The sequence below is a fragment of the Urocitellus parryii genome, chromosome 5 (assembly GCF_045843805.1).
Source record: "Urocitellus parryii isolate mUroPar1 chromosome 5, mUroPar1.hap1, whole genome shotgun sequence".
Classification (NCBI taxonomy): Eukaryota; Metazoa; Chordata; class Mammalia; order Rodentia; family Sciuridae; genus Urocitellus; species Urocitellus parryii.
In genome coordinates, this window is record NC_135535.1 from 177,644,465 (window position 1) to 177,699,668 (window position 55,204).

At 36.0% G+C, this 55,204-nt stretch overlaps 1 protein-coding gene across 2 annotated transcripts; it reads right to left on the bottom strand.

Annotated features, from left to right (window-relative positions):
* Positions 1-694: 694 nt before the first annotated feature.
* Positions 695-30,032, bottom strand: LOC113188836 (protein FRA10AC1). Of its 2 annotated transcripts, XM_026397350.2 has the most exons (15): positions 29,878-30,032; positions 29,677-29,781; positions 27,595-27,671; positions 26,098-26,193; positions 25,922-25,967; positions 23,052-23,128; positions 22,109-22,192; positions 21,256-21,340; positions 17,033-17,078; positions 14,659-14,772; positions 13,470-13,512; positions 11,213-11,331; positions 6,778-6,816; positions 3,990-4,068; positions 695-1,489 (listed from the first exon to the last, which is right to left on the bottom strand). In XM_026397350.2, exons 3-15 carry the CDS (start codon positions 27,669-27,671, stop codon positions 1,447-1,449), a joined length of 948 nt encoding a protein of 315 aa, XP_026253135.2. In that variant the 5' UTR covers positions 29,677-29,781; positions 29,878-30,032; the 3' UTR covers positions 695-1,446. The 2 variants fall into 2 exon arrangements, with proteins under 2 accessions (XP_026253135.2, XP_026253137.1); XM_026397352.2 differs by lacking the exons at positions 695-1,489; positions 13,470-13,512 and having other exon boundaries at positions 3,985-4,068.
* Between the last annotated feature and the right edge of the window lie 25,172 nt (positions 30,033-55,204).

Consider the following 55,204-nt stretch of genomic DNA (forward strand, 5'->3'; position numbering starts at 1 on the left):
AGCTGGCCATGTTTCCCCTGTGTCTTCAAAGTCATCCCTCTGTGTTTATGTCTAGTTTCTTCTTCTTATAAGAACACCAGCTCTAGCACAAGGTGCACCCAGTAATATGAATGAATGATAATCAGAATGAATGATACAATATGTATAAATAAGAAATAATAAGTCATCACCTTGGGTAAGTACTGCCATGTACTTAATGTTGAGACTCCACTTCTAAGATCACATAAGAAATTATTCTTTAAGCTTTATTTTTAAAGTTTTAACCCCTAGACACCAAGTCATTTCAAATAACTTCCCTTCTCAGTCACCAGAAACTGAGCTGAGGGTAGCAATGTGCCACCACTGAAGGTCTGCCAAATATACGAACTCTGCTTCAGAGCAATTGTAAGGAAGCATAGTCTCAAACCCTCCAGACCAAGGGTCTACTGACTGCACTGAGGCAAAGTGTGAAATAGGTATGTAGGAGAATTAATGTTTAAACTATCATTTTGGAGCACTTTTCAAATACTCCTTAAAATAGGACTTATAGGAGAGGGATATAGCTCAGTTGATAGAGTGCTTACCTTGCATGCACAAGGCCCTGGATTCAAACCCAAGCAACACACACACACACACAAGAACTTTCATCATCTGTCATTACATTGAATGGATTAAGTATTTTAATTTTATGTAACAATCTAAATTTATCATTGAACTTGATACATAAACTCATACTTGCACTACCAAATATATGGATCTATTTTAAAGGGGTATTTAGATATTCTTCCAATTAACATTAAATTCTGTAGGAATAGGACTATATTTTTATCATAAGAATGTTTAATTACATATATTTCACTTCTAGTAATTTAACTTTTGGACCTTTCAAATATTTTTCTTAGAAATCAAGATTCCTTTTTATTTCAATGTAAAGTTGTGAGATGAAAAAACAATACCTTCAAGAAATGAAGGAACTTTCACATGATATTTAACATTAATAAACCTAACACCAATTTACTATTTTCTAACAAGTTCAGAAATGATTGCATAATTATTTCCTAGACAGTTTCTTTACAGCAATGCCTAGCACAGTGCCTTACATGTAATAAAAGCCTGATAAATACTTGTGGAATTAATGAATAACAACTGTTTAATAAAAGGAAAATTTCTGATATTAACCCTTTTACAGTAAGACACTAAATTACTTAGTTTTCAATTTCATGCCAATCATTTCATGTTTAAATGTATATCAAGGAGCTATGAATGAAAGAGAATTACAGATGAGCATCTGAAAAAGGACTGGGAAGTGTGTCTGCTAATGAACTCAGGAAGCATTAGACATCCTGAGAGTGGCTGAATTTTTATTTCCAAAGACCAACCATTCCAACTGCAACCTATAGATAAAAATTTTATGAAGTTTTGAAGTATATTTTCACATTAAGGAATGCAGGCTTTCTCTCTCCCATCTCACAGAAACAAATCCTGAAAATACTCATCAAATTCTTCTTCCCTGTTAAAAAGAAAAAGTATAGTTATTAAAACCAATAGAATAAAAAATTATTTGGAGACACATTATGAGATTAATGAAAACACTGAGTCTTGTATGCATCAATATTTCCATGAATCAGTCACAGAGTAATTCTTAAGTTTCTAAAATAACTGAAACCATACTCATATTTATTAAAATTAAAATAATTTACAAGTTGACACCTCTCCCAAAATGCAATACCTAAGATTTTGCTTTAAAGTACTCTGAAATGTCACTGCTTCTCTTTACTTTTTGATTTACTTTATACCTTTTCTGTTCATTCTCAATTCAAACTATATTCTGCTGAAAAAGTGAATGAAAAAGTTATTTTTAAGGAAAAAAATACACGTCTTACTTCCAAAACCAGGGAGATTTTGCTTAGGTTGCAGACTTCCAAAACCAGGGAGATTTTGCTTAGGTTATAGTATTTTATTATATTGAAAACAGTAAATATATTATGTATTAGTAGCAATAATTTTTTTTTTTCAATACTGGGAATTGAACTCAGGGATCCTCTACTATTGAGCTATAGATACATTCTTAACCCTTTCTATGCTTTATGTTGAGACAGGGTCTTGCTAAGATGCTGAGGCTGGCCTTAAACTTGTAATCTCCTGCCTCAGTCTTCAGTCACTGAGATTACAGGTGTGCAGCCAGCCTGGACCAAGAATCTTATATCTAAAACAAAGAACAGAACTCTGGAAGGAGATATGAAACTAGATTACAGGGCTGTGGATATAGCTCAGTGGTAGGGTGCTTGCCTAGCATGCATGAGGCTGTGGATTCAATCTCTAGTACTGCCCCAAACAAAAGAAGAGTTCCCCCTTAAGAGTTCAGTGTATAAAAATACTATGAAAAGTGTAAAGTACTAAATAAACATGAGTGCAAGGAGCCAGTGTGAGACAGTGGAAATAGCAGAATTTGAAATTGCACCCTGTATAGTTCTAACTCTGTTATTCATTAGCTATGTGAACAAGTTACTTCTTTATACTCGGTTTTAACATCTGTAAAATAAAGATAATTTCTATTCCCACAGAGTTGTTGTGAGGATTAAATGAATACACAGGTGTTTTTCTTTTTCTGGGAACACAGAATAAAATGGATAATAAAAATTAGCCTACTGATCTCTTTTAAAAAATTATCTTTTAGATCAGATATGTCTAATAGGACCATATCATTTGGTTTAAAATAACTTAGAATGCATAAAGCCAACAAAAATATGTCCAAATTGAAAGGAAAAATTATAGAATCAAATAGAAATGATTAAAGAATCATCTGCAATTTGATATTCTCCATATGCTATTTTTTCACTAGCAATAACAGTACTAACTATAGTTAGAAAACTACAGAAATTATATATATGAAATTGGTGAAACCTCTACAGGGACTTAGATGTTCAATGTCAAAAGAGTTGAATATATAAAAGTTTTGTATTATGAAAGCCTTCTTTCATGGGATTTACTCAGGTCTCTTTATTGCCCAAAAAGGTGAGCTGAGGCAAACACCTTTTCTGCTATTCTCAGCTATAAAGCCCCTCAAGGAGAGGTGCTCAACAAACGGATAGAGGTTTAGTTAGTCATTTAAATTGAACACCAGTATTTTATTTACAGCAAAGGTTTTTTAAATAATTTTATCTATAATAATCATACTTTTGGGAATTCTTTGAGGGAAAAAAAGGTTGCCACAGAAAAAAAGTAATTTTGCTTAAATACCTCTAACACACCTAAACTCTATCACACTGAGGACATATATAATCAGCAAAATATTTTATAAGTAGTTTAAAGTAATAAAGTATAGTTGATTCAACAGATCTCTTTTATGAACCAAAATGGCTAGGGACTGAAAAAAGGGGACTAAAATTTATTGAGCATGTATTACATTTATTTGTACCAGGTGTGTTATTTTCTTAATTCTATTTAATCTTCACATTAAACTCTACATGGTATTTTATCTCCTTCTAATAGATAAAATTCAAGCAGTGAATATCCCAACATATGACAAAACTGACAATATTTCAGCCCATATTCAGTCAGTGTTTCCTCTTCCACCTATAGCAGAAATAAATGCACTGAGTTATCCATCTTTGGGGAGCTAAGGTGGATGTTGGCAAGTCTACTTCTCCACCTGTATATATCTTTAAGGGGTTCTTCAGTAGGGATTTTTGACAATCACAGTAACGTGGAACAGACTGCCCTGGAAGTTGGTAAACAGTCTTCTCTAAAGAAATCCAAGGAAAGACCGGACCATCTGTTAGGATGAGCTGATAAAAGGTGTATTCACCACGAGGAAGATAGAGACAGACATTGGCTGTTTATGGCCATAAACAATGTCTGGGAAAAAACTTTCTTCTTACCAGGCTAGAAATGGTAAGATGTTAACATTCATGATGTTAAATTTTTCCCTTGTTATCAAGAGTGGCTGTGGTCATAGCTACTTAAAATGGTTAAATGGGTCTGTATTATCTATAAGTATGAGCACTTACTGTGATTTTTCATCTGTCTCTGGTAGTGGACCCTTCCAGAGCTCAGACTCGGAAACACTTTCTTCCTCATCAGAGTTTCCTGTTCATTTAAAAGACATTTTTGAAAAACGTATTATATTTAAAACACATTTTGAACTACTCATCAATGTAATTAAATTAATGTTGAACTTAATTGCAATTCAAATTCAATTTTTATATGATTCTCTGGAAATTTAATTCACTCTTCCAGGTACAATAAATTATTGTAATTAATAAATAATGTGACAAATACCAGAGTCTCAGCAAAAAGGCCAAGAACTAATGTCTCATGAAAAACTTCCCTAAGTTACTTTGCATTAGAATAGCAATTCCAATATTAACTCTTATAAGAAAAAATTTCTTGCAATGTAATTGATTTAGTTTCTTCTTTTTCTTGGTATCAAAAAAGAAATCAAAGTCAAGATTCTGAGAGAGCATATTTATATTAGGACCTATACCTCAAGGACTGAATTAGTATATAAAATATCCAGTTAAATTGTGAAAAAAATAATTGTCAAGACATTTAGTTAAATTAATGCTAATTAAAAGAAGCCTGTTTTGGTGAAGAAACAGTTATTCTCAAATCATTACGAGTAAAAATTCTGTAATCTTTTTTCTTAAAGAAAATATGGCAATGCAGAACAGTTTAAAAGCACATAACCTTTGACCAGCAATGTTGCTTTTAGGAATTTGATTGTTTACTTCAAATAAATAAGCACCTCAGATACATATGTATGAAGAAGCACACTGTAAAACAACAAAACATGATAACCTAAGTCCCCACCAATCAGGAACTAAGGATTGGTTAAATGAATATTTATAGCTGTTCAAAAACCTTAGCTCATTTGTATGTGTTGCCAAGGAAAAAGGTCTATGCTATATTAATTTTTTCAAAGTTACAGAAGATATGCACAGTATTATCTAATTTATGTTAAAAATCATTTATACTTATTATATGTATATAATGTAAGTTTACACATGTATATTGAGTTTGTAATATAAGGATCAACCAAACTTTCCAGTGATTATATTACTAGGATCCTGGGATACTTTTACTTTCTACTTTAAACATCCAAATTGCTTGTATATAAAGACACTTCTATTCTGAAAATTTAACAAAACGGACATGTTTCAAATCAATCTGCTAAAAATTGTTAAATACTGAGAAATGTATTATTAGATAATAAACCTTTATGCCACAAAGTAATCACATTAACAAATAATTCCTTTCCAATAATGACCATTACTCTAAAAAAAGAACTACTCTTGAGGTACTGGTTCTAATATAAATATGCTTTCTATAAAAAAAAATCTGAACTTGTCTTTTATATAACCAAGAAGAAGCTAAATCAAAGACAACTATGTTACAAGAGATAATTACCTTGTAAGAGTTAATATTGCAATTACTAATTTAAATCTGGCCTGTCAATACAGAGTGTCTCTTGGTTCAGCACAACACAAAAATATAACAGTATTGATTTGCCACGGTGGTTCTCTTGCCTGTTGAACTTTGGTCCTTGAATCAATGTGTGTATCTTTACAGACTTGACTTTTGATCTGATCAATTTCAGAAAACAATCATTTTAATGTCTAGTGTTTTTCTTTTCTCTGATTTAACAAAGTAGGTTTCTTTATATCCATTTTACAACAGAAGTGAGACAGAGATCAAATCATTTATATATGGATCTGTATGATGTATCTGCCAAAATTAAGGTACAAAGAGTAGATATCTAATTTACAGTTGTTGGTGGTAAGGTAAAAAGGACATAGACTTTAGGGTTAAAAATTTGTTTAATCTTAGCTCTATCATTAATTATTTGACCTTGAACAATTAAATTCTCTGGTTCTTGGGAGATCTACTGTATAGCACAGTAACTATAAGTCATCACAAATTGATGTCCTCTCTCATAAATCCACAGCAGAGTCTTCTCTCAAAACTGCCATGAAAAAGCTCAATACTGAGTTCTCTTTATTATCTTACGTACTATTGATGGTATCACTATTTGGTTTGGCTGTTAGAAAGAATAGTGACAAATCTGAAATCTACTTTTGCAATGATGCAAAACTTTTTGGTACTTATTTGTCCATATCAAATTTACCTCTAGCTTTACATTGCTATTTCACCTTATTTTGCCATTATTTTGATTTTTGTTTATCTTTTTTTAAAAAAACTATATTTTTAAAGTCATAGAGCGTACGTACTATTTGAACTATAGCAAATAAAAAATTTGCAGCAAATATTTAGTAAAATCCAATCTATTTTGATCCAAGCTTGTGAAAACCACAGGACTAATTAAAATACTAACCAGCAGCAAGAAATTCTCCTTTCCATGCACAAACCATACACTTCAATCAATCAAAATCACCAGATGATCACTCAGACTCATGTAATAATTTTGGCTTACCTATCAACCCATCCTCCAAATTTCTTTTCCCTTCCAACCTCACTGCTGCCTCTCCCTTCTGTTCCTTCACATTTTTACAATGTGAAACTGAAATGTATACCCATTACGTTCAGTGAAAAAAATTTAAATGTTCTCTATAGTAAGATAAATATAAAAATAAGATAAAATAACATTTAATTTTCTTAATTGGAGAATAAACATTCACTTTTGGCCTTCTTTCTATGACTTTTCTCAAGTAATACCAGAGCAAAAAAAAAAAAAAAAAAGAATTCACATTAAAGCAAGATAAAATTCATGAGAAACCCAAACTGCAAATACTTTGAACTCATATATTTCTATTTAATAAAGAAACACCTGATACTTACTGTTTACAGAATCTTCTGATTTCTTTGAGGTTGAATGCCCTGAAAAGGAAATAGCATTGTTTTATTAAGCATCATCTTGGGGTTATGCAATAGTTGTAGCTGTAACCATGATTCTTTCCCACAGTCTAACTGGTTTATATTCTTGTAAATGCACTTCATTGTTTTCTAATCTTTCAGGTTCCTTGGTCTTCTCTCCTCAATTAAAATGTTAGGTCCCTTTAGGGAGGGATCACATCTTTCATATAGCCTGGAATAGCTAGCATAAAACTTAAAAAAAAAAACCCTCATGGATTGCAATATAAACAATAATTTCTCACACTTGGGGAGATGGTGAACATCTGAAAGTAGTTTACAAATCAATGTTCATTTTCTACAATATTTTTCCACAGTCATTTACAGGTAAGAATATGGCCTTTGCCACAGTCAAATACAGTAGAAAACACACATAATTATGTAATAAAAATTTTTCAACTTTAAAATGTAATTCTTTACAAATCAATATTATAGAGAGCTTGATGCAATAAGACAATAGGGGAAATGTTTCTCAAGGCTAATAAAGTAAAAAGTAAAAGTATCAGATGGAGAATAACGATTCCTCTAACATCCCTGGATAGGTCTCATAAGCTATAGCTTATGGCCCCTTGAAGGCCACAAACATTGTTGTGTACTACAAATCACACTGGGACCTTGGTTGCAGATCTAAAGGGAGCTGAGATTGTGTATTTTCTAACAAGCTCTCAAGTGATAATGCTGCTGGACAGAGGATATACTTTGAAAAGCAAAACTATAGAATATCCTTTCAATCATGATACCAGGATTGATTTCTGAGATTCTTTCAATGCTGAGATACTGGCTGAATTCACTGATTCACTAACTCACCTAACATTTACCAAATGCCTACTATGTGGAGAATGCACTGTATTATAAGTTGGAGATGAAGAATTAAATAAACCCCAAATAAAAGTTATATTTTCAGAAAGAAAAAAAGAATTAAACAAGTCACATAGTCCCTTCCTTCACAGAAAATAAATTATTCCAGAAGTCCTACATATTTCTAAAGTAGAAGTGCAGATTGCTACTGTGATATGTAATAGGGATCTAATGTTATTTGGAGAGGAGGTTGAAGATTATCAGGAATGAGCTAAGCTAAAGGATGAAGTGGCATTTGGAAGAAGAGTAATGATGAGAGGAGTCAGATCTTGAACTTTGTGCCAAGACAGTTGACCTAAGTGTCTTTTGTCTTTATCTGCCAAATCAGACTGGTCTTCAAAGTCAAGTTATTGAATCTAATTTTTTTTCTCTCCATTCATTCATTGAACAACCAGCATCCAGTTGTCCATCCATCCATTTGCTTATTTAACATTTCCTAAAATGGTAGCTTGAAGCTATGGGAGCAAATAGTATCACACAGGAAGAAAACAGAAATGTCTAGGTAAAAGCCCTAAGGAACTCTTAACACCTAAGAGTAACTCTAACACCTAAGGAGGAATTGGGCAAAAAAGGCTGAGAAGCCAGAAAGACAGAAAAAAAAACTGAGCTATTAAGTTGATCTGAGAAGTATCAAGAGTACAAGTGCGCCAGTGACGTCAAACATTTATTAATTACTACTCAAGCTTGTGCCAAATTAAGGTGATTTTGCAACAAATCACATCAAGATCAAGTCAGTTCCAGATGACACCAGATATGAAGAAAATGAAAAATCCCACACAGTTTTCCTAAAAGTTTGCTAAATTTAAATTGGTCTTATACCATAGATGTTGGGGTGGCTGAGGGAGGAGGCTGAGGCAGGAGGATCACAAGTTCAAGGGTAGCCTCAGTAACCTAGTAAGACCCTATCTCAAAATTCAAAAAATTTTAAAAGTACTGGGGAAGTAGCTCATGGGTTCGATCCTCAGCACTACATAAAAAAAAGCTATATTTTGGAAACACTATTCTCTAAGGTGCTCTTCATAGAAAACAAATAAGAAACACATGTCTCAATTTCACTGTGCTTTGATTTTATATTCCTGAATATTCCCTGAAACCATTTCCAATGTCTGCATTCTTTTATTATTATTTATGCCAAACATGTTAGTGGGGTGATGGGGACAGAGCAGTAAATATGCAGGCAGAATCCCTGCCCTCTCTGGACTTTTAAGTCATTGTCATATGTGTAATGAAAGAAAGTTCCAGCATTAAAAATGAGGGTCCTAATTTAGACTTATGGTGGAAGACAGAATAGGAAAGGATCCCTGGGAAACAGCATTAAGTTTAGACCTGAAAAATGAGTTGGATGGAAACAAGGGTTTTAGGAAGAGAGGAAGCAGTATCCATGCAACCCTTAAAATGGAAAGAAGCATGGCATTTTCTAGAAACTGAAAGCCTGAGTGTGAAAGTGAGAGAGAATGTGATGACAAATCAATGAGCAAAACAGAGCAGTAAACTAGGAGAGAAAATATGGTGGTCTGTAACAGGGTAGAGACAATTTGAGGAATCTGTACTGGGGTAAAACTAATTAGATGTGGTGACAAATTAAATATAAATAATGGAGGCATTAGGATCATTGTCAGATTTCTAATATTGTTTTTCACGCTGATAGAGCTGTCCATCTACTGAAATACAGAACACCAAAGGAAAAACAAGTATAAGTAAGATCACATGCACATGTAGGTACAATCTGAAAAGTCCACCCCCATCCAGCCACTAAATCCTGTTTTGAATAACCTCTTATGAGGTAGAGATGAATTCTTCTTTAATTTGGAATAAGCAGTAAATAACATGGCATCATAATTATGATACCAATGCAACAATTTTATAAAATGTAATGATAAATGCAACAAATTTCTCAAAGAGTACATAAAATATTTTATTAGCATATCAGAAAAAATAAAAATTTGAAAATTCAAATGAGATATTTACACTTGTTAAATTTTTTTTTAGGGTTAGAAAATGATTAAGACAAAAGGGCATTCTGCTTTGAATTTTAATTTTCAATAAACAATAAAACAACAATTTCTTCTTACCACTTATCAATTCTACCAATTCTAAAACTTGGTAATATTATATGCTTGAATATTTTAAACTCCATCTACATAATGAATATATGAGATATGCAAGAAGAAAAAATACATGTAAGAATGCAAGATACCTAATGATCTTCATAGCTGGAGCAAGGGAGCCCTCTCCTGTTCAAATATTATGTTAACATTTGCTAGAATTTAGTTCAACCTAACACTAACTACCTAGTTTTAAGTCTGATTCACTATAAGTTATAGCTTTTACTCTTTATTACAGGCTGAAAAGGCAACTAGAAGTAATCTTCATAACAGCTACTTATGTGCCGGGTACTAAGCAAAATGCCTAATGAATTACCTCACTTCAACATACAAATAATCCTATGAGATAGGTAATGTTATCATGGCCACTTTATACATGAAAAAACTGAGGCTTAGAGGGGCTGGGGTTGTGGCTCAGAGATAGAGCGCTCACCTAGCATGTATGAGGCAATGGGTTTGATCCTCAGCACTACATAAAGTAAAATAAAGACCTTGTGTCCACTTATAACTTCAAAAAAACCTGAGGCTTAGAGAGCTTAAAGACTGGTTGGGGATATAGCTCAGTGGTAGAGCTTTTGCCTAGCATTAGCATAATTCCCTGGGGTCAATCCCTAGCACAGCAAAAACAAAAAAAAAAACAAAAAAAAAAAACAAAGAAGAGAGTTAAGGAGTTGAGGGAAAAGTAAGCACTTGACTGATGATAAATTTGAAGGCACAGTTATATGCCAATCTTTCTCATTTCAAAAAGCTCATAAACCAGGCATGGTGGTGCACATCTGTAATTCCAGGTACTTAGGAGGCTGAGGCAGGAGGATCACAGGTTCAAGGGTAGCCTCAGTAAACAGTAAGACCCTATCTCAAAATTCAAAAAATTTTAAAAGTACTGGGGAAGTAGCTCAGTAGTAGAGTGCTCCTGGATTCAACCCTCAGTCACTCACTCAGACACAAAGCTCTAAGCCAGTGAAAATACTTAGATATATTATAATAAAAATCATAGCATTGTAATTTTATACTATCTAACTATAAAATTTTTACAGTTTCCAAAGTGTCTTTCACAGACTTCTTTGATTCTCCACAATAAGCCTGATTAATATGGAGGCCACATATTCAAATTACCCAAACATACATGAGAAAAGTAAGCTCAAGAAGTTCATGTCCAAAATAATAAATTCAATAAAGCCAGGATTAGAATGCTATTTACAATATTATACTAGTTGCCAAAAATGAATCAAAATCAACATTGTTAAGTTGCTAAAAATTAATATCTAAATTCTTAACTAGTTTCCTTTCAACAACTATAAGACAAAACTCACCAATTATAATCTATATTTGAGATAGAGCAGATTATATTTCATATTCAGAAATGTAAGTACATACTACATATCTTAATTTCCTTTTACCTTTATCTTTTTTCTTGGAGGCCTCTTTTGCAGAAGATAATTTGGATTTTTTATGTGATGATTCGTCACAATCTTTTTTGGTTTTGGCCTTTCTTTTTTTTGACTTGATTTCTTTTCTCCTTTATGTTAAACAACATAAAAAAGTTAACTTCTTCAACTGAACTTTAAAAAAAAAAAACCAATAAGTTAAAATATTTATTTTAAAATGTAATTTGTGTAATATGAAACCTTAAATGAATCTATATATATTTTAGGTTAATAAAATAAAGACAACTGAAAGATAATGAAGCCTAAACACATTGAAACAAAAAATTATTTTTTACAAGTTTTATACAAAATCTTCATAAATACAAATTATAATTCTACCTAATTCCTCCTTTCTATATTCTCTCATTCCAACATTTTAAAAAAATGCAAAAAAAGCAAATCTCATTTCCCTTCACATAATTCATATCTGCATACACTCTGAATGAACACAAATAAGAAACTACTATAACATCTCTAAACACTAGTAAACAGAAAATTCTTCTCTTAAGAATGAAAGAATGCAATGCAAGTATGATGGCCATTTGTAATTTATCCTCTTACTGGTATAACTTTCTCTCATCTACGTCAAGTTTATAAGCTGGTCAGTACCATGGCTAGCAAGCCATCAATTTTAATTTGTTCAGAAAAGAAATACTAAATAGAAAAAGGTGACAATTTTGAAAATGTAACTGGCAAGGAAAAAGAGGATTATTTAAAAAAAAAAATCCAAATTAAGGTAACTACACCAAATGCTATAACACTATTCACACAGTAACCATTTTTCTCTTTCAGCAGAATCATTTCAATTTTGAAATGAAGCTCAAAAGTCAAGGTCAAAAGACATCAAACTAGTTTCAGTGTCATGGATAAAAAGAAGAAATAAAGGGTTAGGTTATTCAAGTAATCTAAAAAGTTCTCCTAATTTTAAGAATAAAAAAAAAATTCCCATACAGAAGGAAAAGGGTAAATACTAGAAATTATATTGACCAAATTATATTATTATATTGTGTACATACACAAATATGCAGCAACAAATTCCATCATCATGTACAACTACAATGTACCAATAAAAAATAAAATGGATATTCTTTGACAAACAGTATAAAGAAGTTGGCAACACCCTATGCTCATGAAAAGATAAAGACAGTATGTGCCAGATATCATGGGTAATGCAACAAGGAAGGCTGTAAGGATTAAAATGTCAAGTGGCTTCATGGTTTTCATCTTCTAAAGCAAGGAAGTTAAGACACTTGGATTTCTAAAGCATACCCCTACTGAGGAACCTAGAGCACCAGTTCCTCTGAAAAGAGTGCAGTGTTTCAGGGTTGCTAAAACAGGAGGCTTAGCTGAGAGTGTAGATCAGGAATGCTTACACTCCACTCCACAAATGCCCTCCCCAAGGCTTGCATAGTCAGGCAGCTAGTTACTCCTTCCCCTTTAGTCATTTCTTGAGAAATCAAATCAATGAGCAAAATTAGGACTTAGTATTCATTTTTAACAGCTAAAATATTAGATAGGCACACTTATACTAAAGCTGATTTTAAAGTCACAGAATTGCACTGTTACTCAGGAGCTGAAACCCGACCCCTACAGTAATGGCAAGTCACACAGATTTTGGCTGAACACTTCAGTGCCAGGGACTACGCTTGATTTACCATATGCCAGGAGCTATGTCAGGTATTCTATGTGCTCTTTTATTTATTCCTTCAGCATCCCCACTTCTTTACAGGTGATAAAAATTGAGTCCTACAGATGGTAAGCCTAGTAAGTTAAGTAGCTGAGAGAAATATTCAGGTCTGCTTTCAAAGCCCATGATTTCATATGCATTATACAGTGTAGGCCACAAGTACTCCCTCCCACCCAGTCAATATGGCAGGCACTTTCGAGTTCATTTATCAATAGGAACCTGATTTTAACATTTGAATAAATTCTCTGCAACAATGATAAACTCCGGTTAAAACATTACCACAAGAACCATTCCCTGAGGTCTGCTTTACAACATAATTTTTAGAATATTATAGTATCCCATATAAGCCTTCACATTTAAAAGTGTTTGGTTAGAATAGAGATGGTGATCTTCCAATTACCTGTTTTATGTGTTTATACTTTCTACAAATCAAACAATTCATCCATCAACTACCCAAGTCTACAACTAGACATTCAGTGTAGGTAAATGACTATGTCTGAGATAACTAACACTACAAATGGCATTTTAAAAAAACTATGTTACCTGTGATGAAAATTTAATTTAAAGGAACATTCTTGGCATAACCCTAAAAAAAACACAAAAACAAAAACAACACTGAACTGCTGAATTTGAATAACTACACTGTGACTCTACTTTTAATAACCATACATTTTTCATTTCTTTTATATTTCTTTACTATAAGAGGGCAAACAAGTAATTTGAAAAAAAAAATCTGACCTTACCACCTCAAATACTACATATAGACATTTACTTTTAATAAAAATTATACTAGTATGATTCAGGAATCGAAAATATTTTAACATTTTAAAAAGTATTATAAATTTACTGTTTCAGAGGCAGCATTAACATGTCTCACAGATATCTGATGATAATAGTAATATAATAATTTGAGTATAGTTATTTTCTCTGAAGAGCTTTAAGAATTTTCAAATGCAAAGGAGCTTTTCAAATAGTTCCATAATTGTGGCCCTTATCTCACTCCATAATGGCTTTTCCTGATGAGCACTTTCATAACTCAGAAACCAGTCTGTAATAATCACATGTCCTACATTTATTTAAGATCCAGAGAAAGCTGAAGACCATTAACATGACGAGAGGAGCAGCTGACAAACACTAAAGAAAAATAATAATAGATTCTAATCCATGCATATTAAGGGACACTGCTTATTTTTGAGTATATTCCTAAGTTTTTAAGACCGATTTCAAAAATAAGTCTTTCTAAAATTTTTCTTTATTGACTATCAAAGACAATGGGTTTATTATCCACACCACAACAATATGGCTATATAATCAGTCAATGTGAGATTTAACACTGCTTTCTGTGATACTCTGCCTCTTAGACATGTAACTTAAGAGATATTTGCAAGTTAATAGAGATCTTCACTCTACAAATTATCAGCTTATATTTGACAGTAGAAATGTTTTACAGAATGTACATGAACAAATATATAACAATGAATCCCACCATTATGTATAATTACACTGTACCCATAAAATATGGAAAAAAATTTTTACTGAAATGCCACTAGGTATAGCCAAGCATGTAAAAGGTGTAAGCTCAAAAGTCTTTGAGACTTTGGAAAGCTCTAAGAAAAAGGAGCACTTCAGGAAGAAATGTTAAACATTTTAAGTAGAATTTGAAACAGTCTGTATATTTTAAATTCCAAATTAAAAGCTTGGAGGAATTTTACCTCCTCTAAAGTCAACTTACTTAGTTTAACAAGTGCATTTCTCTTTTCACCATGTTCAATATAACCAAAATTAACTTCCCAACTCTTTAAGCCTTCTTTTTCATCACAACGTTTATTTCCACAAAAAAATTGACCTGCAAAAAGGAAAGAAATATTAGCTATGGTAGTTGACAGTATTCATCTATATAAGCTGTTACTGTCTATAAAATTTACTTTTAAAATATGTAAAATCAAACACTACAGTAAAACTAATTTGTATTATGTGTAAATAATTATAACAGAAAATCTAAAATTAAATTTATTTCAAAAAGTATGTAAAATCTTAGCTAAAGTCAACATTTAAAAAAACTGACCACAATAATGATCTTATGTTCAACAGATGTTTATAAAAGTATTAAATTGAGGGGCTGGAGTTGTGGCTCAGCATTAGAGAATTCCCCTAGCAAGTGCAAGGCCCTGGGTTTGATCCTCAGCACCACATAAAAATAAATAAATAAAATAAAGGTATTGTGTCCTACAACTACTAAAAAATAAATATATTTTTAAAAAAGCATCAAATTGAAGAGCTGATCTGTTACAAAAAAACATTCTCAGTCTCAGAATTATTGCTTGATAAACTGTTTATATTGAGATAAGTTTTAGTGAATCTCCCCTATTAGGGAACCTTACACTCTGTAAAGTGAAGGCATTGAGTGAACTTACCAAAATCCTGAAAGAAAATAAGCATTTTCCAAAGTAAATGTACTTAATATTAAAATTAATATTTGAAATAACTAGCATAGCATTTATTTAAATAACATCAGTGGGCATAAGAATATATTTAAAAATTCTTGCACTCTGGGATGAAATACACTAAGTAATCAAACCTGATACTTTAAATTTTAGAATCACCTGTTGCCAATATTAACAGATCACCATGTTCACTATATTAAAACTTCCAAACAAAGGACTAAGACTGACTAATGATCCAAGGGAGAAAAAAAAAAAAAAGAAAGAAAGAAAAAGAAAAAAGATACCATGCAACAATTATTTACTTTGGCAGAAAAAGATAAAAATCAAACTTTAATTTATACAAACAAAAAAAAATAGTAATTTGCACCAACAGCAGCAAATCTGAAATAAGCAAATTATTTTTATAAAAATAAGAAATTACCAAAATAAATTTAGAATATTATCATCCAAAAGGCCAATTTCTAAATCAGCCTTTTAACTCATTCCAAATAAATACTTAATTGAATTTACATGGTTAGTAATGGCTGCTAAAATGGCAACCACAAATTATAACTTAAATCATAGCAGCAGCTTGCTCTCTTCTTAACTAATTCCTTAATCAGTTATATGAATTTAGAAAATGTCCATCCATTTTTTAAAAGGTAGCACTGTAAATTTGCCTAAAAATCCCGTTCAATAACAGTATCAAATTTTAAAATCCTGATAGACATTTCAGGATCATTACTTTAAGTAAAGACACAAACTAAACTGAAACCCTAAGAAAGCGAGAAGTAACTTTAAATTTATTCTTTTTCCATCTCCTTGAAAGTGGCAATCAAATATTTAGTTTATTAGCAAAAATCAAACATTTGGTTGGCAATCAGTAAATGTATATTTTATATTTGTACACAGTCTTATGCTATAAAATTAGCTCTTTGTAGAATAATTGTATTTTATGTGATAGTATTTCTGAAAACTATAATTTTATAATTTTAAACTTAATTTAGAATCTCTTTTAAACTAAGAATAAAAGTTACATTTTTAAGTCATTAAATATTTATACTATCAGACATCTTCCATAAATTGAATATATTTTATGTCAGGTATGAAACTGGTTATTCAGTAAAAGAAACAGAGTAGGATTTTGGGGGAAAGATGTCTGAGACATAAAACATTATATAAAAAACACAATTTTCAGGACAAAAATTCATTGAATATAGTGCATAGAAAAAGCATTTACTGAGTGCCAACCAGATGTTTGGCTTTTTGCTATGAGGGTAAATATTTGGGCCATTTCAAATACTCTCCCAGACAAAAACTAGCCTATATGGGTATAAAGTGAAATGTAATTTTTATTTTCAAAATGTATATTTGGCAAGAATATAATAGAACCAATTTATTATTCCAAAAAATGTAAAGGAAATAAATAATTCACTTGTTCCTTATATTAAATCTTTAAATATTTTCAATCTATTCTTCCTTTGAATGTCCTAAAGTCAAAAAATCATGAAAGCATATTTTCTGACCTTTGTTAATAATGTTTCACAAATGTATCTTTAATGTTATTTATGTAGATAATAATTTATTGCATATGGAAGAATCTTACCCAATGACTTCAATTCAATATCACAACAAAATAAGCTGTATCCTATTAAAAAAGTAAAATTTAAAAAAAAGAATTACCTTTTCCTGAAATTACTTCTTTTTCTACTCGCCACCTAAATCCAAACTGTTAAGAAAAATTTACATTGATGCTAAAGTAAATTTAAACATTAAATTTAAATTTTATATAAATGTAAATATGGAGCCAACCATTTACCAACTTAAAATAAACCTAATTTTCATCATGAGAGCATGTTCTCTTTTCATAGGACTACAGATACTTGAAAATACATTTGAACATTTGTTAAGAGCAACCTTCTTTACTTTTAAAATACCCTGCAATTATAGGTACCAGGTCAAGATACCTAAGCTAATAAATAATATATCCTGTTTTCTGATACTGACAAGAAATAAACAAAAAGACTGTAGTAAAGCAAGGAGCCTGTGTAGTATAGCATAAAAAAGTATAGCCTTTGGAGTCAGATATAGGATTGGGCAAGTTATTTCTTTTTGCCTCAGTTTCCTCAGATGTAAAGTAGACATATAAGTAACTACTTCTTTTGGGTAAGTTTAAATAAGAAGCACTTGCAATAGTAATAGGTAATGGAAGGAGGTTAGCAAACCATGGTACAACAGTCTGTTTCCTATTTTTATAAATACAGTGAATACAACCACATTCTTTCATTTATGTATTTCAACCTTCACAGTAGGGTTTAGTAGTTGTGACAGAGACCATATATCTAGCCCTTTACCAAAAAGTTTGTCTGGCTCATCAATGGATATAAACAACTATTACTCAGATACATGAAAGCATAGGGTTCAGTAGTGAAAAAAAAAAAAAGACCTTTGATCTCAGCAATCTAATCTAAGAAATCTCTGACAAAAGATCCAACACTATTCAGGTTTCTATCACTGGCAAAGCTTGACTCAGAAACAGAACAGAGGATCCTATCTGGAACCCTAAAATGGAAAGGTTAATTTTCATCCATATTTCTAAACTTAATTTTATTTGTTATTTGGCTGTTGATCCATCTGTTCTATTTTTTAAGATATTTCACATTTATCCACTAATTTACCAGTTTTACTAACAAATTTAGTTTTCTGTCTGGCTTAACGTATGGTTAACAGCTCAATCTCCAGCAATCAACACTCCTTGGTATTTACCCAAAAGAGTTGAAAAATATGTCCAAACAAAAATCTGAACATAGATGTTTACAGCAACTTTACTCATAATGGCTCAAACTTGGAAGCAACTACAATGTCCTTAGTTATGTGAAATGATAGATAAAACTGTGATACATCCAAACAATGTAATATTATCCAGTGCTAAAAAGAAAGGAGATATTAAGCCATGAGAAGATACAGTTATATAGTTATGTATTGCAATAATATGCATAAGTGCATATCACTAAGTACAAGAAGATAATCTGAAAAGGTTCTATATGATGTTGTGGTGAAAAAGACAAAACTATGGAGGCAGTAAAAATATCAGGGACTGCTAGGAGTTAGGGAATAGTGACAGATGAAGAAGCAGAGCACAGAGGACTTTTAGGGCAGTGAAACAGTTACTCTGATACTATAATGGTGGACACATATCATTATACATTTATCAAAAGCCAAAGAATGCATAATACCAAAAGTGAACCTTTATGTGATAATGATAAATCAATGCAGGTTCAATGGTTCTAACAAATGGACCATTCTGGTGGCAGATGTTAATGGTAGGGGAGACTATGTGTAGGGGAGGATGGAGGCTTATGGGAACTTTTTAACTTTCCAGCCAATTTTGCTGTCTCCTAAAAACTGATCTAAAAAATAAAGCCTATTTTTAAAAAGATAACAAAAAACCCCACTCAGCTACAGTATCATGAAGACCTATAACCAATTCAAGAAGCTTGCCATTCATTAACTAGATCTATAACCTTGGAAAAGTTACTAAATTATTTTATTTTGTCTTTTTGCATACAAATGGAAATGGAAACAATCTTAATTAATTGAAATGTTGTATTAAAAGAGAATCCAGATAAAGGGTTCAATACTTGGTTGGCTTTTAGTTTAAAACATTTTTTAAAAATCATCTATTACTTGAATTTGGCAGTTTTCTATCTTAAATGCAAATAAATCCTCAAGACATTTCAAAATATTCTGATTAAACCCCCGCCCAAAAAATAGAATCCTCAAAGCCTAGGGGGAAAAAAATTCAAATGTGCTTGTTTTATCTTTTAGCCTAAGCATATTCAACATATTTTGGAATGTCTATTGAAGCACTGACAAATGCGCACTAGCAATAGTTTCCAAATTTTTTTCTTTCATAAACTACCATACTTAACAAACACTAAATAACTACTTTTCAGCTTGGCATTAACTAAGGATAAAAAGTGATTATTAAAATAGTGTCTGTCACCAAGAAAGTTATAAACTTATGGGAGGAATAAGAAATGTAATGAAACAACTACATTACATCCTACTAGCCAGCAAATGTATATTTCTTATATCCTTTCCTAATATAAATTTCTTGTTGATAAGTTGGATAAAAGCTAGAGTTACTCAAGACTCAGTGCCAAACCTCCTCCTCTTATTCTATACTCTCACAAAGAGGTCACACATGCAAGCAAAAAGAAAGAGAAGATTCTGACTTTATGACATCAAGTTCCATAAACATCTACTTGGAGTTTTACTACAAAAAAAAAAAAATAATAAGCTCAGCTTATTTAAGTCAGTGGTTTTTTTTTTTGGTTTTTTTTTTTGTTTGTTTGTTTTTTTTGAGAATGTGTTCTATTCCTTGCAGTTAAATCTAATCCTGATACAAAAATACAAATACATTCTCATGATGAATGGTTCTTCCAAAAAAGGAATGGAAATATGGAGCAAAGATGGAAACTCACTAAAAAATGCACTAAGTAATGTAATATGTGCAGTATGTGTGTGTGTATAAATATATATTTTTATATTATACACAGAATTAGGAGTTGATTAAAAGTGAAAAATCATTGTCCAAGGCCTTATTCCAACTTTCTCCAATACCTCAAACATAGTTTTTCAAAACACAAAGTCATTATCTTCCCAAAAAACATCACTATCCACACTCAAAGTTTGCAAATCCAATCTGATTCCTTACTAGCACTTAACCTCATAAATTTCATATTATATTCTAATATGAAAGCACAATTTGTTTCAAGATTATTCTCCTTCAACTATGATTTCTAGTAATAATGCTTTTTAATGGAGAATACAAATAATTGATTTTTATTTACATAAACTTTCCTCCTCAACTAGACCTCAACTTTTCAGTCTAATTTCAATAAATATGAAGAAAAATCCATAAGTGAGCTAGGGTTGAAAAAGCTGCTTTGTTACATGCTCCTAGAAAGACAGTATTTCATACTTGATTTGTAATCTATAAACTCAGGTAATTCCAATTGTTGTGCTCTTTGGACAAGTTTTGGAAATTGGCTGGCACAAAGATGAGAGATATCAATGAGAACCATAGTTAATTCACAAAAAACTGAGAAGACTCTGGGATACACAAAGCACATGGTGTGTAAACAGGGTTACGGCACACTGAAAACATTGTAAAACTAATCCTAATTCTAATAAGGTCAAACTATTTAAATGAAAAAGAAATCTCTATGATACATAAATTTAATACAGCTTTTAAAATAGGTTGTCTTCCTTAATATAATATAAACATACATTATTCATAACATATATTTATGCAGCATTCCCTCCTCTAAGATCATCTGTTCCTGGGTCACCTTCTTAGATATAAATTTAAAGTTGATTTAGAAATAAATATAATTTTAATATTAACTAAAGTAAGATGTAAAGTGAGTATGGAAATCTGCCACTACTAATTAGCATAGATGGAAAAGTTAATTTTACTAGAATAGGCATATTTGTATAATAAAAGATGTGCATCTGGCACTTTATAAATGGTAATCAATTAAAAAATATCTGTCATTTTGAAACATAAATCTGTGAAACAAGAATCATTCCGCAGTATTAAACCATTCATCATAATCACTAAGGGTCTAGACCAGAGTCAAGATGAAACAGGATCCAAGAGCCACTTGTGTTTAATTTTAGGCTTTTCATGCCTCAGCTCAAAAAGAAAAAGCACCCTTGTCCTTTATAAATTCCACAGGCCCTTTGTAAAAATCTCATGGTCAAAATGATACTCCATAGGTGCAAGACAACCTAGACTAGAAATAGCATCTTTAAAAGAATAATGTGGGTCATGATAGTATAATAAAAATTAAGACCGTATTTGAATAAGAACTTCCTTCTGTATTTAGAGGACATACCTTATTTTCTTTGTATCTACTGAGATCTCCTATGCAGTATTCCTTGAATAGTTTATCATAATATTTCTTTGCAAGTCTCTTCTCCCTAGATACATTAAAAAAAATGAGTATTTTACATTCAGAAATCTAACCATAGTTTGCTACTTGGAAGCAATGTTAAAACAAATAACACATAGATATAAAATAGTAATGTTTTAAAAGAGGTCTATTGCTTCCATGTGCACAGAATATCTGGATATTAATTACTGAAGTGGCTTTCTTGAGGAGTGAAAATTGATAAACTGACAATTGGAAATGATAAGGTGAATTACTCTTCCTTTTATTGGTATTGGAGAGTGAATCCAGGGGCACTCAACCACTGAACCACATTCCCAGCCCTATTTTGTATTTTATTTAAAGACAGGGTCTCACTGAGTTGTTTAGCACCTCACCACCTGCCTCAGCCTCCTGAGCCACTGGGATTACAGATGTGTGCCATGGCACCCAGCTACTCTTCATTTTTTACCCTGTAATGTTTGGATTTTAAAAAACATTTTCAGGTATTATTTTTTCCCAAATCATTTAAAAAATTTTAAAAGAAGAACATAACAGCAAATCGCAAGACAACACATAATATCATAAAAAGTTATTTTTTTAAGACTAAGTCAAACAAGAGGAAGTCAGTTAAAACTGCCAAAACCACCAAAGGAACCAACTCAGATTCAAGAATGCTAAACATGGTTTTATGTCTTTGATTCAGAATGATCCTATGAAGAGGCTGAAAGCTTTGGATAAGTGACAGCTAAGAAAACACAGTACAAGAAAGACAGGACTAAAACATTTGATGCACCATGACTCTGATGGCTAAAATTACCAAGTCATCTCCATTTCATCCTCTTCATTCCATAGGAATCTATGGTTTTCTCGTATAACATCCAAGTCTGTCTTATCATTTTCCCTGCAAAATCAAACAGTTTCAATTTACTATGCAAACAAAATTAGTCAAATTGAGGAGATTAAATAGTGTTGCAAAATTTCTGAAAATGTGAATAAATGTATACATAAAAATAGTTTTATGTGTGTATGTATATGTATATTTATAAAAACTATTTCAATATTTTTAAAAGGTACCTATGAAGAGTACTGCTATAGAATAAGTTAAATGGACAAAAGAATCCATCCATTTTACTAAAATTTCAAATACACAAAGGGTGCTAAGTTACTAAAGTTAGCATGAGACGGAATAAACACTAAATAAGAAAAGGTGAATGAAAATAAGTTCTGGAATCTAACTAATCAGTAATACCACTCTATTGAGATCAAATTGTTTAAAAATATCAAGTTTTGCCTCATGTCATTACCAGTTCCTAGGATTAGTTAGTAAGGATAGGATCTTTCAAATTTGGAATAAATGAAATAGTACTAACTCAGAAAAATTAAGTCACTGAGGGAAAAAAACCCATGGAAGGCAAAGAGGCTCTGACAGATGGGAAATTCTGTAGTGAGCTTTCTTGTTTTACCCTTCCTTTAAAAAGCAATTCTAAACACTAAGGTCTAAAATGTAATAGTTTCAAAAATCTTTGCCAATGACACATGAGTATTTCTCACATATACTGTTATGGTCAGGTGGTACGAGGCCTACTGCCAAGGAAATAGGATTCATGAAGAGCCCTTAGCTAGAAGGTGTGGATGGCCTCTCCACCTTATGTCAAGGAAACTGGAACAGAAAGCAGGGAAAGAATGATAAAATCAGAAGACACAATAGCTGTGGGTATTTGAAGTCATCCATACTTCCCCTCCCATTCTATGATACTTACCCTAAACGCCTGAAGTCTTCCCTTTTGCCACCATAGTATAAAATATAGTCATTTACAAACTTTGTATGCCTTTGATACTGAAATTTAAAAATATTAAGGATTTTATTCACATAGAAATCATTCTGTGTCATATTACTAGGTGAAAAAAAGCATAGTTATAAGTCTATTTATCCTCCAAAAGTATGCAAGTATGTACGATATGTGCTCGCTCACACATTCAAAGAACTCAGGAGGGTACATAATGAAAGTGACGACTAAATTAGAAGAGCTTTTACTTTCTACTGGATACTTTTCCAAGCATATATTACGTATAATGTAATGTTTGGAATATTTTTCAAGTACATATTACTCTGTGATAAAACACATCACCATCGGGGAGAAAGAGAGCTTCCTACTGCGGGACTGCCAGCAACCCAATACCACCAATCACTCTAATAATCATAATATAAAAATGAATAATTTATGCCTTCTAAAATTAAAGGTAAGAAGCAGAATTTATCTTTCATTACAAAATACACTTCAGTTATGTTAATAATGATAAAACCTTTAAAAGAAGACTTAACTTCTATAATACTGTGCTAATATAAAGCCTTTTAAAAATTAAATATAAGAAATCAGATATTACTTTTTATACTTTCTCTTAATATTTAAAGAATCCACGCAACCATGTGTATTTTCAGCATAGTATAGAGATAAAATGAGCATTACTTTTTGTTTTAAAAAAGCTCAGCAGCACTCCCTCTAGAACCAGCAGAATTGGCTTTGCCTTCTGTAATACTGTCTGTGACTACATCCTATTATATTAAAGATATATAGTAATTTAATTGATCACAATGTGGTTTTTTTAATATTTCTTGTAGTTGTAGATGGACAGAATGCCTTTATTTTATTTGTTTCTTTTTATGTGATGCTGAGGGTCGAACCCAGTGCTTCATGCATGATAGGCAAGCGCTCAACCACTGAGCTACAGTCCCAGCCCCAATCACAATGTGTTTTAATAAAAAACAATCAGAATGAAACTTCCAAAACTGATAACAAAGCAGCTGATGTTTCTAAGAAAGAGAGAAAGAGAGAGAGAGAAAGGGAATGAGAGCAAGCCAGATAGATATCTGGAGATCACAGTTCTAGCTCTTGAACTATCCTAACTGCTCCTGTAACTATGTTAAGATACTTAAATACCATTAGAGCTGGAATCACCAAACTTTTTCTGTAAAAAGCTAGATGGTAAATACTGCAGGCACTGTAAGTCATTTGGTCTCTGTTGTAAATACTCAGCTCTGCCATTCTAGCAGAAAGGCAATCATAGACAACATATAAATGAATAAGCAAGGCTATGTTCCAATACAATTTTTTATGTCCAAAAACAGGCAGTGGGTAAGACTTTTGCTTTGGGGAAGATGAAACAGACAGAGATATATTTTTTCATATTCCTCACACTAACAACAACTACAAATCTGGAATATTATAAAACAAATATAGTAAGACTCTGAAAGTTGGAGAGAAGAAGGTACATCAAGTAGGGACCTCAGGTTGTATGTTTCCTGGGTTTTCATTCAGTCTCACATACCCCAGATTTGGAAGTAAAGCTGGCACCCTAGAAACAACTATTAGACAAAGACTAAATAGCTTTGGGCTGGGGATGTGGCTCAAGCGGTAGCACGCTCGCCTGGCATGCGTGCGGCCCGGGTTCGATCCTCGGCACCACATACACACAAAGATGTTGTGTCCGCCAATAACTAAAAAATAAATATTAAAATTCTCTCTCTCTCTCTCTCTCTCTCTCTCCCTCCCTCCCTCCCTCCCTCCCTCTCTCACTCTCAACAAAAGCTGTCTTCTCTTACCAAACAACTGAGAGTCAGCCTAGTGAGACCGATAAATTTTTGGATAATAACTACTCCAACAATAACAACAACAACAACAACAACAACAACAAACAGAAAAATCTATGGTCCCCCTTCAACCTCTTCCAGAAAAGGAATGCCTACACTTTCACTTTCACATGCTAAGTGCCCCAATACCTTGATGGTGTTAGAGAAGACAGACCAGACGTTCAAATGCTAATGGAACAAGTAGCCAACGAGATTCATGGGAACACCAAGCTATTTGGTTAGGAGGTAAAGGAATAAATAAATAAGGGTCAAATGGAATTTCTATAACTTAAAAAAGAATCAGAATGATAACAAAGTGAAAAGGATGACTATAGGTAAGGGGTGTATTAAAGTGATATTATATTGCCTTGTTCTTCCAATCCTGACCTTAGCAATAAATATGCAGAAATACTTCAGATCTTGCTTGGTCTCCCTTTCATTCTCCAATATTCCCTGCAGTAATATGGATAGCCAGGTACTGTAAGGAGCCACAGTCTTATTTAAAAAATTGAGTTGAAACATACTACAAAAGGAAGCAAGTTAACAGCTTATCAATAGCCTCCAGTCACATTTGAGAATTATAGCTACAGCAGGCCTGGGGACAGTCTACAAATGATCTAATTTTAAATACAAGTTCTGCAGAGAACTTAGATAGCCAAGAACCAGGAAGAGAATAAATTAAAATGAGACTAAAGATAAGGAAGTGTAGAAAAGGGAATTTAAAAATTTGACAAAATCAAGTTGGAAAAAATATCTGCAGGTTCATGAACTTTATAAGCCTATGATAGTAATACATTTCACTGTTTTTGTCTCTAAGTATTTCCTGTTAGGAAAAGAAAATTATACCCAAAAGTATAAGTGGCAAAATTCTACATCAATAAATGCTTAACCCTAAACATAAAATGGCCTATTTAACTTCACAAAATTTTATGAAACAAAATAACAAAGCAGATTTTAAAATATTCTACTAGTTATAAAAATCTAGAAATTTAAAAAGGATACAGCATCCATAGCTATGAGATGAAACCTTCTGTTTCTTGCTTCTTCCCTGTTAAAGAAATTTTTATTTTAAGCAAATTCAAATGTCTATATATCTTAACTAATATAATCTAAGCCCTTAGTCCAAGTTTATAAAACATCTTAGAACAAAGAATGTAATTTACTTTGAAATACCATACCTATCCAGCAATTCTGCTGCAACTTGCTTATGAGCCACCTTTCCATGTTTTTCTTTCTGAAATGGCTTTTTGAGCAGTAAATCATCTTCGGTTGCCCTGGTGTATTAATTAAAAAAAAATATTAAGAGTTAATTTTTCTTAGAGTATTTCCTAATATTTTTATATTTTCATAATTAAACATATTTTAAAGAATTCAAGTTGTTTTTTGTGTGTGTGCAGGTGGTGCTGGATATCAAACCCATGGCCTTACACATGCTAAGCAAGCACTTCACCAACAAGCCACAGTCCTGCCCCCAGAAGTCAAGTCAACTTAAAAAAGACACACTGATGTTTAATGAGACATTTTACATCTCCTTAACCTTATTTTTTTTTTCTTTTGGTACCAGGGATTGAATCCAGGGGCACTTAGTCACTGAGCCACATCCCCAACACTTTTTTAAGTTTTATTTAAAGACAGGGTCTTGCTGAGTTGCTTAGGGCCTTGCTAAATTGCTGAGGCTGGCTTTGAACTTGCAATTCTCCTGCCTCAGCCTCCTGAGCTGCTGGGATTACAGGTGTGCACCACCGTACCTAGCTACCACCTTAATCTTATTATAGTTAAGTTTCTTAATTTCTCTGTAAAGCAGTGATAAGGAAGTTTTTGGTAATACATAATATGGAAAAAAGAGGCTATAGACCACAGATGATCAGACCTAGTTATATAGATAAATATAACCCTAGAGCACAGTATCCAACTAGATTTGCTCAAATTCTATTCTTATGAAGTAATATTTTAAAAAGAAAATCTAGAAAATATAAAGCATGATAAAATGTAATTTATTATAATTATTACTATTTGTTGGTTAAACATGAAGATTGAGTATTTTATAAAAATGTTCAGTACCAGTTTTACCTACTATACTGCTCTCACAGAATAATAAACTGATTTCTATAGGTTTAGTTAGTACGAGTTAGTCAGCCACTCCTGAGTTAATGGATAAAACTGAGTTTCTAAACACTGAAAGTTGATAACAATGCCCCTAAATGATGCCCATGCCTATGTGCTGCTAGTTCTTTCAATTCAATAAAACCTGCCATGAGCTTCTTCCATTAACACGCTCATTCATGTAAACAAAAGAACCCTCCCATAATTATAATATTTTTCTGCACACTATCTTCATTTTGATGGCAAGTACTAGCAAGAAAGAACCAACCAACCCGCTCTGTGCTATGACGTTTGCAAGTATAGTCTTTAACAGTTGAAAACTACATGCAACAGAGAAATCTGAAACCTTTCATTTTCCCCCCTTCCATTTCAATAACCCCCTTACAGTACAGACTTTTTATTTTTCCCCAAACTGTTCTCCAATTTTGAATCAATTTATTGTAGCTTAATGAATAAAAATTCATTCACTAAGTAATTGGCTTCACATGTAAGCATGATCCCAAAGCTAATATTATTTATACCTCATAGCAACTTAGAAAGGATGTAAAATACTGATCAATAAAAAAAATTACCTTTTTTTCTTCTTACTAGATTCTCCGCCATGTTCATCATCACTAAAATCAGAGTCATAGCCTCCATGCCCATGCATCTGCAGAAGAATATAAAGTCAGTTACTTAGAACCTAAGTTTCCAATTGTTCAGGAAATAGGACAGTTAAAAGAAAAATCAGAGATCTTAACTACAATAGTTTTAAAAGATCATGGTATGCCCACTGTTCATGGGCTCTCCAGCCATGTAAAATTTGGATTCACTTTGAAATAATAAACTTACCCTTCAGAAAAATGCATCAATATTTTTCACCTTTAATTGACATTAGGAGAACAAGGGAAGTTACTCTTTGGCCTTTCCATTAAAAACCAGGCCCAAAAACTGCAAGGGGACTGAGTCACTTTTATTTAACTCATGATTAACGGTTACTGTGTACAATCATGTACCCAACAGCAGATCACATATGACAACAGTCTCATAAGATTATAAGGGTTGAAAAATTCCTCTTATCAAGTATTTTTACTGTACTTTTTCTATGTTTACATGTTTAGGTACATAAATACCAGCAAAATATAACAGCTTACAATATTAAACACTATATAAACTTGTAGCCGAGAAACAATAGGTTACATCATTATAGCCTAGGTATGCTAGTAACTACCATGTTCACACAATGATAAAACTGCCCAACAATTCATTTATCAGAATGCTCTTCTAAAATAATGTAAGACTGCCTTTGTCCCAGACACTTTATAAAAATGACTGTGATTCTGCAACTATTAGAAACTATTCTCCATTTCAGGGATTGAAAAAAAAAATCTAAGACAAAGTTAAATAAATTAATTTTATAACACAAATAAGTGGTTAAGCTGATTTACTTGATTTTCAAGCTCACAATTTCAAATATTCCAAATTGTATCACTGGAATAAGGTTAGAATTACTGTATTTGTGAATGGTACACTATCAGTTGATGAAAATTTTATTGTTTTTTTTTTTCAACATACGTAGAGATTTCCATTTTAAGTTTCTTCAAGTTGAACTACCTTACCCTTTAGCTTAGTTTTGTTTCCATTCATTTTTAAATTGACATTCTTAGAAATGCTGAAAGACCTCAGTTCTCATGGAAGAAGCTTCTGCTTCCAGAATCATGTTTGGGACTCACATTAGTGGTGGATGGATGGATTATTTGACAATTTGATATCATAAGTATTCAACTCATGGCTTAAAGTAACCAGTCTAGGTCAGAAGACTCCAATTTTTTGAAACTTTAATATTCATGACAGCAAGTACAGTAGAAAAAAAGAGGAAACAACTCCCTGAACTTCATTATATTGGATCTACAACAGAAGATGTTTCTAAGTTTAACTATTATAAGTAATTCATTTCATCTCTTTGGGCTTCATCTATTAAATAAAGTATCTACGTCAAATAATCATTAAATTGTATAAGTCAATGATCTTTCTGTAATTCTATTTTCAAACTTAGGTCAATGATCTTTCTGTAATTCTATTTTCAAACTTAGGTGTGCAAGTGTATACTTCTCTTCCCTACCCTGCAGAACTCTATAGAGTAGGAGACCCCAGACAAGATTGGAAATGGTGGTCAGAAGACCACAGTTTCAACCCTACCCTGCCTTCACACCTGGATTGCATACCCTTTACATCAACTTCTAGTTCCTGCCATCTTACTATATCTGTTCAAGCTACACCACCCTTTTACTCCTAGTCCTATATCCTCACTTTCTTCATATCTTGATGGCAAAAAACCACAGTGTGGAGCCAGGAAATGTGTTCTAAAACCGGCTTGCCATAATTCAAAGACTCGCTCTACATTTTTCATTTGCCTTTCTCTGGACATGCTCCTTAACTTCTCTAAGCCTCCGTTTCACCATTTGTAAAATAAGACTAATTGAGAGTACCAACCTCAAAAAACTAAATGAATTACCACATCTAAAGGGTTTCAGAACAGTGTCTAGTACCATAAACCCTGTAAATGTTAACTTGAATATCATCATCTTGTTCCCTCATTCCTCATATCACCTCCTACCTGGCTCCCACTCTCCCATTTCTTTTTCCTCTGACCGCTTCATCCGCCCCATACGCACCTTAACTCAGAAGTTGCACTAAAAAGCTCTCACTCACATCAGTTTACGAATAAACTGAGAAGGGCCGAGAAAATGGAGAACGGAGACGTTGAATGCCTCCAGAATCTGTTATTAAAAGAAAAAAAAGCAATCAACTATTACGAGGAACAAGTTTCAAGTCCTTCTCTCCACACCAAATATATCACGTCCCTCCAGACACACCCCTTTCCTGGCGTTCCTCGCTGCTCTTCCAAGCTCTTCCCGTGAGTCGTGGCAGTTGCTGCTGCAGCCCGGTACTGAGCAACCGCTGCAGGACCGACACCGTACGCTCCGATCAGAGCTTTGCCACAACAGCCACAGTCGCTGCCGCGGCCAGCTCCCCGCCTCCCTACGGATCCCGACGGGGAGCCACTTCCGCTCCGACTCGGACATGTGTCACACCTAAAAGGCACCGGCTCCGGGAGCGCCGACCTCGTGCTACAGCCAGAGCAGCTCCGGGAAACAACAGCGTAAGGAGAAAAGGCCCGGAAGGGGAAGCAGAAACTGCTTTCCCAACGTCGCAGCTCCTTGTATTTTCCTGGGCCTCCTTCTTTTCCCGTCTAGGGAATCCAACATGTAGTACCGTGTGGCACTGCCTGCAGCTCAGCCCACGCCCGTCATTTGCAAATATATTTCATTTTAGAAAAAAACCATGCCTGCTTATCATCTGCCGTCCTCTCTCTAGTAACCTTAGTAACGCCTCCTCGGAGCATCCTCGCCCTGATCTCAGCCTCAGATCAGCCTCTCCCTTTCCCCTCTCCCCTCTGCAAAAACAGTTCTCATAATTAGAACAAAAATAACTTTCCATCGTTTCACCACCCACACAATAGGTTCTGTTCCAAATGCAGTGCTGGTGGCAGAAGAACTCATCTAATTTGCCAGGGAAGAAAGAATAGAGAGTAGGAGAGATTTCACGGGGTCGTGGATTCTCTGCCAACAAGCGACCTGGCACATGTGAAAAGGGATCCAAAATAGAATCTTAGAAGAGAGAAGGGGAAAAAAACCACCCTCAGGCAGGAAAAATTAAAGTTAAATTATTTTAAGTGCCACCAAGTTCTTCCTGCGTCGTGCCTTTCTACATGATGACGCCCTACTCTGCTTTTCACTCGAGTTCATGGGTTTAGGTCTCCCTCTGGCATCAGCCTTTATTCATCTTTGCTTCTTCCTCAGTACCCAACACCGTGCCTTGGAAATCACAGGCGCTAATTAAATATTTGTTGAATTGATTTGGCATGCTTCTGGCTTTTGCAACGAGCCCTTTTTAGAAAAAAATCCTTGGCACTCGGTGCACATTCATTTTACATTTTTTGCCCAAAACAGTAGATAAAAATATCCTTATCAGTTCAAGGCTCCTTCTAGCCCCGACAGTAAATTATAGATTCATCCTGCTTTGCCCAGTGTAGTGAATGTGATCTTGAAAAGCTGTAAGGTAAGTTAAATGATCGTAAATTCAATTATTTCGAAATGTAATTGAATTATACTTCAGTAAAAACGCTTGCTCAAAAAAATTTAAAGTGATAGGAAGCCTCATAATTTAACATTACACTATATTGCAGTCCTATTCGATAACTATCTAAAAATATATACTTTGTTCTAAAATCTAACACATCTGTACCTTGTATCCAATTTCCTTTCTACTAGTATTTGGCATTTATAAGCATTTTTCTTCCATTCCTAGTATCTTCTTATCTTTTGCTTCATTTTACTCTTACAACAAATTGTGCTGCTCTTATTAGCATCCCCCCTCCTTTTTTTAAACACATGAGGAAGAGAGGCACAGAACCTAAAGCCACAAACCTGGTGAGATTTTATAACTATGCAGTACTTATCATTCTGCAAGATGGGGCTCCCCCTTCCCCCAACACATGGATTGTGTAGGCAGTAGCTTCTGGTTCCAACATTTCTAAGAATGTCATATTTTTTTTTTTTGCTACCAGTCCATTCATGTAAAAATTCCGTTTTTCATTTTGAAGTAGCAGCTACTGAAAGAGAATAAATAGAAAATATATGTTATATGTGTTAAGTATAGATCACATGATCTGAATGAAAAACAGGTAGTACAATTCAGGCCTGGTGGCACATGCCTGTAAACCCAGTTACTCAGGAAGCTGAGGAAATAGGATTCCAACTTCAAGGCCCAGGCTGGCAGTGAATTTGGAATCCTACTGGGCAACTTAGGGAGACCCAATCTCAGAATAAAATAAGAAGGGCTGGGAGTGCAGCTCAGTGGTAGAAGGCTTGCCTGGCATGTATGAGGCCCTGGGTCCAATCACAGTACTAAAAAAAAAAAAAAATTAATAAAGGAAAGAAAACCTACCTGATCAGAAAATCTCAAATTAGCAATTATAGCTCAACAACAATAAAAACCACAAATATTTATTATATGTCTTTCTGAGCAAGATACTGTCCTTGTTGTCAGCGTTATAGATATATAAAAGCCAATCCTTAAACTTGAAAATCTGCTACTAAGAAAGAAAGAAGACTATGGAGAATAATAGCAACTATATATTCTGTCATATGCCCAGTGCCTACTAAATGTATGAACCTCTGGATCCCAATATGTAAAATGTGCTATTTCGATGAAAATGAAAATATAAATTGCATCAATCCTGTGTAATTCAAATAATGCAGCAAACACTATGGTAGGTATGAGAGTTGAGGAGGGAAATTAGAGGATGATGGTGGTGATATTAAGTAATATTTCTAATATAAACTATGAATGTACATTCTGATAATACTTTATAACTTTGAGCAGATTTCAATTTTCCCAAATGGTCACACCAATATTTCCCATTAAGCATGCTCTTTTTATGACTTGACACTGATACTTCTCCATATATAATTTGGCCCTTTGATTCCTGCCCTGAATCTGGCTAGATATGCTAGTGACTATAGTAGAAGTAATGCTAAGAATTCAGAGATAGTTACAAAAGATAGAGCTTCTACCTGGCTCTTTCTGTCTTTCTCCATTCCTAGCTCACATAGAGTGGAACAGAGATGAGCTGTCTCTACTGAGCCCTATCCAGACTGCAGATTCATAAGGAAATTAAATGTTTTCCAAGCCACTAATTTTGGGGGTGGTTTGTTATATACCAATAGATAACCAGAACCATATTCTATCTCAATCCCAACAACATTTGATGAGACTTCAGCCTTACTGGGCTTGCTTGATTTTTTTCAATATGACTGCTTCTTCAAATTTACCATTCCCTCAATATGGAAAGTCCTCCCTGTCTGCCAAATCTGTTTTTATCCTGCAAACCTTAGCTTGGGTGAAGGAAAAATCTTTCATGACAAATTCTCGCACAGACTAGGTAGGATTACTATGAGATGCACACATTACTTTCTGTAACAATGAGCTACATACATACACACTGATAATTTAATCCGTGTCTGTCTGCCTCAAAGATCTGCCTTGAGGTCGGGAGCATGCCTCTTTTTAAATCCTCAGTGTTCAGCACAGTGCCAGACACAAATGATTGTTCAAAATAGTCACTGAACAAATAAAGTAGGTACTATCATTCCCCATATAGATGAAAAAAACAGATTTAGAAAAATTAACTATTCTAGAGTCATGAGCAAGTAAATGGGAACACAAATATAACTCCCTCTAAAACTCATGCTATTGACTATCATATATATTGCCTTTCAATAAGGTCCATGGCAATATTTGATATTTAAAAAAATTAGAAATCACTTTAATGGAGTAAAGTTACAGATAAGTTGAGACAGGAAGATCAGTAAGAGGTGGGAAAGGCTTTGTGGGGGGAAGTGGGGCTTAAGCTATGATTTAAATGTAGATCTTAAATAAGAGGAGAGGAGATAGTCAAGGCTGTAGGGGCTCAGTAAAATATTAGAGGTAGAAATATCCATGGGTTGTGCAGGGAGATATGAGAGGCCACTTCAGCCAGAGCAGAATTTTTGAAAAGGTGTAATGAAGGAAAGATCATCAAGTGAAGCTGGAGCCAGATTTGGGGTGTTCTTGAATTCTGGGCTACAATTTTTATCTAGAGATAGTGAAAAGTTGTAATGAATAAGGTGATGGTTTGAATGGGAAGAAATTTGGATTCAAATTTATATTAAAATTCTGATTCTGGTATTTACTAACTATGTTCCCATTTACTTAATTCACTTTTTAATCTTCTATAAAGTGAGAATAAGAAACATAATGACTTCATAATATTATTGTGAAAATCAATTTAGATGTTGCATTTGAAGAGCTTAGCCTGGTTCCTGTATGTAGTAAAGCTTAATAAATTTTCACTATTGTTTTAAAGAGGAGATGCTATATGCAGCATTTTAATAACATATTATCCTGTTGAGCATAATGGCATATTGCCTGTAACCCTGCTACTAGGGAGCCTGAGGCAAGAGAATCACAAGTTTGAGGTCAGTTTGAATAACTTATTGAGAACCTGTCTAAAATAGCTAGGAAGAGAGCTCAATGGTCAAGTGCTTACGTAGCATGCACAAGATCCTGGATTCAATCTTCAGTACCATAAAAATGAATTAATAAAAAAATAATAATATATTATCCTGCTAATCAAATGCAGGAAGGCAGAAATGGCTGCAGGCAGGAGAGGTAGAAGGGAGGTTTATCAGAACAGATAGCAGTCAGTGCTGGGAATACAAATGAAGAATTTAAGAGTGAGCTGAAGAAATAAATGGTAGAAGTTGTGACTCATTGGGCATGGGGGATGAAGGATACGGAAGTGAAAGATGCTTCCAACGCTGAAGAGACTAAAAGAACATAGGGCCCTAATGAAAATGGAGGAAGTGACTTTGCCTTGGGAAATGGTAAGTTGGCTTTGGATGGAAATGTGAAGCTATAGCAAGACATGCAAACACTAAAATATCTCTTCCATGCAAAATTATGATGTTTGCAAAATTATGATATTAGGAATTCTTCACTGAGTCTTCATTTGCTCATCTTTTTGTGAGTCCCCATCCTCTCTATCCCTCTCTTTTCCAACATAGTGCTTTTGCTCCTCTCCCAATCAAAGCTGTTCTGACTTCAAAGTCAGCCAGATCCACATTGGGTTTGGGTTCCTGTCACTCACTAGCTAGGAGACCTTGGGCAAGTTATTTAATTCTCTGAGTTTAACTTCCTAAATCTACAAAACAGGGTAATAATATAGTCTCTATATCATAAGGACTGATGAAATTTAAAATGAAATGATGTGGATGAGATGATTCCCAGCTCACAGTAAGTATACAACCAATGCTGTTTGAGGAAAGAAGCAGATTACAGCCATTCTTTCAGAAAATAAGTTCAACAGTCTCTCAAATGTGGTCCAGAAACAGATCCATATATACAAAGTCCCATAATTAATGGCACTGAGTTAAGCATAGTTTTTAAAATAAATAGTTCTGGGTTAATTGAATAATAGAGTAAGAAAATTAATCTTGATTTCTACCTCACACCATACATAAAAGTCAATTTCAAAGAAAATGAGAAAATATCTTCATTGATATTTCATGATATCTTTCTTAAAGCCAGAAAGTTTTTAATATAAGACATGCAAGGAGCTAGCCATAAGAGAAAAATGATTTCTTCATTTGTTATTAATTTAATTAAGAACTTCTGTTTATGTACAATATTTTACTAAGAAAATGAAAAGTTAAGTCACAGAGTGGGAGAAAACGTCTGCAATGTGTATATCCAATAGATTATCAGAATATATAAGAACTTTAAAATCAGACCACTGCCTACCCACCAGAAAAGTTAACTGGAAAAGACAGATCTACTGTTGGCAAAGATGTGGCATGACTTTAACTTTCATGTTGATTGTAGGAATGAGAAGTGTACAACCCCTTTGAAAAATGTGTTTGATAATACCCACTAATGTGGAATGTGTATTCTATGTTCCATATATTCCACTCCCCAGTAGATGTCCAGGAAAGTCGTGTACACAAGTTCACTGAAAGACCTGAACTATAATAACAACTTCGCTTGTAAGAAAAAAACTGGAATCAACCTGTTTTGATTTAGATATGAGTTATCCCCAAAAGCTCATTGTGGGAGGCAATGCAAGACAGTTTAGAGGTTTCAGAGCCTTCCCCTAATCATTGCACTAATCCACTGACATGGTTTAACTGGGTGGTAACTGTAAGCAGGTAAAGGGTAACTGGAGGAGGTGGGTCACTAAGGGTGTGCCTTTGAAGTTTATATTTTGTCCTGGTGAGTGGAGCTCTCTCTGCTTCCTGATTGCCATACTTTCATCTGCTTTTCTCCACCATACTCTTCTGCCATGATGTCCTGCTTTTCTCTGGCTCAGGGATAGAGAGTCGACTGTCTGTGGAGACCTCTGAAACCATGAGGAAAACTTTTCCTCCTCTAATTGTTCTTGTCAGGTCTTTGGGTCACAGCAACAAAAATTACTAAACCACAACCCAAATGTCCATCAACTTTAGAATAATTCGTGGTTTGTTTGCACAGTGGAATACTAGACAGCAATAAAGTTAAATTACGTGCAGTGGCATAGCTGACACTATAACACTGAGCAGCACTCCATAACCCAAAGAATACATATATGATCCCACTTATATGAAGGCTAAAACAAGTAAATATGATAACTATGTGAGATAATGCATATGTTAATTAGCTAAATTTAGTCATTCCTCACTATATATGTATTCAGAACAATAAATACATAAAATTTTATCTACCAATTAAAAAAAAACTAAATAATGTAATTTATCTTGTTCTAAGCCAAGATGGCGGTTTCCCTGGCGGAAGGTAGGGAATGTGACTGGAAGGGGGCACAAGGCAGGAGGCAGGGGCCTCTGAGAAAATGGCAATGTTCTGTGTTTAGTGTTCATTATATGAGTGACTCATTAACACCTGTGATTTGTGCACTTTTGTGTAGGTATGCTGCATTTAATAAAAGGTTCACATTTTGAAAAATTTAGCTGTTCCTAGGAGTTTTGAAAACTTTGATTCTAATTGATCATTGGACGTTTTGTCAATTAAAACAGTTTTTGGCATGAAAGAATAGATCGGAGAGTGGTTAGGTGGAATTTCCTGGGGCCTCAGAAATTATGCCACGTAAATGCTTACATACTCAAAGACAAATTTCCTGTATGCACTGAGACAGAGGCAGGTGGGAACTCTGTAAGTGCTGAGAAAGACTCTGGTCAGCATCCAAAAGACTAAAAGTGCCCAGGCCTCGAACACTTGGCAAGGTCAGCCTGTACTTTCTCTCCATTTATAAGCCCAGATCTTGAAGAAGGCAGCTCCACAATCCCCATGGCAAAGCTGGGTCCTTGAACAGAGGCACAGTCCAGTGGCTATCTTTTGCATGCTGGCCAAAGTCAGTCACTTGCTTGTGTAAAAGACTGGAGGAGACTGCCAGAGAGGTTGCTCTGAACAAACTGTGGTTGGAATGAACATTGGAAAGCAAAATGGAGAGACAGCAGTATACCAATTAGCTAAATGAATTGATTGTCATTTTTAGGCCTGATCCCAGGAGGCCAGAACAGAGACAGGCTGTCTATAAAACCCTTCTCTGAGAACAGTTATAGATAAGGAGCTTGTGATTAAGAGATAGAGAGACACTTACCCGGACAGATGAGATGTGAGGCAGAAACCAGGAACACTAAATGTCACCAGAAAATTGATGTGCTGATTTTTTTTTTTGTCATACACTATATATGGCTATGGAGAATTCATGCCTCATACAGGAACTGCAAAGGGAGAGAGCCACTATAGTATGAAGTCTTGAAGGTGCTGTGTCTCTGGATCTTTGCTCATGGACTGGCTGGGTCAGGGTCTATAATCATGAAAAAGATACAACCCCACCATCAAAGTTCACCTCTGGGTGGGACACAGAAGCAGGTAATTTCAATACCTTGTGATGAGCAGTAATAGGAATGGACCCAGAAAGCTATAGGAATATCAGGAAGGAACCCCTAACTCTGAGAGAGGAGAGACCAGAAACACTTCAGAGATAGAGAACTTATGTCCAAAAATGCTTAAACCACAGGGTTTAACTATTCACCACCTCCCAACAGTCCATTCAGTTATCAATGGATTAATCCACTGATAAGGTCAGAACCCTCATGATCCAATCACTTCCTACAAATTTCTTCTCAGAATATTGCTACTTTGGGACCAAGTCTTCAACATGTGAATCCTTGGGGGACACTTCATATTCAGACCATAACAACACCACCGGCTTTGCATCCCAAAGAAAAAGAGTTTAGGAATGTCATTTCAGGTCCCCTACATTCACCAGTGTCCCCAAATATCCCGTACAACAACTAGGTGGTGTAAGCAGGCACCAAGTAGTTACTGACTAAATCACATGATTTATGAACACTAAATGGACCACATAGAGTGTGCTTGTATGATCAAGTAAAATATCCAATGAAGTAAGTCATGCATTGAATGATAGTATCCTGATCTCTGTGTGGTCAGATGATTCACCACAAATAGTAGGCAGTTTCCCTAAGTGATGTTGTTATGGTTTGAATATGAAGTGTCCGCCAAAGACTCACATGTTGAGGACTTGGTCCAAATGTAGCAATGTTCCAATATGGAGGTTTTTAGGACATGATTGGATCATGGGGGTTCTGACCTTATCAGTGAATTAATCCATTGATAACTGAATGGACTATTGGGAAGAGGTGAAAGCAGTAAGTAGATGGAGCATGGTTGGAGGAAGCAGGTCACTGGGGTGTGCTTTTGGAGTCTATGTCTCCCCTAAATTCATCTCATTCATACTTCTCTCCTCCACCACCTCGTCTCTACTTCTTGGTTGCCATGAACTAAACAGCTTTTCTGCCACATCTGTATGCCATGATGTTCTATCTCATCTCAGACCCAAAGCAATGGGGCTAGCTGACCATGGGCTGAAACTTTTGAAATCATGAGCCCCGATAAAGCCTTCCTCCATTAATAAGAAGTTGCTATTGTCATGTATTTTGATCACATTGGAAAAAAATTGGCTAACACAGCCTGTCTTGATTAATAAATTCCCTGAAAGCTGACAACTGGTGGAAGGAGATGAAATAACTTAAACACACAGAGAAAACGTAAATGACTAAATGGGTTCAGGTAAACAGGGGTGAATAGGAGTTGGAGAGTTCATATCCTCCTTTATTTTGGCTGTGGAAAAGCAAAACCTCCAAAGTAAAATTTGCATTTATAAGATGAAATTTTCTGATACACACTTTACTGTCAGGAATTTTGTTAAATAATATAGGAGGCATTCAATAGAAATTCAGGCTAGAATTGCTGAAACCGTTCACTCAATTTTCAAGAGAAGTTAGAAATTTAGATTTTGAGATTCGCTATTCTAATTGTAAATATTGGCATATAATTAAAGAGCTCTTCCCTCTTCCTCAAAGTCTATGCCTTCTGGGTTACCTGCTGCTCTGCAGGGCTGGACATAGGTATTCTTTCTACTTAATTCTATCAGTCATTCCTATGACTCAGAGACCCATCTATGTTCTGATGTATCCTAGTTTAAAACTCCAGCCTAGACCTCTTTCCTGAGCTCCAGGCTTACATGTTAACCTCTCCACTTAACATCTCTCCTTGTTGCTGTCTCCAAGTTTATGTGAGCAAAACTGAACTTTTAAGTGCTGTTCCAAACTACCCTCCACATTCCCTTCCTGTCTTTCTCATTATATTATAAAGCATTGCCATCCCCCTGGGCGCTCAAGCCAGAGGCCTAAACATCTCCTTTGTCTTCTCCCTTTCTGACCAATGGCCCAGCACAATCAGCAATAGCTGTCAACGGTCCCACAGCTAGTAAGTGAGCTGCAGTGTGAATTTCCTGTCCTCCATCATGGTGCTCTCAACAGCACATCTGGCCATGACCTCTCCTTATTTTAAAAGGTAATTTTTGATGCACATCATTACCCTAAGTACATGTGTGAAGACACGAAAAAAAGATAATTTTAATAATTTATAAGTGGACAATTCCGTGGCATTAAGTATGTTCACAATGTTATATAACCCACCACTAACTATACACATAATTTTTCATTATTCCCTCCAAAAAAAATTCTTCATCCATTAAACAACAGTTCCCCATTCTCCTTTTCCACAAGCTCCAGCAACCTCTACTTTCTGTGACACATGAATTTGCCTATTCTAGGTTTCTCAAGTGGAATCACACAACACTTGTCTTCTTTGTCTGGCTTATTTCACTAAGCATAATGTTTAAGGTCTATCCATGTTGTAGCATGTGGCAAAATTTTATTACTTTTAATGATTGAATAATATTCCATTGTATTTATGTACCACATTTGTTTATCTGTTCATCCACTGATTGATAGTTCAGTTGTTTCTGCCTTTTGGCAATTGTTAATAATGCTGTTATTAACATTGGTGTACAAGTATATGGGCAAGTTGTTTTCAAGTCTTTTGTATCTATACCTCGAAGTAGAACTATTTGGTCATGTGGAAATTATAGGTTTAATATTTTGCAATCCCACCAAACTATTTTCCACAGCAAACACAACAATTTCTAATCCCAACATTTATTCCCCATTTTAAAACTACTAGGATTATAATTCTATTAGTTCCAGTAGGTATGAAGTGGTATCTCATTGTAGTTTTGATTTGCATTTTTCTAATGACCAATGGTACTGAGCATCTTATATTATGCTTACTGGCCATTTGTGTATCTTCTTTGTAGAATTATTCAAATTATTAGTGCATTTTCTATTTGGTTCATTGTTTTATTGCTGTTGTTGAGTTTTAGTTCTTTATATATTCTGCATATATATTCAAGATATAATTTGCAAATATTTTTTCCCTTTCTGTAAATTGACTTCATTTTCTTATTAGTATCCCTTGGTGCACAAATGTTCTTGGTTTTGGTGAAGTACAATTTTAAAAGATAATTCTTAAAAAAAAAAACTAAAATCGTAACTCATATATAAATATAAAATTAACATGTCAGAGGTTTTATTTTACTAAGTAATGAGTAACCAGTTAGATGCTACAACTAATTCAAAGAGGCATTCCAAGAACACACATATGTAGGAGGTCAGGAAAGCTAAAATGAATTTCAACATAGGTGCAAAATTGGCCAATATGCAGGGCAATTATCAATTTTATCCACCTGACAAAATTCATTTGCATCTTAAGGACAAAAATCATTTGTATCAATAGCTAAGCTATGGAACCAAACTTGTTGTCCTTTAAAAGATGAATGGACAAATAAAATGTGATATGTGGGTGTGTGTGTGTATACACACACATACACATATATATAATGGAATATTATTTAGCCCTTAAGAAGAATGAAATTATGGTGTTGTCAGTAAATGGATGGAACTGGAGAATATCATGTTAAGTGAAATAAGCCAGTCCCCAAAAAAACAAAGGCCAAATGTTCTCTTGTTATGCTCGAATTCGGGACCCTCAAAAGACCACCAGAGACCAAGATCAATGTAAACAGCAAAGAGGTGTTTATTGTGAGCTAACTCGGTCCTCCTCACGCACACACAGCAACTGTTGATGCTGAGAGGCCCCGAGCCCAGGGTTTGCAGCAGTTTTATACATTCTTTGGAAAAGGCAGGGACCCCCACATACATCATAGCATCTTTTAGCAAATCATCACACACCGCGGGGAAATCATGATTAGCACATTCACTGGTGGGAACAAGTCGGGTAGGGGTGATTGGTTACTACAAGAGGGGGATTCGTTTGAACTGATTGGTTTAAGCCAAAAGGGGTGTACGTGCTGAACTACATGGTTTCCCAACATGTTATCAACCACCATAAACTACTGGGAGGGTCATCTGGCATCCCAGGTATTTCCCTGTCTCATGCTGATTGGTGGCTGCTAGGGGGTTGCTATGGATCCCCACCTAGCCTGACTGAGTCAGGGACACCTGGCACAGCAGTTCTCTCCTGTTATTTGTAGATAAACAACTTAGCAGGGTGGGAATGTGCCTAGGAGTGCTCTGTGGGTCTTTCCAAGGACAAAGGTGATGTCCCTTCCTTGGACAGGCTTTGCTCTGAGGTAGAGGCTGGTTTTTCACTCTCTGATATGCAGATGCTTACTCACAATAAGAGATGGGGAGGGAGGGAAGAATAGAAGTTCATTGGGTTAGACAGAGGAATGAAGGGAAGGGAGTGGATGGGAATAGGAAAGTCAGTAGAATGAACTGGACACAACATTCCTATGTTCATATATGAATACATGACCAGTGAAACTCTACATCGTGTAAACCCACAAGAATGGGATTCTAAATTATGCTACATGTACTTATAATATGCCAAAATATACTCTACTGTCATGTATATTTAAACATAAATTTTTTTAATAAGCAAAAAAGGGAATCATTTGTAACACTATAAGTTTTCTACAAAGTTATAAGAAGTCAAAGACAGGGACAATCTAGACAACTCAGTAATGTGCTAGACACACACAGAAATGTGTTTTTTGTTTTGTTTTGTTTTTGTTTTTTGCCTATTTCAAAACCTTTCATGATTTTTCTGGATACCATCTCCAAGGTACCCTTACCCCATCCCAGCAGTAATGCTCTGTTGCCCAGGCTTTCAGCACCAGAATAGCTACTGGGGGCAGTTCAAGGACTGATAAGTGCCAGATGGTGGAGGTATAACTCCTTCTGCTACAGCTCCTTTCTATCTACCATGAGCCAGCATTATGCTCTGAGCATCGTAGGGATCAAGGCAGACATGGTCTTTGTCCTCTTGAGCCTTACTCACCAGATGCAGATAAGAGTAACAAGTAAATAAAATAATTACAAACTGAGATCAAGGCAATGAAGGGAAACAGCTGCTGATACAGAGAATCACCAAGAGGGGCCTTCATAAGCACGGTGGTCAGACTGGCTGCTTGTAAGAGAGACCGCTTAAACTGAGACCTGAAAGAAGTGGAGTCAGCCATTCTAAGTGTGGGGGTAGGGGTGGGAGGAAGCTAGCCAAACTGCCAATTCTAGTCTGCCCTCACCCTCTGCACTTCTAGGGACAGATCTGCAGGAGCTGTAGTTATTGCTTCTCCCTGCCCAGGGCCCTGGGGTTTATAGGAGACCAGAAAGGCCAAGCCCCACCCTCCCAGCAGTGTTACTAGCTGCTTTTGAGTCTAAGCTCCAGAAAATATTAAGGGGAAGAGAAGGCCTCCTCTCAAACCAGATCACCCTCCTCCCTCCTCAGTCCTGATTCAGTTCTCTAGTCTGCTAAGTGAAGCCTGAAATGTCTTCAACACATGAACAAGAGTTGAACTCACAAAGAGAGATAAAAGGCTTTAAAAATGCAAATGTCTGGGAGAGTTAACACACGAGTGTGACAGTGTAAAATGATCAGCTCTTTTGCTGAAGTGATTTGATTAGAAAACTGCAAAGCACAGAGATCTCCTGGGCACAAGGAAAGAGCAAAGGCAGAGTGGGGCCATGGGGCATCGGGATCAATGTCACCTGCCTCACGGCTTGGTCCAGAACTGGGGCTGAATCTCATCTCGGTTCCAAAATCATTTCATGCTGCTCCACAGCTCTCACCAGGAGGTTGGCACTAGAAGGCCAAGGTGGGGAACCATCTGCCTGAGTTGGAGCGCTGCTTCTGGGGACAAACTGCAAAGAGAGGAGCAGGCAGAGCGCAGAGTCTGGGGGCAGTGACACAGGCAGGAGAGGAAGCAGGAAATGGAGAATAGAATCAGAGAGCCCACAAAACAAACAAAAAAAAAGAAGGAAAGAAAAAGAAAATGTTGTATCATAGCAACCAAGGGACGTGCTTAAGGAGAGGATATGGCCAATTATGTCAATGTAGGGATCCAGGGACTGTTTCTGAAAAAATATGTGGTTCTGGTTCTGAGAACACCCATATCAGAATCACTAGGGGATTGTTAAGAATTCAGACATCTAGGCCCTGACCTCAACCCAGTTCCAAACCTCTGGCACTGAAACCAGAACTTGGTAGTTTAATAGGTCCCTGGGGATTCTCATGCTTATTCTGGAGTACAGTGGTCCCACCTTATCCGTGGTTTCACTTTCCATGATTTTAGTGACATACAGTCAACTCTGGTCCAAAACTTAAATAGAAAAATCTAAAGATAAACAACTGATAAGTTCTAAGTTGGATATCATTCTGGATAGCATAGTAAAAATTTTACACTGTACTGCTTTGTCTAGCTTGGAGTGTGACTTGTCCTTGTCTAGCGTATCCATGCTGTATATACTACCTCCCTGTTAATCACTTAGTAGCCACCCCAGCATCAGAGGGACTGTTGTAGTTTAACAGTGCTTGTGTTTAAGAAAACTTTAGTATGCCCCAAAATATAAGAGGAGCGATGCTGGCATTTTGGATATGCCAAAGGGTAATAGTGAAGTGCTTCCTTTAAATGAAAAGGTGAAAATTCTCAATAAGGAAAGGAAAGAAATAAGAAAGGATGTGCTAAGGCTGCTAAGATTTACAGTATAATAAGATCTTTTGAGAGAGAACGTATTCACATAACTTTTAGCACAGAATATTGTTATAATTGTTCTATTTTGTTATTAACTATTGTTAATCTCTTCTCGGCCTAATGTATAAATTATATTTTACTATAGGTACATAAGTATAGGAAAAGCACTATATATGTAGGGTTCAGTACTATCTGTGATTTTAGGCATTAACTGGGTGCTTGTGAAATATTTTCTATAGATAAGGGAGGCCTACTGAAGTGTTTATACATACTGAATGTGAAAATGGAGCTGGGTCCAATCCTGGTTTCTTCACTTGGGCTATTGGGCAAATTATTTAATTTATCTGATACTCTTTTTTGAAGTAATATCTACTTCAATCATAATGTTGACATAAGGCCAATCCTCACATGAAATATTTCTGTATATAAACTGTATAGTACTTCGTACATGGCTGGAACAGAATTGGAAGTCAAAGGAAATTGACTACTATTACTACACAATAAGGAAATCCCAATGGATATGGGAAGAAGGGAGTAATCTTTAAATTTTAAAATATTATCAGTATAGCAACTTAGTGTCTAGCATGTGTGAGGCACTGGGTTCGATTCTCAGCACCACATATAAATAAGTAAATAAAATAAAGGTACACAAACAACTAATAAAAATATTTTTTAAAAAGTCAAAATAAAAATGAAACCACAAGATCAAGTTCAGGAGACTTTGTGCAGGAGAAAAGACAGTTAAGTTGGTGGCTAGAGCTGGGTTATGTAGGTATGAGCAAGGTTAACTAAAACAGCAGTGGTGAGAGGTACTCGGAGACTGCAGTAAAGGAATTTTCAATGGTGCAGATATTGATACCATTAAAAGGCAATAGTTAGGAATAGGAATTCCATCTCAGAGAAGATGAAGTAGTGGGGTGGACATGAGTTAGAGAAGCTAAACCTTTCTCCCTGAGATCAGAGAAAGAAATTAGAGCAGTAGTTTACTATGGTCCCAGAATGGACACTACCTTGGAACTTGCTAGAAATGCAAATTTGGAAGCTTAACCCCAGTCCTACCCTCTGAGTCTAGAAACTCTGGTGGAAAGGTCCAGCAATTGATGTTTTGACAAGCCCTTTAAGTGGTTCCAATGGAACTAAAAGTTTATGAACCACAGATTGGGAAATAGTTGTAGAGGCAGGGAGCTCTGACCTCAGTAGGATTAGCCTGGAGATCTGATGTAGGTGTAGTGATTACACTTAATACTATTGTGTCATATACTGAAGATTTGCTAATAGAGTAGACTTAAAGTACACACACACACACACAAACACACACACCACCTAGAGTAAATATGCAAGGTGGTGAATATGTAAATTTGATCAATCTCCATAATTATTCTCCTTCTCTGTCTCTGTCTCTTTCTCTGTCTCTAAAAGGTGAGTGGAGGGTTTGAGAAAGGAGAACGAACATTATGTGCCCCAGACAAGAAGAGTCTGAGAGAGGCGTCTGTTGGGGGATGAGCAGCAGCCTACAGGCCTGTGGTTAATTGGGGCCTGGATCAGACCGCTGGGTGTGAAATTAGACAGGAGAGAGCTGTGGAGAGAAATGGCATTCCTCCCTCTCACACCATAGTCTCCCCCATTTCCTTCTGGCAGTTCTTAAGAATTCATTTCATTTGCCTTTAAGGTTTATTTGTAGACAAAACTCAGCACTCATTTGAACTAGCTAAGAACCTCACTTTTACATCTTTGGTTGTTTTTTTTTGGGGGGAGGGGCAGGACTAGACCACGCCTTTCCACTCTTAGGAACCAGTGCAACACCCCCTGGGAATGAGAAGGAATCATGAACTCAGGGCTTTCTACAAATGATGTGGTATTTAAATAGGAAGCTGAGAGAGCAGAGGCCAAGAGTATCTCACCCAAATAGCACTCTTTCTTCCCTCCTGGCGCCTAGGATATTCCCTCAAGCAGTTTCCTTTGCTCCCTACAGGACAGCACTGGATTCCTTCAGGACAAGATGTGAGATATCACCCTCAAATCATTAAGACTAAAAGAGACTTTGGAAACCACCCAGCTAGGCCTTGAGGGACCCAGAAATGCAAGTGGCTGAAAGTGAAAACAAGACCAGAACCCAGGAATCCTAAAGCCCTCTATGTATATAAGTTTTCTCTCTTTCTCTCTTCTTTAAATGTAATTTGAAATAAAATTCCAAAATAAAAATAATGTTTTTTTTGGTTTGTTTGTTTAATTCAATACTATGTGCTTGGCTGGGTGTGGTGGCACACACGGGTAATTCTAACATATTCAGGAGACTGAGATAAGAGGATCACAAGTTCAAGTTCAGCCTGAGCTGCTGAAAGCCATAGCCAAGTAGGAATGACGCATGGCAATTTCCTTGTCAGCCTACCCAATGTTGCTTAGAGGGAGGACTCTCCATTGTGGAAATGGGCTTGCCTTGGACCCAGGTCATTTGCAGTGACATTGCATGAATGTTTGAGAGTTTGGGTTTGAAAGGTGACCTTGCTCAGGGATTAGGGTGGCTCCAGGTTTAGGGTGGATCCTGCTGGATTAGGGTGGCTCCAGGTTTAGGGTGGATCCTGCTGGGAATAGGGCATATCCTGCCGCCTCAGGCGCCCGCCCGCTCCTTGAGTTCCCGTTGAGTTCTCGCGCGGGATTGAGAGAGTATTTGGGATGCAGAGCCCTGTGGAGGGTGTGTATTTTCCCCAGAATGTGCGTGTAGAGTGCCGGTGAGAGTTCAGGAATAAAGAGTTGCTGTTGGAATCTACAAGTTTTTGTGGTGGCTCGGTTATTTTGTGCCCAGCCAGACTGCGGCACTGAGCAACTTAGTGAGACCCTGTCTCAGAAGGGAAAAAAAAAAAAAATTAAATGGGCTGGGGAGGTAGCTCCATGGTAGAGTGCACCTGGTACAACAACAACAACAACAATACTCTTGTGCTTGCTCTCTGCCTTTTTTGTTTCTTCTATATGCAGGATAAAGTCAATAGGACTTTTATTTCATTCATTTATTTACATGCATCAGAATTCAAATATTCCCTTCAATAGAGTAATTGAATAGCTTTTTTGGTTTTTGTACTGGGGATTAAACCCAGGGACATTAAGCCACTTCTCAGCCCTTTTAAATGTTATTTATTTATTTATTTGTATTTTGAGACAAGTTCTCACTAAGTTGCTTTAGGACCTGGCTAAATTATTGAGGCTGACTTCAAACTTGAAATTCTCCTGCCTCAGCCTCCAGAGTCACTGGGATTATAGGTATGTGCCACCATGCCTGGCTTGAATAGCATTTGCTAAGCAGAGTTACCTTAAGAAAGGATGAAACTGATGAACTGTTTCAATGTTAAATCTGCAAGCAGAAGTATTTGCTAGCCATTGGGGATGAAGCTCAGTGGTAGGGCACTTTCTTAGCATGCTGAGGCTCTGGGTTCTGTCCCCAGCACCACAAGAATGGCAGCAACAACAACAAACAAGTCATTGAGACACTTTTGCTTTTCTTTACTGTATTGCTGTTGCTTTGCTCAGAAGTGTGTCATGTTATTCTTCGTACATATTTTTATTTTCCTTTAGGGACCAAACCCGTTGAAAGGGAAAGACCCTGTCTTGTTTATGTTTGTGGTCTTCGTGGTTTCTTTTCTTTAATTAATTTATTTTTTTTAATTCTTGAATTGCTGATGGACCTTTATTTCATTCATTATTTTTACAAGCGGTGCTGAAAATCGAACCCAGTGCCTCACACATGCTGGGCAAGCGCTCTACCACTGAGCCACAATCCCAGCCCTCTTCATGGTTTCTTGTACTGCTTTTCAACACAACGTTGGCTCTTCATAAGCTTTGGGCACAGTGTTCACTCTTCGTAAACATCTGTGGAATGACAAGGCTTAAAATAACTTTGCAGCCAATATTTTTGCAACTTGTACCTTTACCACAAAAAGGAGAAAAATCCAATCGAAAAATGAATATGCCACACTGATGGGAGAATTTAACAACCTTCATTTTAAAAGAAACCACCATAGAAAGCTATGGGTTCAGACATTCAATTCTGAAGTCAAAATCACTCAGATGAGTCTGAATGGCTGAATCAAATCTTTTGAAATAAATTAAAAAATCAACTCATAGCAATTTTGGCAAAATTAAATAAAACATCAAGTTGCATTTAAGCTAATTTCCCTTTCTAGAGTCAATGAGTTGCTTTGATGCAATAAAATATAATAAAATAAATGAAAATATAAAACCCAAAGGATTGTGTTTATTTACAGTCTGGGTAAGAAAAACTGCCTGTTTGATTTCCTGTAAAAGTGAAAGGAGCAGAGAAGGTTCGTAGACTCTTTTCAGATGCTTCAACTAAAAAGTGAACGGAGCCCTAATGCCAATAATTGAAAATGAGAAGAGAAATTGTGCCAAACACTTGGCACCCGCTGTAGCAATTAAGAAAGCACCTGCTTTATGCTTCATCTGCTGTCATTGCCTCCCTGCTTCATTTAGACTGGTTTCTGTTTTTTGGTGTGTGTTTTTTTAAATTTATTTTAAGGATAAATACACCTCACTGCACAAACACACAGAGCTATCTTTTTCTGTCTTTTCACATTTCTTCTTTCCCTTTGGCTATCATTAACTCAGGCAAAACTGGGTGCCAGGAGGATCCAGACAAGGACAGACACCTACATTTCTAAAATGTTGGGACTGTCGTAACCATAGCAATCGATTCTGATATGATAGTACCCATGTCCCCTGCTCTTACTAAGCAGCAGATTACACCATCCCAGAGAGACCCTGCAAATAAAGGCGTAGGTTTGATTTCTGGAAGGAAGATCGATCGTTATTGGCTTAGTCCTGAGCCTTAACTATACAACAAAAGCAAGTTTCTCTGTAGAGATTTAGGCTTACAAGGAGACACCATCAAATAGTTCTAGACAGTTATCAGCACAAGGCTAGCATGAGCATCAGATGAGATACGAAAGAGGTGACCAAGCTTTGAAAAGTTGAAAGAAGTATGCAAATGGAAAGCAGGTATTAATATTAAAGATGTTTATCAAAATCTGCCTAAGAGAAACAAGATAGGAAGCGTATTCATTCATTCCCTGGAAGTGAATTAGCATTTTTCCAAGCCTGAGCTGCCATTTCCTCTTTCCCCTTTCATCCTGTTCATAAAAGCTAGCTAATGATGCCTACATCAGAGGCGATTGTGAGGCTCAAATGAGATAATGCCTGTGAAGCACCTTGCTCCATACCTTCTGTATAAAAGACACTTCATAAATGTGAATTGCATTTCAAAGGGAAAATCAAGTTCATTATCCTGAGAATTCTTCACACTTACAGTCCACCAATAGATGCTTCACATTAAATTACATGTTTTCAAGAGAGAAAAAGAGAAAGGTCACCGTCAACCCTACACAGTCAGTGAAGCTGGCTGCTTCTTATGTGGGGAAGACAGACGTGAAACAAAGGCATGTATCCCTGGATCTGGTATGTGGAATTGTCAGTCCCATCTTCCCATTCTGATTAATAATATTATGCGCTCCTGGGGAAAACATTTTAAAGCTACTTTTGAATTCCCTCTAATACAGACAGACACCTACAAAGAGATTCTGAGAATGAAGCCAAAGCTTCTGGTTACAGGCTTGAAACTCCTTGAGGGCAAGGTTCACTCTGCCTGGCTCCCTGCCACGTCCCAGCACTTTCCTGAGTGCCCTGTGACCAACGAGTGAGTGTTCAGTATATATTTAAAGGGTTTCTCTTCTCTTTGTAGTTTTGGGGATCGAAAGCAGGAATCTTGTGCATGCTAGGCAGGTGCTGTGTCACTGCGTTATGTCCCCATGTCCTCCACTCAGTGCACATTTATTAAATTATTTCAGCACATCAGCAACATGAAGGAGAAGCTGAGATACAATTAAAGGTGTTTTTAATTCATCTATTCCATTGGCATGTCCTGTTTCATCTGCATTGAATGCAAAATAAGGTCACATTTGTTTTAGTGCTCAAACCATGACTCTGAGGTTTCCTTTTGTTTATTGGGATAATCCACCATGCTCTTACAGGGAACTTGTGCTGTGAATAAGACTAAGAGCTCCAGGAGCTGAGAGTTCAAAATGGCTAATTTAAAGTTAATTAGTTAATATCGTCTCACCTGAAAAGAAACTACTTAGTCTGTTCAGTCCACAAAAGGGCTCAGCTATCTGATGTTTGTGTTGCTTTACATCAATGCAAAAACTATAAAGTTCAGTTATCCAAAATAAGACCTATTTTGTTTTCAATATTGCTACAGTACAAGACAGATCCCATTGACAGTTCTAAGAGATCATTAGGGAGTGGCAGGAGATCATCTCTCTCCCTTTCTCTTTCTCTTACCCTTTATCTCTTTCTCTCTCTTTCACACATACACACATGCACATCCAGACACACACACACCTATCCTTGGATCCCCTGGGTCCAATATGTCTGAACTTCTGATATGACATCACCTGTGGATGCAGAGCTTCTGGTTAATACACACACACACACACACACACACACACAACAGCCAACATACACAACACACACACACACACTTTGTCCCTAAGGAATGTCTATGGTGCCCAGGTGGCTGGATTAGCAGGTGCAGCAGCCACTCTATGCCCAGAACCCCTTTCTTGGCTCTTCTCTTCCCTGGAGAGCTTGGAAACCCTGAGCTTGTATTCAAGGGAGTAGTAGTTGAGCAAAACCTTGAAAATGGAATAGGGAAGAGGAGATGAGCACACTAGGAAAGCAGACGCAGTGTGACCAAAGCTGGAGTAGCAAAATACCCAGAGCCACAAGCAAGCTTCATTTGGCTGAATACAGAATTCAGGCAGGGTTGGGGAGGTGGGAGATATAGTAAAGCAGTTGTGGGTTCAAATACTAGGGGGCTGAAGGGAGTACAGAGGGGTCAAGATTTAAATACAGTCATTATTGACTCAGAATATGACAAACAGACACCCTATAAAGGTGCCATTTATACCACATTTTATTTGTCAGTTTGACTTGCAGTGCTGGGGATCAAACCCAGGGCCTCATACATGCTAGGCAAGTGCTCTACGACTGAGCTACATCCTCATCCCATTATTCCACATTCTAGACTTGAAAACTAGAAACCACTGCCACCACTTTAGTGTCCTACAGATTAGTGGCACCAGGGTATCCCTAGCAATCCACAATGGCACATGAAAATGAATTCATCACCTTGAGCCTCAGGTGACGCACTGAGGCCACCACTGCTCTGTGGGACATGGATATGGTGGGGGAGGGGCACCTGAGTCTGAAATGTGGTAGGTGCCCTGCAGCCATATTACATCAAATGCTCTTAAAAAAAGTAAAACTTAATGTCTGGAAAAGGGTACAGTAATCAAGGGTGAACTTTTGGCAGAGGCAAAAGATGTGGTTAATTCTGTCATCTAATATTTGCAGAACAATCCAGGTAGCCAGAGTCACACCCTTGGAGAGAATCAAGTACCCGAAGAGGCACTGCCTTGGGATTACCTTGTCTGCACCTTATTCCCATTATTGTCTTGCTATTTTATTTTAATATTGAAAACTGCAATGCCCACATTACCTTACGAATTTCAGAAAATGCCCAGGTTTGGCGAATGTGCTCAGGAGGAATGGGAATTTCCTCTCTACTTTCAAAGCCCAATAAATTATAGTCAGGTTCTCGGGTTCTACCAAGAATTTACCCTTCCAAGAACCTGTCGTAGCTCTGCTACTAATTCGCTAGGTGTTATTGAGCAAGTTACTTTGCTTGCTTAAATTTAGTTTAATCTATAACATCGGGGGTAATGAGTTGCTGTGGCAAAGACTATGTGTTTGCCAAATTGCTTCCTTTTCTTTTTTTCTTTTAAAGAGAGAGTGAGAGAGGAGAGAGAGAGAGAGAGAGAGAGAGAGAGAGAGAGAGAGAGAATTTTTAATATTTATTTTTTAGTTATTGGCGGACACAACATCTTTGTTGGTATGTGGTGCTGAGGATCGAACCCGGGCCGCATGCATGCCAGGCGAGCGCGCTACCGCTTGAGCCACATCCCCAGCCCCAAATTGCTTCCTTTTCTTGCTATACCCCTAGTGGACATTTCTAGCTTCTCTTGCAGCTAGGTAGGCCATATGATTGAATTTTGGCCTGTGAAATGTGGGCAGAAGTCATGCATACCATGTTCAGGGCTAGACCTTAAGAAAACCCTCTGTGGGATCCTTGCTTTGTGCACTTTCTCCCTCTCCCTTCATCTTCTAGCAAGATGCAGAAGATCCATTGGAAGACTCCAAGGTCCTAGGGAGAGCAGGATTACTCAAGAAGGGACCTGAGTTCCTCCCATTCCTCCTGCTCATCCTGAGGCATGAGTAAGAAAAGAGCTCAACCATTACAATATTAAAACATTGAGATTTGGGGATGTTTCTTATAGCAACTAACATACACTGATTGATTATAACAATTGGAACTTTCAAGCAAGATAATTCACTTATAAACTCAGTGTCAGGCACATGTTAAATGTTAGTAAATAAGAGCCATTTGTTATATCTACCTTGCTTTAGGTATGTGAACTTTTCTCTTCCCATTTTCCCAGTGTTATTTTGTTGTTGTTGTTTTGTTTTGATCCTGTGACTAAGGCATCTTTGGATGCCTAGTGCTGCTTTGTCTTTAAGCCTGATCACAATGTTAATGCATGGCTTCTCTGTGGACCTTGCTTTTCTAATAGCATTTCCTTGTAAAAATATGGGGGAGGGGTTAGAGGGGATGTTTCTATTGACACGATAATGGTTCTGAAATGAGTCAGAAGCATGAGGCAGTCCAACTGGCACGGTTCTTCACAGCTCCATTTTTGCTTTCCCTGTCTTTCTGTATGAAGGCTACAGGGCTGAGAGTTAAATTGGTTTGAGAGCTGACTCGATGAGCAGCACAATCTGCTCCACTGGAGAAAACATTTCACAAAAACTGTTCCTGCCGAATTTTCGTGCCACTTCCAAATTTTAATTAGAAACTGGAGGACCAGATGGGTAGCAAAAGGAATTTAAGGTAACAAGGGAGCAAGTGCTTATACACAGAGGTTAGATTCAATAACCATGTGACCAGGTGGTCACTAACCGGGGGCTCCCCTGGTGGCCCTCACACATCTCCATGCAGGTCAGCAATGCCTGAAGTTGTTCATAGCAAGCCTTCCCCATCAGACATCACTTTTTAATGATCTTTCTTCACACTGTCACTTCCCTGCATGGCGGGGTTATAGGTATGGACCACAAGGCTCCGTGAAATGATCTGCACAAGATCACACAACTAATAAAGGACAGAGCAAGAACTTTCTCACATGTCCGGCTTTAAGTTTCTTTCTACCACGTGACTATTGTCTCTGCTGCCATTAAATCTTCGTCTCTTTGGTCTAAATGTATTCTAAGTAACTGGTCATTCAAAGGAAATTTTACCTGCATCTTATTATATAACTGGAGTTCTTCTGCTGAGGTGTTTTATGGGAAGGTGAGGCAGGAAGAAGGGGGAGTTTGGAGATAGAGGCAATGTTCAAGTAAACAGCCTAAAAGTATTTAGGCTAAAACATACTTGGGGAAGGATTAAACTCTAGGGATTGAGCTCAGGGGCACTTGACCACTGAGTCACATCTCCAGCTCTATTTTTTTTTTTTATTAATTTTTTATTGTGGGTCGTTCAAAACATTACATAGTTCTTAATACATCATATTTCACAGTTTGATTCAAGTGGGTTATGAACTCCCAATTTTACCCCGTATACAGATTGCTGTATCACATCAGTTACCCTTCCATTGATTGACATATTGCCTTTCTAGTGTCTGATGTATTCTGCTGTCTGTCCTATTCTCTACTATCCCCCCTCCCCTCCCCTCCCCTCCCCTCCCCTCCCCTCCCCTCCCCTCCCCTCCCCTTTTCTCTCTCTACCCCTTCTACTGTAAATCATTTCTTCCATTTGTATTATCTTGTCTTACCCCTCCTTTCCTCTTATATGTCATTTTGTATAACCCTGAGGATCGCCTTCCATTTCCATGCGATTTCCCTTCTCACTTCCTTTCCCTCCCACCTCTCACCCCTGTTATTGTAAATCTTCTTCTCAAGCTCTTCGTCCCAACCCTGTCCTTGTTTCCTCCCCTTATATCAAAGGAGTCATTTGGTATTTGTTTTTTAAAGATTGACTAGCTTCACTTAGCATAATCTGCTCTAATGCCATCCATTTCCCTCCAAATTCTATGATTTTGTCATTTTTTAATGCAGAGTAATACTCCATTGTGTATAAATGCCACATTTTTTTAATTCATTCATCTATTGAAGGGCATCTAGGCTGATTCCACAATCTTGCTATCGTGAATTGTGCTGCTATGAACATCGATGTAGCAGTGTCCCTGTAGCATGCTCTTGTTAGGTCTTTAGGGAATAGACGGAGAAGGGGAATAGCTCGGTCAAATGGTGGTTCCATTCCCAGCTTTCCAAGAAATCTCCATACTGCTTTCCAAATTGGCTGCACCAATTTGCAGTCCCACCAGCAATGAACAAGAGTGCCCATTTCCCCGCATCCTCTCCAGCACTTATTGTTGTTTGACTTCCTAATGGCTGCCAATCTTACTGGAGTGAGATGGTATCTTAGGGTAGTTTTGATTTGCATTTCTCTGACTGCTAGCGATGGTGAGCATTTTTTCATGTACTTGTTGATTGATTGTATGTCCTCCTCTGAGAAGTGTCTGTTCAGGTCCTTTGCCCATTTATTGATTGGGTTATTTGTTATCTTATTGTCTAATTTTTTGAGTTCTTTATATATTCTGGTTATTAGGGCTCTATCTGAAGTGTGTGGAGTAAAGATTTGTTCCCAGGATGTAGGCTCCCTGTTTATCTCTCTTATTGTTTCTTTTGCTGAGAAAAAACTTTTTAGTTTGAGTAAGTCCCATTTGTTGATTCTAGTTGTTAACTCTTGCGCTATGGGTGTCCTATTGAGGAATTTGGAGCCCGATCCCACAGCGTGTAGATCATAACCAACTTTTTCTTCTATCAGATGCCATGTCTCTGATTTAATATCAAGCTCCTTGATCCATTTTGAGTTAACTTTTGTGCATGGCGAGAGATAGGGATTCAGATTCATTTTGATGCAAATGGATTTCCAGTTTTCCCAGCAC

Coding starts and splice junctions, on each gene's coding strand:
- LOC113188836 (XM_026397350.2), bottom strand. CDS start 27,671: ATGCATGGGCATGGAGGCTATGACTCTGATTTTAGTGATGATGAACAT. Junction 22,193..23,051: donor GAAGACTTCAGGCGTTTAGG/GTAAGTATCATA, acceptor TTGATTTTGCAG/GGAAAATGATAAGACAGACT. Junction 4,069..6,777: donor ATCAGAAGATTCTGTAAACA/GTAAGTATCAGG, acceptor TTAAATGAACAG/GAAACTCTGATGAGGAAGAA.